At 45.2% G+C, this 72089-nt stretch overlaps 2 protein-coding genes and 1 pseudogene across 2 annotated transcripts; 2 read left to right on the top strand and 1 right to left on the bottom strand.

The window, feature by feature from the left end:
* Positions 1-28146: 28146 nt before the first annotated feature.
* Positions 28147-30666, top strand: LOC124649742 (zinc finger AN1 domain-containing stress-associated protein 15-like). The gene is made up of 2 exons (XM_047189328.1): positions 28147-29501; positions 30220-30666. Exon 1 carries the CDS (start codon positions 28982-28984, stop codon positions 29498-29500), a length of 519 nt encoding a protein of 172 aa, XP_047045284.1. The 5' UTR covers positions 28147-28981; the 3' UTR covers position 29501; positions 30220-30666.
* A 114-nt stretch (positions 30667-30780) lies between these two features.
* LOC124649741 lies at positions 30781-47864 on the bottom strand (annotated as a pseudogene).
* A 3956-nt stretch (positions 47865-51820) lies between these two features.
* On the top strand, positions 51821-58285 carry LOC124649740. The gene is made up of 7 exons (XM_047189327.1): positions 51821-52584; positions 53515-53570; positions 55722-55831; positions 56008-56167; positions 56252-56344; positions 56976-57107; positions 57841-58285. Exons 1-7 carry the CDS (start codon positions 51843-51845, stop codon positions 57856-57858), a joined length of 1311 nt encoding a protein of 436 aa, XP_047045283.1. The 5' UTR covers positions 51821-51842; the 3' UTR covers positions 57859-58285.
* The last annotated feature ends 13804 nt before the right edge of the window (positions 58286-72089 follow it).

Below are 72089 nucleotides of genomic sequence, written 5' to 3'. Positions count from 1 at the left end.
TGCTCTTATCAGTTTATAACTATCACATAAGGGACAGCTAGATCCACTAATAAAATCCAACCCTGGAAAAAATCATTTCTAGTAGCTATTTTGCAACTAGATCATATACAAGAAACTCAAAGCTCATTTTGTGCTTTCCAACAACACTACTGTCCAGGACCATATATACACTTGATTTGGTCAGCACCATAAGCAGCCATGATTAATCCACATACTACATTAATTTATTTAGGGTCCAGGACATTCATCCAGTCAGAGCCAAGTATTACCCTAGCAGTAGCAAAGCCACTAGCAGGTAACAAGCTCACATAAACCACCAATAGTTTAATAATAGCATAATATAGATGGCCAGCAGCCAATTGATTTAAGCCAACAAACTGAAGCACTTAAAGTGTACCAAGATCAAACCAGTAGCAAACATATTTGCATCTGATATGGAGTTTCAGTATAGTAAGTATTCAGTTCCGATAGCAACGCAAAACAGAAAAGCATATAGATATAACAAGCTGTCAATTAAGCACTCCAACAGTATAGACCCGAGCTTTAACAGCTCCAGCTATAGTCTGTAGTAACAGCTAAGAGCTTTGCCAACTAGCCCAAACAACAATATTGTATCGCATATCACTATGACCAAAGACAGGGGAGTAAAGAATGATTTAGCTCACAGCAATGTAGAGAAGTAGATGCAGTAGGCGACGCCGGGGTTGCGTCGGCGACACCGTCCAACCGGCGTCGGGGACGAAGTTGTCACCACACCACCAGATCACCACCATCACGAGCAGTACATCACCGACACCGTCTCACGATCCATACCAACCACAGCACCGCACCACCATTACATACCCACCGCAGTATAAAATAACTAGAAGAGGTTAACAGTGGCAGAGAGGAGGAGGCGGAAGGGGTTTGCTAGAGGTAAAGGAGGGCGACCACGAGGTGGCGCTAGAGCAGCACCAGCACGCAGGGCGCCGGAGTTGCAGCTACTGCTGCCATCCCGCCAGCGCCTGGGAGCGCCACTATCGGAGACAAGTGAGGGGAGCAGAGGGCATCCAGACAATGGGGGGTTGAGGAGGAAGACTTCGCTGGAATCTCGCTGGCAGACGGCAGCGCTAGGAGCGGCCGGCGATGGCCGGACATACAGGAGGCGGAGTTAGGGTTCCCGGGGTCGTGGGCGAGCGACCGAGGCCGGGGGGAATAAAATCGAACGGGCGATCGGGTAGAGCTCGTCAAGGCGAGTAAGCGCCCCATCGCGGCGGCGTTGGAGTTGGCCGAGAGCGGCCAGGAAGCGGCGGCGGAGCGGCGGAGCCTGGGTGCGAGCGTGTCTAACTGTGCGTGCGAGGATGAGAGAAATGAAGGAGAGAGCGAGAGGGTTGGATCGGGTTGGGCTTGACCCAAGCCAGATCGACCGTGTGGGTTGGTTGGGCCAGGCCGACTTGGGTCGGTTGGATCAGTTGGGCTCTGCCCATTTTAGCCACTTATTTTAAATTTGTTAGGAAAAAAACCTTTTAAACATTTAAGTTAATAATAATAAAAACAGCAACCAATAAATAAAAGCGAGTATCATAAAATGAGCTATGCATTAATAATAAAAATAATAATAGAAAAAATAGTATTTTAAAATTAGAAGAACAATAATTTGAATTTTATTATAAATTTTAGAAGGCTAAATTTTTAAATCTTAAAAACTATTAAAACCTAAATACTAAGCATATAATTTCTTGTCTCAGTTCTTCACATAAATAAAATATTAAATATTACTTCACACTAAAATGCCATATAAAACCACAAATATTTCTTGATGATTATGTTTAATAATATGAAAATCCTAATTGATCATTATTTCAACTATTCATTAAAACCCTAAACCCTAATAGTATTTAGCATATTTTATTGAGTATTTTAAAAATAATATAATGTTAAATCCATTATTATTGCTACCTCAAAGTTATTAATAATTTCAACTCTATTACCAATTATTACTTTAAGAATTGTATCACAACTTGGAAACCTAGTTCTAATATGGGTAAAGATCTTAACCCTATTATTTTATGTGAAAAACCCTAGATTATTTTCAACTCTAAAACCCTAGGGGTTTATAACATGTGATCATAGGAACTTAACCTTAGTTAAGGATTTAGATTAAACAAATAAAAACATGCTCATATTTTATTAAGATGTTATAAACTCAAATGCAAGATTAAGTTATCATTTCATGCATCCATGTTGAGTAAGTCTTATATGATCTAGTAAATATAAACTTTAACTTAGTAATTGCATGTTCTCAACCTTAACCATCATTACTTAGGAGAATAATGGTAATCAACCATAATACCAATTTTGAATAGCAATCCACCTTACTTGCTCCTATTCAACTAAATTCTATTTAGGAAATAATGAGCCACCTAATTTAAAAGCCATTAGTGCTTACTTAGTGAAGCAAATATGAAGTTATAGTAAACCCTAACTCATAGCATCACCTTGAACCATCCTTTGATATGATGTCTAGGAGAAACCATAGTAATAAACCTACTAATACTTGCTGCATATAGACCCATTCTACTTAAGAACCAACTAGCACTTATTAGAGAATTAAATGACTTAAATAGTAAACCCTAGAAGCCTTAGCTTCTAATTATAGTAGTTCTCATTCTTATTTAACCTGTTCTTCAAAAGTTATTCTTTTGAAGAACAAATGTCAATCAAACCATAGAATCCCTAGTTCTTATTTGAAATACTTACTATTTCTAAATCAACATGTTCTTTAAAAGTTATTCTTTTGAAGTATAACATAAGTAATTATCAACCATGACTTGTAGAACTTAAAACTGACAACTATTCTTGTATTGTTATGCAACCACTAATCCTTTGTGTATATGATTGTTATGATGCATTATATCACTTGTTTATGCTATAATATCACCAACCCTAATAATAACCTTGTTTGAGAACCATTCTAAAAGTGCAACAAACCCTAAAGAAATATTTACAACTCATCCATCCTAAATCATCGAGGTTAGGTTAGGCTCGGGACGATTGCATCTCATACTATGCATTATAGCATCTTTGCCAGTTCTTTAAACATTGTCCTTACCAGACGATGACGGTATTTCAGCATTTGGAGTTATCACGTATCGAAGCTTTTGCCTGCATAATCTTGCAGCCAAGAAAGGCAAGTTCATCGCTTGCTCATGTCATTTGATTATTTTTATCAAACTATATGCAAAGTACTATACTTATCACTCTTGCATTGAAAAGCAAAATATTACTTTTCCAATTATGAATATGACTATGTGGTGGGCAATGGAACCATGGTATGTGTTGATATGGTGGAGGTTCCATTGCATGGGTACTACTCATCTAGGACTAAGTACCAATGCCGTCCAGTGATTCTAGCGCCGTACATATCGCGTTGACCATAAGATCTATAATGGTTTTGGGGAAGTCAGCTGTATCTTTCCCTCTTGCATATCAACGGACCTGGTGGAGCCTGGCTGGGTGTTGGAGATAACACTGCAGTAGGTTGGGAAAATCCTTTAAAATCCCCATCCGTGTGTGATGAGAGGCTCTATCGTCTATGAGGGATTGTCTGTAGTACACCGGGGGTAAAGCCGTATGAACGGGAGATGTCTACCGGGGGTGTACGGATGGACAAAAGGGTGGGTATACAAGGTCGCGGAGAAGGCAGTGATTGGCTTGGACCTTACACCTGGCCCCACACCAAGGAAGTGTGGACGGGAAAGATCACCCGGTTGGTATCAAGGATAAGTTCTCTTATGGGAAAAGTAACGCACCTCTGCAGAGTGTATCAAATTGTGGCCGTCACCCCCTGTTCCGGGAAGGGAACTACGAACGCGGCAGGAAAGGAACTCCATGAAGTTCTGTTCAACCTGTGAAGACTGACGGGCATAGTTTTCAGAATAAAATAAACCTTTTGAAGAAATGTTTATGAAAACTTGCATTCGCCTATGACTTTCTGGTCTATGGTTGTAGCTAGTGCATGATACACATATTTCCTAATATGAACTTGTTGAGTACGCTCGTACTCATTCCCTCCCATTTTTTTTTTGAAGGGTCAACAGTGGGGAAAAAAGCCCCCACTGCAATTTTTATTAATAATTTAAGAAGTTACATGTGTACAAGGTGTACAGAAAAAAAGAAAGAAAGAAAGAAAAGAAAGAAAGAAAAGAAAGAAAGAAAGAAAGAAAGAAAGAAAGAAAGAAAGAAAGAAAGAAAGGTAGCTAAGGACTCATGAAGCTATGAAGCCAAGTCTTGAAATGATTCTCCCACTTTTTCTTCATTCTGAACGAAAGCAAAAAGATCTCTAGTTTGAAAACTGCCTTCCAGGCTTGTAAAGATGGTGTTTGTCCTTCAAAGATTTTCTCATTCTGATTATCCGGATGGACCATGAAGCAATCACAATAATTTCCACTTGCAAATGGTAAGTTCAGCTTGTCCTTGACATCATATAGGGCTTCCATGATTGATTGCTTGGTTCGACATGTGTGGACAAATAGAAGACCAGCATTCTTGTGCAAATGGGCAACTCCGAACGAGATGAGCTAAAGTTTCTTCCTGGTTACATTGTAATGTTGCACAGTTATAAGTTTGTAAGTTACAATTTTTCCTCCGGAGTAGATTCCTTGTGTTAAGTCTATCATGTAACAGCAGCCAGAAGAAGAATTTGTGTTTTGGCTGACAGGAGGATTCCCATAACCAGGTGAAAAATATAGGAGAATTTTGAGTTCCAATTAAAACTTTGTAAGCTTGCCCAGTAGAAAACTTGTTTGAACCCCAGATATAACTCCATGAATCAGGTTGAAGCAGATTGATCTGTATAGAGTCACATAATTCTTCCAACTGTTCAAACTCAGCAAATGCTTGTTGAGAAAGAGGGAGGTGAAACAGGTCCTGGATAAATTCCATTTGCATCACTTTATTTACAGAGATATCAGTTTTCTTAGCAAATGAGACAAGATGAGGGAATTTCTGATGCAGACAATAATCTCCCCACAAATCTGTCCGAGAAAAAGCGGTTTTTCCATTGCCCAAGTTACATCTTGCTAGGGCTTTATAAGTATCAATGAGTTTCAAATGTGATTTCCACGGAATGATCCTTGCATTTTAATTCCTGGTATATTGTCTTCATCATAGTATGTGTCCCTTATGAGATTCACCCAAGGAATGTCAAGATTATTGAAGAACTTATCTAAATTCCTGAGTAGCAAAGTCTTATTCTGAATCTCCAAGTTAAGAACTCCCAAACCTCCCTGATCTTTTGGTCGCATGATTTTTTTCCAAGAGACAAGAGCATTCCCTTTTGCTTGTACATCATTGTTTTTCTTTCTCCACGAGGCAATGCCTCATGTATTTAATAACCTGATCCTTGATTGTCACTGGTACATCCAGGCAGCACATATAAAAGATTGGAAGGGAAGCTAGTACTGATTTCACCATTTGTAGTTTTCCTCCATAATTGAGAAAGTCTGCAATTCCACCCAGTCTTGTTTGCACTCTATGAACCATGGGAAGGAAGAATTCCAGAGATGGTTTTGTGATCCCAAGAGGAAGCCCTAGGTATGTGAAGGGGAGTGATCCAATTTTGCAATTTAAAGTAGCAGCAAAGTGTGCCAACCTTTACGCGGACATATTAATTGGCATCATATTTGATTTCAGATAGTTTACTTTGAGACCAGTGGATGCAGCAAACGAGTGTAGAATAGCTTTAAGGCAGAGTAATTGATTTGCATCTGCTTTCATAACAAGGAGGGTATCATCTGCATACTGAATCACTGGAAAGTCTGGACATGATGCACAAGGAATAGGTCTTGTCATTAGGTTCATCTCCATAGCTTTGTTCAAGACAGATTGTAAGAAATCTGCTGCTAACACAAAAATCAGAGGTGATAGAGGATCTCCTTGTCTCACTCCTCTTTTGCAATAAAATTTCTTTCCAGGAACCCCATTCAACATGACTGCAGATGTCCCAGAGCTAAGGATCATAGATATCCATTGTAACCATTTGTCACCAAATCCTTTTGCTTTGAGGATATGAAGAATTGTTGAGTGTTCAATTTTGTCAAAGGCTTTTTCAAAATCCAGCTTTAAGATTAAAATTTCCTCTTTTGATTGATGACATTGATAAAGATATTCAAATGCCCAACCAAGACAGTCTTGTATGGATCTTTTCTTGAGGAATCCATATTGATTTTTGTGCACAAGAGAGAGAATGATGTCTTGCAATCTATTAGCCAGCAGTTTGGTGATGATCTTAAGGACACAATTCAGTAAGGAGATGGGTCTAAAATCACCAGGAGTCATAGGATTATCTGTTTTTGGAATTAATGTAATATATGATGAATTGATACTTTCCAAAGAAATGTTTCCAGCATGAAAATCACTGATCAGTTTTTTGACATCTGGTGCAATAATTGACCAACAACTCTTTACAAACTCATTATTGAAGCCATCAGGTCCAGGTGATTTATCATTTGGCAAATTTTTGATAACATCTTCTATTTCTTTATCTGAAAAAGGTGCTTGTAGGGTATTGTTCATTTCTTCAGTGACATTGGATTCCAGAATTCCTTCAAGATTAAAGCGCATATCGGGGTTATCGAATTGCCCATCCTTTCCTTAAAAGCATGCCATAAAATAGCAGCCTTTCCTTCATGATCATGAATTTCTGCTTGATCTGAATTCTGTAGCATGGAGATGTAATTGTGCCTGTAGTTTATGGTGGCTTTGGAGTGAAAGAACCTAGTATTTGCATCTCCCAGTTTGACCCACTTTATTTTTCCTCTTTGCTGCCAATAAGTTTTTTGATTTTGCAACAGTGTGAGGAGGTGTGCTTTGAGGACATCTCTTAAATCCCATTCAGACACTGTCAAAGTTCTAAATTCTTCTATAGTATCTACCAAAGAAATCACTTCATTGACCTTGTTGATCAGATTCTTTAGACAGGGAAGGTTTTTTGCCCATAACTTCAAGCCTCTTCTCAGATTTTTGAATTTTGCATTGATGTTTTTGGCACTATCCTTGTAATTGACTGGAATGTTCCAAGCAGCCTGAACAATCTGTTTAAATTCACTGTGTTGCATCCAGTGATTTTCAATTCTGAAGACTTTGGCCTTGGGAATTTTTGTATTAAACACCACAACACATGGGACATGATGCGAGGTGGGTTTCACCGGAGGATAAGCAAATGTTGCGGGGTATGAAAGGGTCCAAGAGGCGAAGTAAAGAACCAATCCAATTTTTCAAGCAGTGGATCTTTCTGCATGTTACTCCAGGTAAATTTTCTTCCTTTTAGTGGTAGCTCCACAATGCCAAGATTACTAATTGCCTCATTAAAGAGCAGCATGTCATTTAAATCTCCTCCAGGTTTGTTTCTATCTGATGGACTTCTAATGAAGTTGAAATCCCCCATGATTAACCAATCAGAATCTTGAGGCATGTCAATATTTGCAAACCAGTCTATAAACTCAGCTTTTTTGTCTGATTGACATGGTCCATAAATATTAGTAACAATCCAGGAATCATTGGATAAGTTACATCGAAAGTTCACGAAAGGGAGAATTCATTATGAAATGCCAATTCCCCTTTGAAAAGAGAACCATTCCAAATAATAATCAGACCCCCAGAAGCCCCCACAGATGGCACGAATTCAAACCTTGTGAATTTCTTGGGGCAAATTTTTTTAATGTATGATAGGTCAAAAGACTCCCTTTTTGTTTCTTGTAGGCAAATGATATCACAGCCTGATTCTTCAATTTTATTGGATAAAGCTACCCATTTTTTCTCTGAATTAATGCCTCTTATATTCCAATTCATAATTTTCCAAGATTTGTAATTATCCATAAAAACCAGGTGATATGATTATAAATTTCCCAAAGTAAAGAGGTACTTTAGGCATCAGGAAGATCAACACAATTGTCATGACTCCAACATTAACATAGCAACTCACAAGATTCACAGAGTACAAAAGCCACATGACAAGGTCATAACTTAACAAGTCTTGGAATCTCGAGTGGAATCAAGCAAGCCCCAAAGTAGCCAAAAGTACATATATGTGAATACATTAAGAACTAGTCTGGAGGATTTTTCTTAGCCTGCTGTGTAATAACGAGCGACCTTTTGTTGCCCCTTTTCATTGATTTTCAGAGAACTTGAGGTAGGGGCTTTGCTCTTCTTGCTTCCTATCACTCCATGGGGTGCAGCTGCCTTGTTCTCCTCTAAGGTGTTCTTTCCTTTCTTCAGGATTCTTTTTTCCACAGCATCTTCAGAGACCTTACAAAAAGACATGGCTAGATTCTTAACCACTTTGGTGTTGGTAATAGGTGGAGCAGCATTACAAGTGAGACAATACTTGTCAGAGCAATTGTCATGATTTTTAAATCCATCATTTAGTAGAACAAGTCTGGGACTCCTTCTTACCTCAGACTCAACAAGAGCAATCTTACTATCCCTTCTTTTCCTTTTAGGGGTGCTGGGAGTACCCACAGAAGACACAGGGGGCTCCTCCACCAATTCGGTGAGAGAAAAGCATGTAGGAGCTTTTGAGGTAACACATTTATCGGGGATTGCAAATTTAATTGATGCTTCCTTGTGCATAGGCTCCTTCATGATATCCCAAAGGCTGTGATGACGAAATCCTTTAGCCCAATCAAATTTTTCAGGGGTAACAAGCATAAGAGTTATGAAATTGAACCAACTAGCAGGGATGTCTACCAGTGATGAACTAGCCTTATGTGCAATATCATCAGATTTTGGGGCAAAGTATTTTTCCCATAAGGCCATGCCTTCAGCTGAAATCCTTTTTGACAGATCATGCTCCTCAGGAACAGGGGAGAAAAAAGTGTGCACTTTGCCCAAGGTTAACTGTAAATGAGCTACATTTGGTGAGGCAATGTTGACATCAGAAGGAAGAAAAGAACCATCATCTACAGCAGACAAGGTTTGTGTATTCTGATCAAGAGCAGAGGGTCTAGCAACTTCCTCTGGAGCAATAGGCACAGAATCTTCCTGAGCAGAATAAGCTTGAAGGATATTAAATAAACCCTCTCCCAAAGACAAGGAAGGCTGATCCATCTGCTGTTCAGAGGTTGCAGAATGAGCTTGATCAATAGAGCCACCAGAATGACCAACAGCAGTAGAGGAATCAAAAGCAGCAGAGTTCTCAGAACTCGAAGATGAAACATTAACCATGCTGTCCACATCAAGAAGAGGAGGTCCAAGTTGCTGATCTTCCATAACCATCTCTTCCTGCTGATCTGCTGCTTTGTTGCTCTATCTCCATTGGTTGGGGTTGGTCTTGTTGTACCCCCATAGCCCGGTGACCCCATCCCTCATTGTTATCTTGGTCATCTTGTGCGAGCTGGAATCATAGGAGCGAGGATTAAACTGAGGCACAGGTAGAGCATGCCCAGGGAGAGGGTGTGGGTCCACACCATCATCTGGCAGAGGATCTTCATCTGCAGGCCCACCACCAAGCAAGTTATCTAATAGAATTTCAACAAGAAAAGTCCAGGACTGTGCCTCTGGCCTGGAACTCTCAGTCATCCTAATGCTCTTGGGAATGTCCATAAGGTCAGTGACCCTAACTTTAACAAGAACTCTTCCTTTTCTGTTTGGATCTTTTTCCCGAGTAACACGGAACCAATATCAGCAAAACATGCATTAAGATCTTCGGTAGTCATGTGATCCGGAGGTGGGCCAACAAGAAGCAACCAGACATCTCTATTAAAAGTGACACCTCTCCAATTAATTCCCTCATCATGTTTAACAAAGGAAATATTGACATCCCCAAACTGATTAGGGCTAGAAGCAATGAGTCTGTCCCTATCACTGACATTTCTGAACTGTACATATGCGGCACCAAACGGGCAAGAATGGAGACTAACAAAGCCCACTCTAGCAACTTCTGTAAAATACTCTTGGAGAACATCTCGAATATTACGGAAAGGAACCAAACCTTCGGGGAACGGCTCAATGGTGGCGATTGCATACTGTTCATGCTCCTTGGGGCGCCGAGGAACCACCACTCGCTTGACGCCTACTCTCCCCGCAATGTGCTGAATCTGGTATCCGTGGGGCACAAAAGGCCTTGGATCAATGGGGATGTTGGCCATTGTCGGAGGGCGAACCTCCGCCTGCTCTGCAACTGCTAGTAATGGCGGAGGTGGTTTCGGAGATGTCGAGAGCGGCGAATGCGAGGAGACAGAAGCGACAGAGGAAGGAATAGATTTTTTCTCGAAAAGGAAAAACGAGAAATCTCTAAAAGAGGAAACCTCCTGGATAGCGGGTGCAGGCCCATGGGCCTTGAACCAGGAAAGGTAAGACTCATCGGGCCAATTAATGGGGTTAAATGACGGAAATTTGAAATAAGGTAGCAGGCCCGGTAACTGCGCCAAAGAATGTGCTCGCTGAGAGGGAAAAGCTTGAATGTGATTGGCTTGATTAGAGGGAAGAGCCGTTTGCAAAGAGGGATTTGAAAAAGGGGAGACTGCCTGAACAAGCGGTGATTGCATGCGCTGAAAAACAGAAACCCTTTTATTTCCCAAAGAAGTTGATTTTTTCCGTTGCACCAGTTGCCATTCAGCGTCTGTTTCTTTGTAAAAATTCTTTTCTTCAATTAACCAATTTGGTCCTCCATTCCCCCATAGATTCAAGAACAATTCAAACATAGGGGTGGAAATCTTAGACTTATTGTAAATTTCAAACCCGACTCATTGTTGAGGCCACGAGAGAATTGAAATGTTCTATCTTTGAGAAGCCTAACTTTATAGCAAGAAGCGAGCCTCCAAAGCATGATTGTAAAGCAATGGCAACAGTATGAATATCCAGCTTGAAACGAGCTCTTCCAAAAGATGCAACCAGCAGGAAAGCTCTTCTACGAGAGTAATTTGCAAGAGTTACAGAATGGCCAAACTTACATTTGCACGCAGCTTCAAAAGAAATACCAGCCGAGAAATCCAGAGAAATATCCTCTTGCGAACTCTCTGGAGAAGACTTGTGGGAATGAACCGTAGAACTTGCTGATTTTAATAAATTGACCCCAAACTCGAGAGAGTCAGAAATGATGCGCTCACCCACAATCACAGTATGTGTCTTTAGATCCAGAATCATGCCAGAATGTATCTTTTCATTTTCCAGAAGGAACCTAGCATCCAACACTTCCTCTTGCATGTCAAGGAGAACCAACCTTTTGGCTTGAGGCCTAAGAATAAGGAATGCATGGGAAGATGAGGAGCCATTCTGGAAATGAGAACAAACCGCTTTCCAACGAACAAGGGGAGCTTCAGGAAGAGATGAAACATTGGGTGGTTTTGAAGCCTTTACTACATCCACAAAGCTTCTCGAGGCAACATGAGCCTTAGCTCCAGTGGCTTGTGGGGGGTCTTGAGTGCCAGAGACAAGAGAGCTAAGACATTCTCCCACCAAAACAGAATGGGCCTTGAAATCCAGAATATTTCCGAGTTACAACTTTTTCGCCACTGAAGCAAAGATCTAGCCGAGATCACCTGCTCCTTTGAGTCTAGAAGAGTAAGCCTCTGTGCATGAGGTTTCAACATAAGGAAAGCGAGATCTACCCATTGGTATTTTTGAATCCATTTTACCCAAATCAGAGAAGGTGACTCTCCACCTGATCGAGATAGGATCTGAGAACGAAGAAAATCCAGGAGGTGAAACAAGGCATTCTGTCACAAAGACCAGGTGGGAAGGAAATCTGATTGAAGATCCGGGGTAAAAGTTTCACCCTCACGCGGGGTTTTACCAACCAAAGGAGAATCCTTGTGATTAACCAAAGCCAACCGAGTTCTTCGGCCACAAGAGGAGAAAACCCGAGCCAAGAGCACTAACACCGTCAACAGAGAGAGATTCAAAGGAAACCTTCCAACGACCAAGAGGAGAGGGGCAAGGAGCCATGGGGAAGATCACCTTGGGGGGGAGATCACAATGATCGGAGCAGGCAGAGGAGGTCACCGTCGATCAGAGGAATCGCCTTGGAGCCGCCGGAGGAGGAGGGGGAGGTGGAGCCATCTTGTCTTTTTCGGCCCGATCTGTGGACAGAGAGAGAAAGTTTTCCCTCCCATTTGAACCCCCTTCTTAGATCAAGGCACCGAAGGAGAAACTACCGTGGAACTCGAAGACAAAGGAGTCAACTGCAACAAGATGAAGAATCTAATCAAAGAAGTCAATGGAGTCAACTTCTGTATCAGCTAGAGTGGAAACTTAGACTAGTAATAGAAGAGAATCTTTCCCTAATCGTAGCACCTAAGTAGCTAGATTTCTATAGCAAGCCAAGTAGCTCTTAAACTTGGGTTAGCAATAAGTTAGATTACGAGTCGTTCTTCTGGAGCTTTATTTGAAGTTTTACCTCAATATAAAGTAGGAGGCTGTGTTGATCTTCTGTAAGCAGTTTGTGTATCCTTCTATAGACATACCTTGGACACGCATATGTTTCTGTTGTACCACTCTGAGGGATGTAATATGAGTGGAACGGTGTTTCACTTGTGTTATGTCAACGACTTGTGTACTACACCATGCAGTGGTACGCTGGGTCATCACACTGGAGAAGAAAAACCACGGCGTCACCGTGGCGGCACAGCCTGGCCACGTCAATGCCAAGCCGGGAGTTCGCCAGGCACAAACGCTCCAGCACAGCCCCACGAGGCGCACGACGTCACCACGGCGACTAGGAGCGCCGGCGTGAGGCGAATCGCTGCGAGCACCGCGCAACCCTAGATGCAGTAGGGTTGGGGGCGAGCGGAGGAGGTCACCAAACCCAGATCTACGTGGACCAATGGGTGCGCCGCGCCATCGAAAGGCGAAGCGAACGCGACCGATCTCGTCGCTGGAGACGGTCGGAGACGGCCGGGATAATTGGGCGACGGCGATGGCGATTCCGGCGTCGCGGGAGCAGCGGGTTAGGGTTAGACGCGGGGGCGAGGAAGGAGAAGAGTGCGACCGAGTGGGCCGGACCAGGCCGAGTTGGTCTAGTCCAACCCACTGGGTTCACCCTGACAGGTGGGCCCAGGGGGCAAAATGGACTTTTCACAATTCCATTTAAAACAAAAACTTTGACATACATCCATAAATTGTATTAACTCTAAAAAATAGAGAAAAATATGAAAAACACTTAAAATTTTATCCTCTATCATGATCAATTATTGGTTAGAATAATTGGAGCAGGTTGAAATTAATCATTATTTACTCAATAAATAAACTTCATAATTTTTGACAATTGAATAAGTCCATAAAATACCTTGGACTTAACCAATTCTTGGAAATATCCCAAGAAACTAGCTATTTTCACTCTTAAGGAGTATAATTAATTGTTATTATTCACCACCTTCGACATTTAAATAACGAAGCATCGGGAGGGGGGAAACAAACCCTAAAATTCAAAAGCATGCATATTTGAATCTTTAAACATTGCCCTTATCGGACAATGATGCTATCTTTCAGAAACAGAGGACCAGGGTCAGTCCAAACAATCCAACTGCACTACCTTGCAGTCACCATGCAAGTTCATCACGTGCTCATGTTACTTTGAGTATTTTTATCAAATTACTTGCAAAGTACTTTATTTATCACTCTTGCATGAAAAGCAAAGATGCTAATTTCATAACTATGAATATGAATATGTGGTGGGTAATGGAATCATGGTATGAGTATGGTCGAGGTTCCATTGCAAGGGTTTGTATCCATTTAGGATTAACAACAAATGTCGTCCAGTGATTCTTCTGCTGTAAGACTCGTGTTAACCATAAGATCTAGAGTGAGACGGGGTAGTTAGTTGTATTTCTTCCTCTCGTACATTAACGGATACGCTTACCGTAGCAGTTGTGTCTTGCGAGAACAAACAGTGGGTGGGGATCCCATTCTAATTCCCCACGGTAATGCAGTCTATGAGGGGTTGCAACGACCGACGAAGGTATCATGTTCGTGAAACCTGACAGTAGTCGAGGTCGGATGGTATCCTATGGATACGCTGACCGGCGAGGACCCAAGGACGGAATTGCAACAAAGGGTGGGTGTGCGAGGTCGCGGAGGAATACAATATTGGCTAGGACCTTATACCGGGTCTCACACCAAGGAAGTGTGGACGGGAAAGCTGCCCGGTTGGCACCAAGGTTAAGATCTCTTTTGGGTAAAGCAACACACCTCTGCAGAGTGTAATGAATCGTGACATGTCACTCCCTGTTCCGGGTTTTGAAACTGCGAACGCTGCCGGAAAGAAACTCCATGAAGTTCTAGACACCTGGTGAAGGCTGACGGACATAGTTCTTCAGAATAAAAGCAACCTTTTGAAGAAATGCTTATGAAAACCTGCATTGGTATTAGACTTTCTGGTCTAATTTCGTAGCTAGTGCATTAAACACCTCTTTCCTATAATGAACTTGTTGAGTACGCTCGTACTCATACCTCTTATAATCCCATGCTTATATTGTTTGAATCACCTGGAGGAGGCCACTGAAGGGCAAGATGGAGCAGATGGGATCTGCTATGAAGAACTAGACCTCTCTGCAGGAGTTGAGGGGGTTGACTATCTGATAGTGTATGGAACCGGGGAGGTTCCAGAAGGAGACCAAGCTTAAGCAACTAGAGTAGTAATAGTAGTCGAGCAGCACGAACTCTATAGTATTTAGCTGCTCGAGTTGAATGGTGTTAAACCTTCTAAGATCTATATTGTATAAGTTGAGTATGATTCACCTAGAACCTAGGAGTCATCATCTATGGACATATGAGGAGCTTCAATGTGATATATATATATATATATATATATATATATATATATATATATATATATATATATATGGTTTGTAATATTATGTGACTGAAATAAAGACCAGCTATGCTTCTGTTGTACTACTTTGAGGGATGTAATATTTACGGATTGGTACTTCGTACATGTTATGTCAACGACTGGTATACTACAATATGCAGTGGTATGCAGGGTCACCGCATGTTTCTTACACTGGCATGCGCCCGTGTCTCCCCTACTCCCCCAGCATGCGCCATTGCCAAAACCATCACGTCACTGCCACCACCTGCGATGAAGATGACGTCCTAGCTGAAGACGCCGACGAATAACAACGAGGCGGGCTCATCCTCGGGCCATTGTCGCCGCTCATCACTTCTAGCACCAGCGTCGGCACACGTTCGCTTCGCCCGCAATCTTTCGCCGCCTCCACGTGCGGCAGATTTCTTCAGGCCACACACCGTTGTGGCGTCGGCCGCCGGCGTATCACCTGTCGCATCCCTCGATGAGAGCGCAACCGCCACTACGTCTTAGTGCTGGAGTGCCAGTGGCGGTGGACAGAGGTGGACCCGTGCGATCGACCACAACGACATCTCCCTTCCCGATGGTTGGCACCTCAATCTCAGCAAGGCGGCGGACGAGGCCAAGAGGGCCTTGGAGGGACTGGACGATGCCGTCCGGTTAATGGTGACTGAGCACAACGTGGCGCTGCCACAACCTACACCACGGTCGCCACATGCCGCGTGGGAAGGGCAGATGGTTCCACCGCCGCTTCCGCCGCAACACATGCCATTGACGTACCCTCCGTGGGCGTAGTAGGGCCATGGACACCACCCATGATTGTCGACCTCACTCAGGACAAAGACGACGAGTAGGTGACGGTGCCAGCGACGCCGACGTAGGGAGAACGCCATGATCTGTTGCTAGGGTTTAGGTTATTCCTTTTGTTTTATTTCCTATGTAAATTATCTTTGAATGAATGAAATATTTCTTAAATTTCGCATACTTTTTTAATTTTCATCTAATTTAATTTATTTGTTATTTTCGGCCAACATGTCAATCACAAACCGAATAGATTGGTCGCTAGGCGCACTAGCCTAGGAAATCGAACCTCGGTCTAATCTCTACTACTTATAAAGACACGAAGTTGCGTTGGAAAATAAGATCTTAGCCGTCTATCTTCATACATCTAACGCTCCCGATTCATTTGGTCTCCCCTCTCCAGTCTCCACCCCACGCCCCTTGGAATTTTTTTCCGTAATCCCCTCCACGCTGGTTTAGTTCCTAAAATCATGGCAATAAACAATCTCCACGACGCCCCGGCCGGTCGGTCGGTCCCCTAGCACGAACGCCTCCCCAATGCCTGCGCCCCGCTTCCCACCGCCCAGCAGCGTCGCCTCCCTCGCTGGCCGTGCTCCCTGCATCGCCTACGGTCCTCGCTCGCCAGCACAAACTCCACCGGAGGCGGAGGTGACCACGTGATTCCACGCCGAGGCCGCCAATGGAGGATTGCAGCCGCCAATCATCACGCTTGCCCCGTCCAACCAACGGATGCCGGTGGTCAGGCCATTCATCTCAATCTGGCTCCGACGACGACGAGAATCCCAACCGCCGTCAATAGGGGCATGGCCGAATTCAGTACCACCAGCCAGTCCTAGCTTCCCACGTTTTCTCCCTCAAGGTATTCACTTCGTCTACTTTCCTGCAGTTCCGACTTCCGATTGCCTAAATCCTAGGTCAATGGCCTCCTGGTAGTGGTATGTGTCCTGTCTGCCCGCAAGGAAGCACAATCTGTCTAATTACGGTGTATATAATTTGAACTTTAAGGTATGTTATTTCTTTTGCATGAAAATCCAGAGTAAGAACCAGTCGGTCCATGCCCAGAATTCCTCAGTTGATGGTAGAAGAAATTTGATGTGTGAAGATAGTTGGTTCCAATCCTTTTATTTTAAAATAATCCAATTGTTCTAATGTAGATATAACTGTAATCTGTCAACATATGCGTGCATGTATGTAGTCTTCGTTTTTCAGTAACATGATTAGAACTGAGGTTAAAAAAAATGTACCGTCAAGAGATATATGCGTGCATGTAGTTCTCTTATTTCATATCCGTTGTGCAACTAGATCGATATCACATATCTGATATCTCTGCGTAGATCTGGTATTTTTTCTTCTTCCTTAGTTTCTGGGCTGATTGTCAAGATATAAACTGTTGGAGATATGCCCAAGAGGCAATAATAAAGTGGTTATTATATATCTTATGTTTATGATAAATGTTTATATACCATGCTATAATTGTATTAACCGAAACATTGATACATGTGTGATATGTAAACAACAAAGAGTCCCTAGTATGCCTCTTAACTAGCTTGTTGATTAATGGATGATTAGTTTCATAATCATAAACATTGGATGTTATTAATAACAAGGTTATATCATTGTATGAATGATGTAATGGATACACCCAATTAAGCGTAGCATAAGATCTCGTCATTAAGTTATTTGCTATAAGCTTTCGATACATAGTTACCTAGTCCTTATGACCATGAGATCATGTAAATCACTTATACCGGAAAGGTACTTTGATTACACCAAACGCCACTTGCGTAAATGGGTGGTTATAAAGGTGGGATTAAGTATCCGGAAAGTATGAGTTGAGGCATATGGATCAACGGTGGGATTTGTCCATCCCGATGACGGATAGATATACTCCGGGCCCTCTCGGTGGAATGTCGTCTAATGTCTTGCAAGCATATGAATAAGTTCATAAGAGACCACATACCACGGTACGAGTAAAGAGTACTTGTCGGGAGACGAGGTTGAACAAGGTATAGAGTGATACCGAAGATCAAACCTCGGACAAGTAAAATATCGTGAGACAAAGGGAATTGGTATTGTATGTGAATGGTTCATTCGATCACTAAAGTCATCGTTGAATATGTGGGAGCCATTATGGATCTCCGGATCCCGCTATTGGTTATTGGTCGGAGTGAGTACTCAACCATGTCCGCATAGTTCACGAACCGTAGGGTGACACACTTAAAGTTGGATGTTGAAATGGTAGTATTTGAATATGGAATGGAGTTCGAATATTTGTTCGGAGTCCCGGATGAGATCCCGGACATCACGAGGAGTTCGGAATGGTCCGGAGAATAAGATTCATATATAGGATGTCATTTTATGTGAATTAAAATGTCGCGGAAGGTTCTATGGAAGGTTCTAGAAGGTTCTAGAAAAGTCCGGAAGAAACCACCAAGGAAGGTGGAGTCCACATGGGACTCCACCTCCATGGCCGGCCAACCCTAGTGGGGGAGGAGTCCCAAGTGGACTCCCCCTAGGAGGCCGGCCACCCCACATGGGAGGTGGAACTCCCACCTTGGTGGGAGTCCTAGCTTGGCTAGGTTTCCCCTCCTATGGAAGGTTTTTGGTTCGGGTCTTATTCGAAGACTTGGACACCACCTCTTGGGGTTCCACCTATATAATGAGGGCCAAGGGGGAGGAGGCCGGCCACCTAAAACACCACCAAGGTGGCCGCACCCCAAGACCACAGCCTGGCCGCCCCCCCTTGAGTGGCCGGCCACCCCCTCCCAAACCCTAGCCGCCCCCTCTCCTCCATAGCTCCCGCGTGCTTTAGCGAAGCTCCGCCGGAGTTCTCCACCGCCACCGACACCACGCCGTCGTGCTTGTCGGATTCAGAAGGAGCTACTACTTCCGCTGCCCGCTGGAACGGGGAGGTGGACGTCGTCTTCATCAACAACCGAACATGTGACCGAGTACGGAGGTGCCGCCCGTTCGTGGCGCCGGAACCGATCGTGATCAAGATCTTCTACGCGCTTTTGCAAGCGGCAAGTGAACGTCTACCGCAGCAACAAGAGCCTCATCTTGTAGGCTTTGGAATCTCTTCAAGGGTGAGACTCGATACCCCCTCGTTGCTACCGTCTTCTAGATTGCATCTTGGCTTGGATTGCGTGTTCGCGGTAGGAAATTTTTGTTTTCTATGCAACGTTATCCTACGGTGGTATCGAGCCGTGTCTATGCATAGATGGTTGCACGAGTAGAACACAATGGTTTGTGGGCGTTGATGCTCTTGTTATCTTTAGTTGAGTACTTTGCATCTTTATGGCATAGTGGGATGAAGCGGCTCGGACTAACTTTACATGACCGCGTTCATGAGACTTGTTCCTCGTTCGACATGCAACTTGTATTGCATAAGAGGCTTTGCGGGTGTCTGTCTCTCCTACTATAGTAAAGATTCAATTTACTCTTCTATTGACAACATTAGTATCAACGTTGTGGTTCATGTTCGTAGGTAGATTAGATCTATATCGAAAACCCTAAACCACGTAAAATATGCAAACCAAATTAGAGAGCGTCTAACTTGTTTTTGCGGGGTTTGGTGATGTGATATGGCCATAATGTGATGATGAATATGTATGAGATGATCATTATTGTATTGTGGCAACCGGCAGGAGCCTTATGGTTGTCTTTAAATTTCATGTTGAGTAGTATTTCAAAGTAGTTGTAATAGTTGCTACATGGAGGACAATCATGAAGACGGCGCCATTGACCTTGGTGTTTCGCCGACAATGATGGAGATCATGCCCGAAGATGATGGAGATCATGTCCGTGCTTTGGAGATGAAGATCAAAGGCGCAAAGACAAAAGGGCCATATCATATCACATATGAACTGCATGTGATGTTAATCCTTTTTATGCATCTTATTTTGCTTAGATCGCGACGGTAGCATTATAAGATCATCCCTCACTAAAATCTCAAGATAATAAAGTGTTCATCCTTAGTAGCACCGTTATCAAGTCTTGTCGTTTCGAAGCATCTCGTGATGATCGGGTGTGATAGATTCAATAAGTACATACAACGGGTGCAAGACAGTTTTGCACATGCGGATACTAAGGTGGCCTTGACGAGCCTAGCATGTACGGACATGGTCTCGGAACACATGATACCGAAAGGTAGAGCATGAATCATATGATTGATATGATGAACACTTTGAGTGTTCGCCATTGAAATCACACCTTTTCTCGTGATGATCGGGTTTAGGTGCGGTGGATTTGGTTCGTGTGATCACTAAGACAATGCGAGGGATATTGTTTTGAGTGGGAGTTCACCTAGATTTTTAATTATGTTGAATTAAAATTTGAACTCAATTTGTCATAAACTTAGTCTAAACTATTGCAAATATATGTTGTAGAGATGGCGTCCCCAATCAATTTTAACCAGTTCCTAGAGAAAGAAAAACTTAAGAGCAACGGTAGCAACTTCACTGAGCGGTTCCGTCATGTGAGGATCTTCCTCTCTGGCTGAAATCGCAATATGTGCTTGATGCACCGCTAGGTGACCCTCCTGCGAAACCGAAACCGATGAAGTAAAAGCTGTTTACGAGACTCGGAAAACTCGGTACTCTCAAGTTCGGTGTGCCATCCTGTGCGATCTGGAATCCGATCTTCAAAAACGTTTTGAGCACCACGATCCTCATGAGTTGATGAATGAGCTGAAAGCTATTTTTGAGACTCATGCGGCCGTGGAATGCTATGAAGCATCGAAACATTTCTTCAGCTGTATGATGGAAGAAGGCAGCTCCATTAGTGAGCACATGCTCGCCATGACCGGGCATGCGAAGAAACTCGGTGACTTGGGAATAGTGATTCCTAACGGATCGGGGATTAATCGTGTCCTTCAATCACTGCCACCAAGTTACAAGAACTTTGTGATGAACTACAATATGCGAGAACATGAACAAGGAGTTACCGAACTCTTTGGCATGCTAAAAGCTGCTGAGATTGAGATCAAGAAAGAGCACCAAGTGTTGATGGTCAACAAGACCACCGAGTTTCAAGAAACAGGGGCAAGTCTAAGGGAAAATTCAAGAAGGGTGGCAAGAAATCCGCCACGCCTCCTATGAAACCTAAGAACGGCCCTAAGCCTGATGCTCGAGTGCTATTACTGCAAGGAGAAGGGACACTTGGAAGCGTAATTGCTCCAAGTATTTGGCGGATCCGAAGAGCGGCCTTGTCAAGAAGAAGAAAGAAGGTATATCCGATATACATGTTATAGATGTTCATTTCACTGGTTCTCGTTCTAGTACACTGGGTATTTGATACCTGGTTCGGTTGCTCATATTTGTAACTCGAAACAAGAACTAAAGAATAAACGACAACTGCTGAAAGATGAAGTGACGATGCGCGTTGGAAACGGATCCAAGGTCAATGTGATCGCGGTCGGCACACTTCCTCTACATCTACCTTCGGGATTAGTTTTAAGCCTAAATAATTGTTATTATGTACCTGCGTTGAGCATGAACATTATATCCGGATCTTGTTTAATGCAAGACGGTTATTCATTCAAATCTGAGAATAATGGTTGTTCTATTTTTATGAATAATATCTTTTATGGTCGAGCACACGAAAAGAATGGCTTATTTCTATTAGATCTCGATAGTAGTGATACGCATATACATAACATTGATGCTAAGCGAATTAAATTGAATGATAATTCTACTTATATGTGGCACTTGTCGTCTTGGTCATATTGGAGTGAAACGCATGAAGAAACTCCATACTGATGGATTACTTGAATCACTTGACTTTGAGTCACTTGATAGATGCGAAGCATGTCTAATGGGAAAAATGACTAAGACTCCATTTTCTCGGTATGATGGAGCGAGCTACCGACTTATTGGAAATCATACATACCGATGTGTGCGGACCAATGAGTGTAGCATCGCGCGGTGGTTATCGTTATGTTCTAACCTTCACGAGATGATCTGAGTAGATATGGGTATATCTATTTCATGAAACATAAATCCGAAACTTTCGAGAAGTTTAAGGAATTCCAAAGTGAAGTAGAAAATCAACGTAACAAGAAGATCAAATTTCTACGATCCGATCGTGGAGGTGAATATCTGAGTTATGAGTTTGGCATGCATTTAAAGAAATGCGGAATACTTTCACAATTGACACCGCCGGGAACACCACAACGAAACGGTGTGTCCGAACATCGTAATCGAACTCTCTTAGATATGGTTCGTTCTATGATGTCTCTTGCGATTTGCCGTTATCATTTTGGAGTTATACATTAGGGACAGCCGCATTCACTTTAAATAGAGCACCATCAAAATCCGTAGAAACGACACCGTATGAATTATGGTTTAACAAGAAACCTAAGATGTCGTTCCTTAAAGTTTGGGGTTGCGAAGCCTATGTAAAAAAGTTACAACCGGACAAGCTAGAACCCAAAGCGGAGAAATGCGTCTTCATAGGATACCCTAAGGAAACTATAGGGTACACTTTCTATCACGGATCCGAAGGCAAAATCTTTGTTGCTAAGAACGGAACCTTTCTTGAGAAAGAATTTCTCACTAAAGAGGTGACTGGAAGAAAAAGTAGAACTCGATGAGATTAATGAATCTATACTCGTTGATCGAGTAGCGCAATGACGGAAGTTGTACCTGTACCGCCTACACCGGCAACAGAGGAAGCTAATGATAATGATCATGAAACTTCGAACGAGGAAACTGCGGAACCTCGCGGATCGACAAGGGAACGTGCCACTCCCGATTGGTATGATCCTTGTCTAAATGTCATGATTGTGGATAACAATGATGAGGACCCTGCGACGTATGAAGAAGCGATGATGAGCCCGATTCCAACAAATGGCAAGAAGCCATGAAATCCGAAATGGGATCCATGTATGATAACAAAGTATGGACTTTGGTAGACTTACACGATAGCCGAAAGGCACGTCGAGAATAAATGGATCTTCAAGAGAAAAACAGATCTCGATGGTAATATTACCGTCTATAAAGCTCGACTTGTCGCAAAGGGTTTCCGACAAATTCAAGGAGTTGACTACGATGAGACTTTCTCACCCGTTGCGAAGCTAAAATCGTGAGGATTTTGTTAGCAATAGCTGCATTTTTCGATTATGAGATTTGGCAGATGGATGTCAAAACGGCATTCCTTAATGGAGACATTGAGGAAGAGTTGTATATGGTACAACCCAAAGGTTTTGTCGATCCTAAAAATGCTGACAAAGTATGCAAACTTCGAGCGTTCAATCTATGGACTGAAGCAAGCATCAAGAAGTTGGAACCGACGTTTTGATAAGGTGATCAAAGACTTCGGGTTTATACGAGTGTCATGGAGAGGCATCGTATTTACAAGAAAGTGAGTGGGAGCTCCGTAGCATTCCCGATATTATATGTAGATGACATATTATTGATTGGGAATGATATAGAACTATTAAGCGAATGTAAAAGGTTATTTGAATAATAGTTTTTCAATGAAAGACCTTGGTGAAGCATCGTATATATTAGGCATCAAGATTTATAGAGATAGATCAAGACGCCTAATAGGGCTATCACAGAGTACATACCTGGACAAGATTCTAAAGAAGTTTAGAATGGACGAAAGTAAGAAAGGGTTTTTACCTATGTTACCGAGGCAAGGTCTTGAGTAAGACTCAAGGACCGGCTACGGCGAAGAAAGAGAAAGGATGAATCGGATCCCCTATGCTTCGGCGAGTGAGGCTCTATTATGTATGCCATGCTATGTACAAGACCGGATATAGCGCATGCTGTTAGTTTGACTAGCAGATATCAAAGTGATCCAGGAATGGAGCACTGGACAACGGTCAAGAATATCCTGAAGTACTTAAAAAGAACTAAGGATATGTTTCTTTGTTATGGAGGTGACCAAGAGCTCGTTGTAACAAGTTACACCGATGCAAGTTGGAACACTGATCCTGATGACTCTAAGTCACATGATCCGGGTACGTGTTTATATTGAATGGTCTTCGCAGTAGGCTGGGCAAGCTCGAAGCGATGCACGGTGGCGAAGTCTTCAACAGAATCGGAGTACATAGTGGCTTCAGAGGCTTCATCAGAAGCGGTATGGATGAAGAGGTTCATTGTAGAGCTCGGTGTGGTTCCGAGTGCATTGGACCCACTAGTCATATACTGTGACAACATGGGTGCCATCGCCAATGCACAAGAACCAAGGTCACACAAGAGGCCGAAGCATATCAAGCTGCGTTACCACTCGATTCGCGAGTACATCGAAGATGGAGAAGTAAAGATTTGCAAAGTACACACCGATCCGAATGTAGCAGATCCGTTGACTAAAGCTCTCCCTAGGGCAAAGCATGACCAACACCGGAATGCCATGGGTGTTAGGTTCCTTACAATGTAATCTAGATTATTGACTCTAGTGCAAGTGGGAGACTCGTTGGAGATATGCCCAAGAGGCAATAATAAAGTGGTTATTATATATCTTATGTTTATGATAAATGTTTATATACCATGCTATAATTGTATTAACCGAAACATTGATACATGTGTGATATGTAAACAACAAAGAGTCCCTAGTATGCCTCTTAACTAGCTTGTTGATTAATGGATGATTAGTTTCATAATCATAAACATTGGATGTTATTAATAACAAGGTTATATCATTGTATGAATGATGTAATGGATACACCCAATTAAGCGTAGCATAAGATCTCGTCATTAAGTTATTTGCTATAAGCTTTCGATACATAGTTACCTAGTCCTTATGACCATGAGATCATGTAAATCACTTATACCGAAAAGGTACTTTGATTACACCAAACGCCACTGCGTAAATGGGTGGTTATAAAGGTGGGATTAAGTATCCGGAAAGTATGAGTTGAGGCATATGGATCAACGAGTGGGATTTGTCCATCCCGATGACGGATAGATATACTCGGGCCCTCTCGGTGGAATGTCGTCTAATGTCTTGCAAGCATATGAATAAGTTCATAAGAGACCACATACCACGGTACGAGTAAAGAGTACTTGTCGGGAGACGAGGTTGAACAAGGTATAGAGTGATACCGAAGATCAAACCTCGGACAAGTAAAATATCGTGAGACAAAGGGAATTGGTATTGTATGTGAATGGTTCATTCGATCACTAAAGTCATCGTTGAATATGTGGGAGCCATTATGGATCTCCGGATCCCGCTATTGGTTATTGGTCGGAGTGAGTACTCAACCATGTCCGCATAGTTCACGAACCGTAGGGTGACACACTTAAAGTTGGATGTTGAAATGGTAGTATTTGAATATGGAATGGAGTTCGAATATTTGTTCGGAGTCCCGGATGAGATCCCGGACATCACGAGGAGTTCCGGAATGGTCCGGAGAATAAGATTCATATATAGGATGTCATTTTATGTGAATTAAAATGTCGCGGAAGGTTCTATGGAAGGTTCTAGAAGGTTCTAGAAAAGTCCGGAAGAAACCACCAAGGAAGGTGGAGTCCACATGGGACTCCACCTCCATGGCCGGCCAACCCTAGTGGGGAGGAGTCCCAAGTGGACTCCACCTTAGGGGCCGGCCACCCCCACATGGGAGGTGGAACTCCCACCTTGGTGGGAGTCCTAGCTTGGCTAGGTTTCCCCCCTCCTATGGAAGGTTTTTGGTTCGGGTCTTATTCGAAGACTTGGACACCACCTCTTGGGGTTCCACCTATATAATGAGGGCCAAGGGGGAGGGGGCCGGCCACCTAAAACACCACCAAGGTGGCCGCACCCCAAGACCACAGCCTGGCCGCCCCCTTGAGTGGCCGGCCACCCCCTCCCAAAACCCTAGCCGCCCCCTCTCCTCCATAGCTCCCGCGTGCTTTAGCGAAGCTCCGCCGGAGTTCTCCACCGCCACCGACACCACGCCGTCGTGCTGTCGGATTCAAGAGGAGCTACTACTTCCGCTGCCCGCTGGAACGGGGAGGTGGACGTCGTCTTCATCAACAACCGAACGTGTGACCGAGTACGGAGGTGCCGCCCGTTCGTGGCGCCGGAACCGATCGTGATCAAGATCTTCTACGCGCTTTTGCAAGCGACAAGTGAACGTCTACCGCAGCAACAAGAGCCTCATCTTGTAGGCTTTGGAATCTCTTCAAGGGTGAGACTCGATACCCCCTCGTTGCTACCGTCTTCTAGATTGCATCTTGGCTTGGATTGCGTGTTCGCGGTAGGAAAATTTTTGTTTTCTATGCAACGTTATCCTACATAAACGTGCGCTTAAATCGCTCTTTTTCAGTATGGTTAGCTTCTGATAGATCATTTCCCGTACTTCAAATTAGTTTATTATTAATTCACTTTGAAAATAATATTAAGACTATCATTATTGATGTTTGCTCCTTTTTCTACTTCCGAATTTCGATTATGATACTAAGTCCAAGTATTCCAAAATTCAAGCGTCTTCACACAATTCAAGCATCTTCACATCATTATAAATCATTCTTATTTTTCGATTATTGATGATAGCTTTCAGATTAATTTATGTTCTGACACCTGGTCGACACAACCGTTGAGCTACATCATGGCCAACCTATGCTACCGCGTTGGTATCTCACCGCCAAAAATCTTCTGTAAGTCAGTCAGGCAGTTCTGTAAGATAAACCACTACCAATATTTCTCATGAATTATGGATTGTCTTAGTGGGCACTTGGCAAGACGCAGCATGATCTGATCCCAAACTGATCACCAACCTCTACGTAGCTCGAATGTGATTTAATTGTGATCAACTATGAGCTTGTTTATAATTGATATATCAGAAGTGCATCATGTATGTGCTAATGATTATTATATCCCACTTTAGTTGGTTGATGGCATTCCACTTATTGATGTCATTTCCAGAAAGAAGAACCTCACAACTTGAAAACCAATCGTGATGGTACATTTCATGAGCATAGTTGCACGTTATGCAGCTTTTGTTCTTTTCAGACAAGGTAATGCACATCACTGTATTGAATAATTCTTTGTGCTGAATATTTCTTAGGATGCAAATGACATTGGATTCAAATACACAATTTACTTTCCCACTATTATGTGGTATGATTGAGAATTTTAGGCCTCAGCACTCTTCGTAAATATGGCTCCATTTCTTGGCCTTCTAATGGCCTGTGAGAAAAGGCATATGATAGTTGCTGTTGAAACAAAGGATAGGAGCGGACACCCACAATAGCGTTTCCATTATTTCTGCTGTAGTATCATAGATGAAAAGGCAGGCACATTTTGACAGATCATATTAATGCTTAAAATATATACCTTTCATATAACCATCTGTAATTCCTTGAATAGCTTATGCTTTGTGCTTTCTGATACATAATTTCTAATTTTCTCCCGAAAATTCCTTATTATGCAGGAAATTAGAGTGTTGAGGTACTTCTTAATGTGTTCCAGCTCTTTTGAAGTTGCAAGGATGGGTTGATGCTATGAATTGTTTTGGTCGACGCGGTATTTCATCGCCATAAGCCACAAAAAAAACTCATATTTGGTATTTCATCGCCATAAGATACAAACAAACTCTTATTTATAACTGTCTAAGTTTTTTTCATTTTGGTTTTTATGTAATTTAGGGACAAAATGCATTGAAAACTGTAAATGTTTTTGTCTGTGCAACTGAATTAGGAGCGGCTGGACAAGACAGAAACTTGCTTGACTGCTTACCCCTAGGGTTTATTTGTTAGCCATTTGTAAGAATATTTCATAGTCCTTACTTCATCATTTATTAAGAACAGTGCCCACTGAATGAAGAATGGACACTGTTCAGTTATCTTTGTTGATTGCCATAGGAGTTGCTAGCATTTTTAGTGAGTCAAATTGAGCAAGTTTCTTGATCGGTGACATAGTTCTTTGAGAGAAGTCACAAGATAGGAGTATTCAAAGCTTTCATGATATGGCATGTTTCTTGCTTGGTGACACGATTTTTTGAGTAATACTTGAACTGTTTAGTTCTATGCAAAAGCATGTTCTGAAATTATTGTTGTAATAGTGGGCAGGATATTCATACGAGATTGTGAAATTATCCTTGCAACTAGCATTCTATTCATATGAGTTTACTTGTTGCCGTTATGCATGGTTGAAACGTAGTTCTAAATACAAACACAGTGTATGTTTATTGTTTGATTCTTTCACATTCGGGTTTGTGTTTAGATAGAGAACGTGCGTTGCACGTGCACACTTACTAGTTTCTAACTAGAATACGAACCAAACGAATAAAATCGAACAACTTGGATCGCGCCACTATAGCCGAGCGAGCAGACAAGAAAGTCCAACGAACCAAAGAAATGTTCCTCGGCGGCTTAACGAAAATGTTATATGGTCAATTCGAGGCGAACAAGAAAGAAAGGAACCAAAAAAGAAAAGGGGAAATCCTAGTGTGTGTGTGTGTGTGTGTGTGTGTGTGTGTGTGTGTGTGTGTGACACCCAAAATCCACACATAAACCTCCAACTTTTGACAACCTTTCATCGCACACACAGCACACCACACAATCGCCAACCAAAAAACATCAAATATAACGTAATCATCCCTCCACTAGCTCCACCCTCTGCCTCTTCGGGCGCCTCAAGAGAGGCGCAGGCCACCACCACCAGGTCGCCTCTCCCCACCCAAAGCTCCCACCTTTCCCTTCCTCCTCCGCTTTCCCAATTCCCCAATTCGCCGGTGCGCCCGCCCGATCGCCCCGAATCTCTTCCAATTCGGCCAGCGGCCGTCGGGGACTCCGCGCCACCCGGCTTCGTCTCTCTTGTTTGCTCCGTCCGTCTGTCCGGCCGGCCGGACGGCTGCTTTGTCCGCGTCAGCTCGATCCACGCCGGCGCGGCACGGCTCGTTCCTGCGGGGTTTTGGCCTTCCTTCCTGCCTGCCCCGATCGATCTGGTCAGCAAACTCTCCTACTCCTATTTTGCGTCCTCGGTCAGCTCAACGCGGCGGTCAGGGAGAATTTCGCGAATTTGTTTCAGCTCAAGACTGCGTCGCCTCCTCCGTCGGTTGTCGCCGGTGTTCCTGCTGATCTGTGTGTAGTTCCTTCTTCCGGCTGATGGGATTCGGCCTCTCGCACGCATCGGCAGCGGAGAATTTCCCCACTTGGCGAAGCTTCCGCTATTCTCTACCCATTTCCACGGTTTACGACCTGGTCTGACAAAAAGCTCCAGTTTTTTCTCCACCCGAATTCTCTGATCTGTTCTTGTCCAGATCTCATTCTTCTTCCTAGGCCTGCACCGATTCGGTCAGACAATATCATTCCTTTCCCGTTCATCTGCTGACTTTTTTATTTTCCTTCCCTGCACTGATATCCACCATTTCGTGCGCTTTCTACGCTCAATTCCTCCTGATCTGACCCTTCAACCTCGGGGTTTCTCTCCGTTTGCCTGATTTGTCTATCCGTGTCGAATCCAATGGCGCAGGAGAGCTGCGATCTCAACAAGGACGAGGCCGAGATCCTCAAGCCGTCCTCCTCCACCGCACCTTCGCCTCCTTCCCCAACCACAACCTCAACGCCACCGCCACCAACAGCAACCCAAACACCAGAACCACAACCTCCACAATCGCCACCCCAACCACCGCCAGCTCAATTCTCGTCCAGGCCCTGTGAAGTTCTTCTCGTAGAGCCTTCAAAGAAGAGGAAACGTGCTGATGCTGATGCTGATGCTGATGCCGTCGCCGGTGCCGAAGCGGTGGTGGCCATGTCAATGGCAGCTGAGCCGCTGTCGCCGGTGCTCTTCGTTAACCGCTGCAATGTCTGCCGCAAGAGGGTTGGTTTGACCGGCTTCCGTTGCCGGTGCGAGAAGCTCTTCTGCCCGCGTCACCGGCATTCAGAGACGCACAACTGCTCGTTTGATTATAAAACCGCGGGCCGCGAGGAGATTGCCCGCGCCAACCCTCTCATCAGGGCTGCCAAGGTCATTAAGATATGAGGTATAATGTTTTGCTTCTGGTCTGCAAAATGCATACCATTTTGTTCAAGTTTTTCTGTTAATATTTGTTACTACCTGTATAAGATGTAAATCACCATACTAAAATATGCATCAAGTCATGGCCTGGTTTCCCAGGCTTGGCTTCTAATTGTATTCGAGATAGCAGAGTATGTGTTGAGATAGTAGTGTGCCTTGTTAACAGTATTACGTGATGATGGGCATGCTTGTTTGCTCTCAATCAGGTCTTCGGTATCTGTCACAAAATATATTTTCCTGCCAGTTGCAGAATTCCCTTTGAATTTTGATGCTTTACTGATTTGCTCACGATGAAAGTTGAGCTATGAGCTGTTATGTCAGTTGCCTTAGCTGTAAATGGATTGATGTGTTCCCTTTTGTAAACCATTCTGCTAGCAGATGGAGATCAGCAGACAGTAGCGCAAAACGAGTTTTTTCATCATAAGATTCTCTTTGTTGAGATTAACCAAATACCTAACAAAAAGATAGGCAATTTAATTAAGTTCAAGCAAATCTGGTGCAGCAGTGTGCAAAACCAACCAAAATCTTGACCCTAAAGCTTCAATGTTTAAATTGCAATGAGCAGTCCTATGGCCAGCGTTTGTAGCAATGATTTCCTATTTTTCCTAATGCGCATTTCTAGATACTATATAAGAATGTTTAGTTCATTGACCTAAATTTTTCCCGTGCTTGCAACTTTGCAGATCATGTCATGTAAGAACTATATGGAGGACAAAATCCTGGAGATGCTGCAAGTGAATCATGCTGTTATTCCAAGGCTGATCTATTAGCATGATCACTGCCAACTTGTGAAGTCATTCCCCATACAACCGAGCTCTTGGTAGCATACAATCTTACATCGAGTATGCCAGCATGGGTTGGTTGTTGTGGGAGAATGCTTCACTCTTGTCCTTCATCCGTCTATGGTTCACTCCGTAGCTTCTCAAGCTACCATGAACGCGGATGATGGAGCCTGTAATGTCCAGTCATAATTTTATTGGGTCCAAAGATTTATTGTAGTATATTTGTAACCTTCCTTTACCTTGTTCAGTTTCTATCCAACGCAATTGTGTGTTACTGAAAGCTTTGTTGATGTTAGCGTGTCAAGTGCATGCTGAAGCTAATCAGCTTTCATACGATCTGCTTTTATAGTTTGTCTTATTCTAGCAAATGATTTGTTGTCGTGATGGAAGTTACATTCTGTATAGGATTGAAATCTCAGCTTCCAAGCATGAATGCAATCAGATTCAGAAATGGCGTGACTCTTGCAAAATCTCAATCTGCTCTTTCAGAATTCATGTTGTGAACTGTTGCTGACGGCATGGCTAAATGTTGACTTATATGTTCCAACAATAGGATTTTGGTAACAGTTCAATTTCCTTGGCAGTCTGGGAAAAATCCTGTGTAACAGTCTAGAGCTCTGCTTACATCCTTGCCCAATTACATAAAAGAAATCCGAACAGGGTTATTTGCACATGTGGTATGTAGGAACAAAAGAAACAAAGAGAGGATAGCAATGTTGCATTGCATCCAGCTGCATTATTTGCTGCCATTCTGCGGTCCCAGCCTGCATTTCCTAGTTACTCCCGAGGTACTCTCGTATCTTCTTGTGCTTTACGCTCGTCATTGACGAGGGCATGATAATGGCCTTTGCCTTCAACACAAATAGAGCTCCCGTTAACTTATGATAAAAAAAAAGGGAGTTCCCATTAACATGGGTTATTTCCTCCACCATTTCAACCAGGTGGCTGTTTAGAACTGTCAGTTGTAGGAAATTTTACCATCTTCGAATCTTCGGCTGTCCAATGATGCAGCATCTAGGCATTGCGGACCGCTAGCAGCCTCCTCATCAGGCAGATCCCCTCCACATTGGCCAGCCTCGCCAACATGTCCCTGTCGTTGGTCGTTGTTTGTATCGCTACATTGATATGGTAACATTAGGAAGCAAAAGGGAACAATGGAGGTTTTAGACAAGCTAAGTGTCGTCACAAACACAAAGATCACATGAAAATAGCTGGGTGAGATAAGATTGGGTGTAAAACAGGTGAGTGAGTACCTAGAATAAGTAACCAGTCCAACAGCAACGGCACCAAATGCTACATAGTACATCCAGTCGACCTGGAAAGGAAGCTGCTCTTAATTGCTGGCTATATGTAAGACAAAATGTGGGGGACCGGTGATCAGACCTTCTCATGGTAGGCGAAGACACGGATGAGAATAGCCCACATGTCTGAGGTCAGTAGTGAAAGGTTCAGCAATGTGGAGCCACTGATCTGCACTTGGTGGCACAGATGTGAGAAGTGAAAATCAGGAGCAGCAACCATGTGCTTGCTGAAACTTGAATTTTTTTCCCGCGACATACCTTCAGTAGAATCGGGACCAGAGAGTATAACATGAACATCGCGACTGCAAACCCGATAAACGGTACCACCTGACAACAAAACAGTATTAGATGGTTTTACGTGTTAGTTCTTGGAACAAAATACTTTTACGTTGACAGAGGGAGGGATACTTACAGCATCAGTACTCCATTGGATTGATTTTATCTCGTTGCGTTCAAATACGATTCTGGATAAGCAGTTACATAAATAACACAGCTTAGCAACGCAAAAAAATGGTAAAACACTACTTACCAAAGCGAAAATGGTAAAGCACAATGCATATTCACAAAATAGAAGTATAGGATACATTTGGCAAGCACTGATGATAGCGCCAAATAGTCCCAGCATCCCCATCAACTCAATTCGGTCACCAGCTTTGACCAGAAACTCCTGGAACCAAAAGAAGAAGAAAACACATACTGAAGGATCTGTTCTCTAGTGATCGAAGTTATTTGTACATATAAACCAGGAGCTGACATGAGTTATTATATGAATAAAAAAACGAGAAAATCATCATAACACGGGTAATATGACTAACTTAAAATCTTCACCTTCCAGCCACCCACTAAATCTTTCAGCTACTCGTGTTGGATAACAAAGAAGTGAAATTTAGGATAGGTTCTGGTATAAGATATTCATACAAAATCAGCTCTATTGGTCTTGAAACTACTGTACAAAGACCATTTCTATGCAATTGAGATCGATATCTTACCTCACTGACATTGCTAATGGAATAAAGGGTGGCGCCTGCAATCACAAGTATATCACCTTTAACTGGGCTTTTTCCACCTTCATAGAAAGAGCCGACCATCAGCTCCGCCCAGTTAGTAGTACTTCATTCACAAATACATGATTGATCGTAAACAGAACTTCTGAACTTCTGTGCAACAGCATAACTTGATTTTTGCCTTTTATAAAATCCATCACAGCTAGTACTATTGGTAGGGGTTAGGGTTCTACCGGGTCTAGGGCGGAGGTTGTAAGGGTGGAAGTGAGGACGGAGAGGCTGGAGGGCTCGGCGCCGGCGGCTGGGCGCCGTCGCGGAGGAAGGAGGCGGCGGCTAGGGTTGGGTGCGGCTGGGCGCAGGGGGTCTCCCGTCTCCCTTCAGGAGACGAGACAGTATGATACTAAATATTTGTCTGGTTAATCATGAAGGGATACATGTGTTTATATAGGAGGACGACCTCCACTAAACCCTAATTTATTGGGCTAAGCCCACAACTAGCCACTAATGGGCTTCTTGTATAGGTCAGACCGACCATAACATCTCTCCCCGCCTTCTCAAACAGCTCGTCCTCGAGTTGAACTTCTGGAAACTGCTGGCAGAGATCTTCAAGCTTCTCCCAAGTCGCCTCGTCCTCTGGCATGCCTGTCCAATGCACCAAGACGTGACAAACACCACGTCGCTGCTGGGCCTTCATCACGCGAGCCACACTCGCCGGGGCTGGCTCGAGACGCCCATCCGAAGTAGGTGGAAGAGCTGGTGGTGCAGAAGGAGGGTTGTGGTGACCCTGCATACCACTGCATGTTGTAGTATGCCAGTCGTTGATATAACATTCGCGAAGTACCATTCCGCAAATATCACATCCCTCAGAGTAGTACAACAGAACATAGCAAGGTCCATAACTCATTCACATATTATTACAATACATATACACAAGTCGTCTCGGAGCTCCTCTTGGGTCCTAAGAGGATATCTCCTGGGTTCGAGGTGAACCCAACTTAACTTACAATACCATTGTCTCATTAAACAAACTTTTATTTAATCGAGCAGCTACATGGTAAGAGTTTGTGCTGCTCGGCTAATACTACTCCCCAGATATCTCTAGGCTTGTTTTTCTCCGAAAGCCTCCCCGGATCCGTAGACGATGATGTAGTCTACGCCTTCAACTCCTCCTGAGAGGTCAGGTGCATCATAGCCGATAACCTCGGCTCCTTCATTGTTGTCGAAGTCCTCCTCCCGGACGGTTCGGACAATCTAAGCATGGGATTTAAGAGTGGTATGAGTACGAGCGTACTCAACAAGTTCATTATAGATAAGAGGTGTTTAATGCACTAGCTACGATATTAGACCAGAAAGTCTAATACCAATGCAAGTTTTGATAAACATTTCTTCAAGAGATTGCTTTTATTTCAAAGAGCTATGTCCGTCGACCTTCACCGGTTTACTAGAACTTCATGGAGCTCCTTTCCGGCCGCGTTCACAGCTCCTCAATCCCGAACGAGGAGTGACGAGTCACAGCTTCTTTACACTCGCAGAGGTGTGTTGCTTTACCCATAAGAGATCTTAACCTTGGTGCCAACCGGCAGCTTTCCCGTCCACACTTCCTATGGTGTGAGGCCCGGTATAAGGTCTAGCCAATCATGTTCCTCCGCTACCTCGAACACCCACCCTTTTGTAAGATTGTCCTCCCCTATATCCATGATGAGACCGTTCCGGGCATTCTTACAATCCCTCATAGACCGCAATACCGTGGGGACTTAGGACTCCCCAGCCTCACCATCTTGCTCCTTCGGGCGACAAGTGTACTACGGACTATGCCGTGGGGACTTAGGACTCCCCAGCCTCACCAGACTTGCCCCCTTGGATTACAAGTGTACTACGGTAAAGCGCATCCGTTGATGAACGAGAGGTGGAAACACTTTTGACTACTCCGTCCCACTCCGGATCTTATGGTTAACACGGGTATTACGAGCACAAGAATCATCTGGCGACATTTGTTGTTTAATCCTAGATGGATATAAACCCGTGCAATGGAACCTCCACCATATCAACACAATCCATGGTTCCATTGCCCACCACATAGTCATATTCATAATTATGAAAGTAGTGGTTTTGATTTTTATGCGATAGTGATAACCATAATACTTTGCAAGTAATTTGATAGAAATACTCAAATGACATGAGCAAGCGATGAACTTGCCTGAACACTGCAAAGTTCTGCAGTTGGAAGGTATGGACTGACCCTTGTCCTCTTGTTCTGAAAAATAGCATCATTGTCCGATAAGGGCAATGGTTAAAGAAGCAATAATGCATGATTCCAGTTTTAGGGTTTGTTTCCCCTTCCGATGTCGTTGTTATTTTATGAGAGGTTAGATACTAAGAACATCTTAGGGATACTTGATTTAGGGTAAATCCAACCTTGAAATGTTGTCAAGGTGTTTTGAAGTCCAGAGGCATTAATGGACTTATTTTTATTATTGAAAAATATATGTGTGATTTAAATGATTATTTAAATCCTCAAATTAAGACTTATTCTTCTTTGTCTTTAAAAATTCTCTTTGATATTTTATTTAGGTAGAGAATTTTATACTGATACATTTTCATATTTTTATTTATTTATTTGGAGTTATATTTTATTTTATAAAATTCTTGGAAATTCTTGTTTAAATGGGTATTTTGGAAATGTCCAAAATACCCCTCGGCCCCACTTGTCAGGCGGCCGAGCTGGTTAGGTTGGACCAGCCCAGTGGGCTCGGTCCAACCGACCCGGCCGCTTCGTCGTCCTTTACCCCGTAACCCTAATTCCCCTTTCGGGCTCCCGCGACACCGAAATCGCCTCCGCCGTCGCCGCTCGCTCCGGCCGCGCTCCGGCCATCATCGGCGACGATCGGATGTGGATCCGGACCGCCTCTCGACGGCGGACCTGGTGGTCCGCGTCGATTTGACGCTCGCGTCCACCTCGTCTCTTCCCCAACGCATCTGCGCCTCGGCCGCACGGATCCGTGAAGATCCGCCGTTCGTCGGCGTCCCTGGCGCTGCGGTGCGGCCGTGTGCCACGCCGTGGTTGCTGGTAGCTGCGGCGCTGCTGTGGCTTGGCTTGGCCTCGGCGCCGCCGTGCCCCGGCGTGTGCCGCCGTGGCCGCCATGGCCGCGCCCTTCATCACGCACCACCGGTGAGTACTCCTTCGTCTCCTTCTCTCCCTCTCTGTGCTACTCTCTTCTCTCCTACATCTGGCTCGGCCACGAGCCTCATCCTCCATGTGGAGATGCTTGCCGTGCCGATGCGCTGCTGCTGCGGCTTGCTAGCTTGTGCTCATGCTGCTGTGCTGTGTGGCTGTGCTGTTGCGCTGCTACTGCTATGCATTTCTTGAATCTCTCCCCGTGCCTCTCGCTCTATTGCTATTCTGGCTAGGAATTCCTGTGTATTCAATTTGACTGCCCTGGCTTGATTACCAAGTGTAAACCTTGCAAATTTGCAAGTTCTAGGGCACTGAGATGCTGTCCCTTGTGCTCAATTTCCTGTGTAAGTTTGGTTGGCATTACTGCTGGTTAATCTGTATGTTTCAATGATGTGCACCAAGTGTGGTGCTTATTTACCTTGATCTAGGGGTTCATGCTGCCTTGGGTGTGCTTCTGGATATATTCATTTAATTATCTATTTGGTTGCCTGTGAAGCACTTATCTGTGATGCAGCTTGTTCGCTTACTTAATTATCTCGTTCATGTGTTAATTACTTGGACCGAGTTCTAGCATGCAGTAGCATGCTCTAGCAAGCTTCCGGTGATCATATGATCACCTAGCTGCTTGTAAAAGCTGCTCCTTGGTGTCCGTGGCTCACCTGTTGCTCACTATGTGCTTGTGTGTGTATCACACGGACTTAATCCGGTGTGTATTGTTGTTGGCTTATGCAATCTGCTGTTGCTTGCACCGATCCATTGGATCACCGCAAAGCCCCGGTGCTTTTATTTATTTGTTTTGTTCACTTATCCGTGTTGCCTGAATTTTACTCGAAGTGGATAAGTGATGTGAGCTGCTTGTGCGGTTGTGATCATCTAAATAATTGTGACAGGGCTAGATGGATGCCAACTCTCGCTTGTGTACCCTAGCCCTTTACCGAATCCAAATGGATAATGAGGTATAGGTGCTTGTATCGGCCTGGGGTTGAGGTGGCCCCGGCAGACACTTGTGTTGTCTGTCCCGGTTGCTCCCTATCTCGTGGTTTGCCATGATTTGTGTTGGCTGGCTGGAATGGATTAGTTGTTCACTGGCTTGGTCCAATCTTGGACTTTCAGTGACCTTTTGGTGTTGACAAAATATATAGACACATGATAGTCTATCATGTCTGATGGCTTAGCTAGCTATGGGTTGTCAAGTGAGCTTGGTATCTAGCCAGGCTTTGAATCCATGTTGGATTTCTCTGGTTATGTCCCAGTGTAGACATAACCAGTGTTCCCTGGATGATTTCTACTGGCTGTTTTCTCTGTTTGCTTCAACCAAATGACTGGATAGCCAAATGATGATACAATCTGGGTTTCCTACCTTCTGTGCTCCTGTGATGCATAGCATGCTTATATATGAGAAAAACTTGGTTTTGCTCAGGTTGATTTGGTTTATACCTCACTCCAGCTCCTAGAATGAGTTGTTGGTGTAGAGGATTGCTTCGGTGGTTTTGATTTGCCTCGCCTGTCTCCTCCTTGCAAGCTTGTGAATCTTGGTTTGGTTCGGTGGTGATATGAGACGGGTTGAACAGCTCGCGGTCGTTCTTCCCGTTCTTGGTGTTCTTACTCTTTGGAGATGCCGCCGATGGAATGGCTAGGGTTCACTTGTTGAAGAGGTTTATATATGGCTGGCCTCTTCTCCCCCGGTCGACGACTTGGTCCGGTTCGGCTTGTGACTCACCGCTGGTGTGTGTTTGTGCTTGTGATGCATGCACACCCCATGCCTTGGTGTTGAGCATGCACACATGTACCGTGAGCTGCTCGTGTGTGTGTGTAGCCCGGTGTGGTGTACCAGGACTTGGAGATGGATCAGCTCGGCAGATCCATGTGCATATCCTCTCCAATTCAATTTCTTTGTGAATCTGCCAAGTGGCTATGCCACTTGGCATAACACTTGATTTTCTTTCTTTGTGTTTGTGTGCAGGGATCAACAATGGCTCAAAAATGGACATGGAATTCATCATATACAAGATCAAGTGAAGATGATCTTGTAGAATTTAGACTAGGATATTAACTTGTAATTTTTCTTTATTTTCCTTTCTTCTATTCTGCCCATTTATGTAATGTGTTGTATTATTCTTTTATTTCACTTATGAATATTGTAATGACATTGTAATGTGTGTGATTATCAATAAAGCTCAAAGTTTTCTCTAATGAGCTTTATATATTAATTGTTCTATTTATATCTTGATTATTAAAGATTGTTTATTAAATTATCTCAAGTTTGAATTATGAGTTAATAACTTGATGTTTGAATTTGAAATTCAAATTCAAATTTGGTTTGAGCTTGATCAACCAACTTAACTTAGGATTCAATCATGCAACTTAAATTAGTGATTCAAACTCTCCCCTCTCAACTCAAAACCCTAATCTAGTTAAGTGAGATGCAAGTTTGTCGCACCCTCGAAACCCTAACCCTGTAAGGTGTCGAGAGAGAAACTTGTCCCCCTTCGATGCAGTTTTTGTTTAAAAGCGCGAAATTTCCCCAGAATTTGCTATGCAATGCACATCCCTTTCTAAAATCTACCCCTCGCTCGTCTCTAAACCTGGGATATTACAAGGGTCGCCACGGTAGGCCTTCAGGAGGCCGACGTTGAAGACGTCGTGGAGGCGTGAGCCCGCGGGCAGCTCAAGACGGTAGGCGTGCGTGCCGATGCGCTCCAGCACACGGAAGGGACCTGCGTAACGAGGTCCCAACTTGCGCCTGGAGCGCGGGTCCAAGGACTGGGTCGTCCGGTGAAGAAGGCGTAGCCAGACCCAGTCGCCCACCGCAAACTCCGCCTCGCGATGGTGTGCATCATAGTACCTCCCGGCCGGCCGCCGAGCTCGAAGAAGTCGCTGGCGCGCCTCAGCCAGTATCTCATCGCGGGTACGCAGCAGGTCATCCGCCGTCTCAGTACGAGCCGTGCCAGGCGCATAGGGAAGCATCGCCGGCGGTGGCCTCCCGTAGACCACCTCAAAGGGAGTGGCGTGCAACGCGGAGTGGTAGGACGTGTTGTAGCAGTACTCGGCCCACGCCAGCCAGTCCACCCAAGCTCGTGGACGATCCCCGGTGATGCAGCGCAGGTACATGGCGATGATCTTGTTGACGACCTCGGACTGGCCGTCCGTCTGAGGATGAAACGCCGTGCTCATGCGGAGCTTCACGCCCGCCAAGCCAAAGAGGTCCCTCCAGACGTGACCCGTGAACACAGGATCACGATCACTGGCGATGGAAGACGGAAACCCGTGGAGGCGAACGACGCCGTCGAAGAAGGCGCGTGCCACGGACGCCGCCGTATAGGGATGGCCGAGGGCGATGAAGTGCGCGTACTTGGAGAAGCGGTCGACCACCGTGAGGATGACGGACTTGCCGCCAACCTTCGGCAACCCCTCGATGAAGTCCATGGAGATGTCCGCCCACACCTGGGACGGCACGTCCAGCGGCTGCAGTAAGCCCGCCGGACGAAGCGTCTCCGTCTTGTTCCGCTGGCATGTGACACACGCCCGCACCCAGTCTCGCACCAGGGCGCCATCCCCTGGAATGTAAAAATCAGCCCGGAGACGGTGCAGGGTCTTCTGAACGCCCTCGTGACCTGCAGAATGCGCCAAGGACAAGGCCTGGTGGCGCAGGTCTCCATGATCCGGCACGAAGATGCGGCGCCCATGGAGGAGTAGTCCCTCGTCCAGGCGCCATGGCGCGGCCAGCTCGCCGTCGGCCAGGCGCTAGCGCAGCTGCTGCGCATCCGCAGCCTCGGCAGTAGCGCGGCGAACCTCGTCGATGAAGGCGAAAGAAGGCCCGAAGTGGATGCAGAGGGCTGCACCGACCGTGGGCGTGTCCGCATCGTCGTCAACGTCGCGGCGGGACAGGGTGTCGGCGACTGTGTTGAGGCGGCCGGGGCGGTACTCGACGGTGAAGTCGAAGCCGAAGAGCTTGCTGATCCACTGATGCTGCGGCACGGTGGAGAGGCGCTGATCCAGCAAGAACTTCGGTGCTGTAGTGGTCCGTGCGCACACGGAATGTCCGGCCCCAAAGATACGCCCGCCAGTGGCGCACCGCCTGGACCAGCCCGATCAGCTCGCGCTCATATGCGGCGAGCTTGTGGTGGCGCGCGGCGAAGGGGCGACTGAAGAAGGCGAGTGGACCCTCGCCCTGGTGAAGGACGGCGCCGAAACCGATGCCGGAGGTGTCGCAGTCCACCACGAACGGCTCGTCGAAGTCCGGCATCTAAAGAACGGGGCACGTCGTGAGTGCCCGCTGCAGGGCGGCGAAGGCCGTGGCCGCCTCCTCGTCCCAAGAGAAGGCGTCGCGGCGAAGCGAGTGCGCGTGAGAGGCGCGGCGATGAGGCCGAAGTCCTGGATGTACCGCCGGTAGTATCCTGCGAGGCCCAAAAATCCGCGAAGAGCTCGCGGCGACTGGGGCGTCGGCCAGGCGGCGACGGCGGCGACCTTTTCCGCGTCCATCGCGACACCGTCGGCGGAGATGACGTGGCCCAAGTATGCGACGGAGGTCGTGCCAAACGAGCACTTCGAGCGCTTGAGATGAAGACAATGCGCTCGAAGCTCGTTGAAGATGATGGCCACGTGCTGCAGGTGCTCTACCCAGGATGCGCTGTAGATCAAAATATCATCAAAGAAAACAAGCACAAAGCGGCCTAAGTAGGGGCTGAGCACGTCGTTCATCAGGGCCTAGAAGGTCGCCGGTGCGTTGGAGAGGCCGAACGGCATCACCAAAAACTCGTAGTGGCCATGGTGAGTGCGGAACGCCGTCTTGGCGATGTCGTCCGGGTGCATGCGCACCTGATGATAGCCCGAGCGCAGGTCGAGCTTGGTGAAGAAGCGAGCGCCATGCAGCTCGTCCAGGAGCTCATCCACGACGGGGATGGGGAACTTGTCCTTGGACGTGACGGTGTTGAGGGCGCGGAAGTCGATGAAGAAGCGCCACGTGCCGTCGGCCTTGCGCACAAGGAGCACGGGGGCGCAGAACGGCGACGTCGAAATACGAATGATGCCCTGTGCTAGCATGACCGCCACCTGGCGCTCGAGCTCGTCCTTCTGCAGCTGGGGTTACCGGTACGGCCGCACAACTACGGGTGCCGTGTTCGGCAACAGGTGTATGCGGTGGTCACAGGGCCGCGAGGGAGGGAGGCCCTGCGGCTCGTCGAAGAGGTCGCCGTGCTGCTGTAGTAAGTCGGCCGGGAGCGGATGCGCCTCGTCGAGCGCGGCGGCCATCGGGTGGAGCTGCGGGGATGTGCCGGCACTGCCCACGCCCGTCCGGTGAACACGGCGGCCGCCCTCGCGCCAGAAGATGAGGGACAGCACGTCGAGGTCCCACAGGATGGGGCCTAAGGTGCTCAGGAAGTCGAGGCCGAGGATGAAGTCGTAGCAGCCCAAGTCGATGCCGACGCAGTCGATGGAGAACGGCTCGTCGCCCACGAGCACGGGAACTCGTCGCGCCACGCCCTGGCACGTAAGACGGTCCCCGTTGGCGACGGTGACGCTGTACTTCTCCGATCCCGCCGGCTGGAGAGCGAGGCGGCACATGGCGGTGTTGGACAAGAAGTTGTGCGTGGAGCCCGTGTCCACCAGCGCAGTGAGACGCTCCCCATTGATCGTCACCGGGAGCAACATCGTCTTTGCCGTCTTGATGCCCGCCATAGCATGAAGAGAGACGACGAAGGCGGACGCGTCGACCGGCGCGTAGGTCGTGACACCGGCCTCAGTGACGGTGGCGGCCGCGAGCTCGGCGGTGAGGGCCTCAACGTCGGCATCGTCGACGGTCTCCAGGTAGAAGAGGCGGGTGCACGTGTGGCCCGGCGCGTACTTCTCATCGCAGTTGAAGCACAGCCCCTGGCGGCGCCGCTCGAGCTGCTCCGCAGCCGTCAGCCGCTTGAAGGGGCGAGTCGGCGCAGGAGGGCCCACGGGCGCAGCGGCCGGCGCGGGGCGCGGCGGGGCGGTGGGCGTCGGGGCGGGTCGGAGCGCGGGACGAGCGCTGCCACGTTGCGCGTAGACCTGCTGCATGGCGATGGCGCGCTGCTCGTAGGCCCGTGCGTAGTATATGGCCGTCTGCAGGTCCGCAGGCTCGCGCATCTCGACGTCGACGCGGATGTAGTCGGGGAGGCCGCCGACGAAGAGATCGGCGCGCTGCCGCGCCGAGACGCCCGGGCATGGCACGCGAGCGCCCGAAGCGGTCGGCGAAGTCCTGGACCGTGGTGGTGAAGGCGAGGCGTCCCGGCTCGGCGAGGCGGCCGCCGCGGAGGGTCGGCCCAAACCGGCCGGAGGCACAGGTCGCGAAAGCGCTCCCAGTGGTGGCATCCCGCCCTCGTCCTCGCTCGAGGGCGTAGTACCAAGTCCGCGCGGCGCCCCGTAGGTGATAGGAGGCGATCCACGTGCGGTCGGCGCCGAGCGTCCGCCGCCCCGAAAACCGCTCACACCGGTTCGGCCGGTTCGGGGGTCGGTGGCGCCGTCGTAGGTGGCGAACTCCGGCTTGGTGAAGCGGGGCGGCTGCTGCACCGGAGGCGTGACCCCGGAGGCGCTCTCCGGCGGCCGGGGGAAGGACGTGCTCTCGGCGAAGGGGGCAGCAAACCCGCCGGGACCGCCAAAGGTGTGGGCGGGCTGCTGAACCGTCGTCCGCGCCGCGGCTCCGAGTGTAGACGGGCGACGCGTCGGTCCATGTGGGGATTGGCGAGGGCGATGGCGGCCACCACGCGGGGCGGCCCTTGCTGGCGACGGAGGCGGGCGGTGTCGGGGTGGCGGACGGGACCGGAACGGCGGCCGGTGGGGGCGGTGGGTGCTGGCCGACTTTGATCTCTACGAGCTCGAAGCGGATGGCGCGGAGACTGTCGGCGAGGTCCGCCAATGTAGCGGGCAGGAGGTCGAGGCCCATGGGGGCAGCGGCGCCCCCCCTGGTCTCCGTCGGCGGCGGCGGCCCCCTGCAGCGTGTGGGCGCCTGTCATGGCGGCGGAGGTGGCGGGGGTGGTGTTGGTGGTGGCGGCGGACGTGGCGGTGATGGGGTCGACGGGGGGACTGTTGGAGCCCATGAGACCTAGGCAATCTGATACCAAAGTGGTAGGGGCTAGTGTTCTACCGGGTCTAGGGCGGAGGTTGTAAGGGTGGAAGTGAGGACGGAGAGGCTGGAGGGCTCGGCGCCGGCGGCCGGGCGCCGTCGCGGAGGAAGGAGGCGGCGGCTAGGGTTGGGTGCGGCTGGGCGCAGGGGGTCTCCCGTCTCCCTTCAGGAGACGAGACAGTATGATACTGAATATTTGTCTGATTAATCATGAAGGGATACATGTGTTTATATAGGAGGACGACCTCCACTAAACCCTAATTTACTTGGGCTAAGCCCCTAATTTACTTGGACTAAGCCCACAACTAGCCACTAGTGGGCTTCTTGCGTGTATAGGTCAGACCGACCATAACAACTATATTTCACAGTGATATTGGATTTTCATTCATTAAGATGGAAATAATCAATCCTGCTAATATGCATCAATGACATATTACGCTTATGTACTTTTCAGTATTTGTGAAACAAAAAACTATTTGTGCTATTACTTGTGATAAGTGAATTATCACCCGTGTGGTAGCTTTGTTACCTGCTCTATCACCCGCGTGGACATCTGAAAATACAACTAGCACAAGTCCCGTGACACATGTAGCCACACCACTACATTTTCTGAACCTGTATTTGGTCTTCAAGAACATCCATGTAAGGAATATGACAGCCGGAATAGCCCAGCAATCAAGAAGCATGACGCTTGTCAGGGATGTATATTGGTAAGCCTTAACAACTGAAAAAGAAAGAAGGGATTCAATATGGTACTGCTTGATTATCTGTCTATTTCAGTAGGCAGGAATTCGCTTCTTAGACCAAATTATCATGATATTTCTAAACAGGTGACTAGGAAATTAAGGCCTCTTTGCGGGGGTTGGACGTACCAAGATAATTTGCCTCCACATCGACAAAACCCAGTATCAAATAATAGTACAGTACCATTTCATCTGCAAAAATGAAAGCACACATAAAATCAGATAGCACGGCCATTGAAACTATGGAAGTTTGTAGCTTTTATAGTTTCAATGGCCGTGCAACAACAAGATAAAATTTGCAGTCATTGAGAAGGGAGATAATAAATGTAGGTTTTAAAAGAAGCATAGTGTTATTTACATGATCATGGAGGAGTACTGCATACAATTATATTAAAAAGAAAAGAGAAGTGCAGCCAAACACTAACTGATCTAAGCCATCAGATTGATTTATTTAAAAAGACACTTTCATAAAACTCTGAAATGCTACATCAAGGTGATACAAATGTTGGCTTGGTGTTTAGATCTCAGGGTGTTGAGCCAGCCCACCCGGGTTCGAGTCACATGCTCGCAACTGAAGCGCGGTCAGACTAAAAGGGGGTGCTATCCCGCGTGAAAAACTGTTGGAGAGATCTCATCTATCTAAGGTCACCTCCAACAGGCCACCGCAAACGGACAGATCGTGTCCGTTGTTGTCCTGTGGCCAAAAAGCAGGCCCAATGACCAACTGCATTTTCACCGCAGATACGTTTGTGTCCGTTTGGCTCGCATTTCCAGCCCAAAATTTAGGCTGGGTTTGTAGTGGCTGCAGACAGCAAGTGGATCCGCGTTAGATTGCGTTCGGCCCACTCATCAGCGACCAGGGAAGTGATGAGACGCGGGTCCACGCGGTCCACCTGCACGAACGCAGTCTTCTTAAATGAGGACCCGTTGTTCTCGAGGGATCCACTCATAGTCCCCACTCCCGAAGCCTCCCACCGACCGAACCCTAGCTCCTAGTCCCTACTCTCGAACCCTAGCTCGAGGCCATGGCAAAGGACGGCGGCTGGTTCCGCCCTTGCCGCAACGACCATGATGCCAATAGCTTTCGCACTGGCGACGGTGCTGGCAAGGGCGGCCATTCCGCGCGCCCGCGCAGAGCCACTGCGCCTGCCTCCCGTGCCGCGATCGGAGCAGCGCGTGTACGTGGAGGTGGAGACGGCCCGGTAGTTCTCGGAGGCCGGCATGCCTCTCCCCTAGACGGATGTCCACTGCCACATGGGTGGCACCTCAACCAGGCGTGGGTTCTCAAATGTTCACCCTACCACAAGGCCGCCAGCCATTATGTGGAGCCACTCCCGTGGGTGCCGGCGTTGACACCGAAGGCGTACTACCAGGCCGGGGCCGTGGAAGGGCCCATCAAGGATCCAGTGTAGGATGACGATGACCTCAACTACGAGCCGATGGAGTCCGAGCACACAAAAGAAGAGGCCTTGGCGGACGCCATGGCCATATCCGAGGCGGAGGAGCGCGCAAGTGGATTCTCCTCGAGGAGGCCATCCAGCGCTTGCAGCAGGAGGCCGCACCGGCGCCTGCACCTCCTACTCCACTAGCCAATGTGTCCGCCGCCAAAGGTCTTCATCGACCTCGGCGAGGAGGACTAGAAGCCACCAGGCAGGAGGACCAGAAGCCGGTGGCGCCATTATATTTCTGTTTTTCTTTTTTTAGTTGTAAAACGCAAACTTTTGGAACCCCGAATTATGTAAATTATGTTCAAATTTTTTTGCCACACTTTTTTCTTTTTTGCGGTTTGCGGCCGTTGGGGCCGCTACAGGCACAAACAGACCTTAGCCTCTTCGGTGTCCGCCGGCCACCGCATATGGACCAAAATGGACAGAATGGCTGTCCGAAACGGCGGTGGTCCGTTGGAGGTGGCCTAACAACGTATAGCCAAGCAGGATTCTTCCCCTATTGGTCAACGTTTTAGGTGATACAAGCATAGAGAGTTCACACCAGGTCTTTACGTATCCAGGATGGACACAGCCGCACAGAAACATACCATACTGATGAAGGCAAAATACATACTCCCTCTAATCCATAATAAGTGTCGGAGCTATGGTTTAAATTTGGACTCCCCGATACACAAAATACATACTCCTTCTGAGCTATAATAAGTAAAATTTGAACTAAATCCCCGATACGTAAAACACACACTCCTTCCGATTCATAATACTAAGTGTGGAGGGCTTTAGGTCAAATTCACCTACGACTAATATAAGGCCTAAGGGAGTCAGATGTATACGAGCTCTTCAGGAGTACTGGTTCCTTAGAAGTTACGGTTCAACATTGCAGAGTGGTGTGTTCAAACTTCAAACACTCGTAGCACTGATGTTCACACTTCACTTAGTGCCTGTTTGTTTGGGCTGTAGCTGAACGAGAAGCAGCTGGAGCTGGGCAGCTGGTAAAATGTAAAAATGCTGTTTGGCATCCTGCTTCCATGCCAAGTACATTTGAATTGTTTTCTAGTGTAAGCTCTTCTAGTTTTTTGGAAAAACTTCATCTCTAGGTTTTTGTAACCCGTGTTGCTCAAAAATGTTGTTGGTCTGTTACCATCTTGCTTCTCTTGAGCACAAATCTCGCAAAATGCTTGGGCAGCAATTGCATCCCAATTTGTTTTGGGTTGATTCTTACTTTCTGATTCCATCTAATAATACATGAACAACTAGTATGTAAAAAATATGTACATGATACACATAATTTATGCAGTCCTAAATCATAGCATCAAGTACAAAGATTCCAGCAAGATCTCAGTCCATAATCATCACTCAATACCACAATTTGTATCACAACACATCAAGATTTTAGCAAATTTTCAGATGCTCTTACCTTGCTCTTCTAGCAGGTCAGGAGGCGGGCAGAATCCTGGACGAGGCGGCTGCTGCCGGGCAGCAACGTTGAGGAGGCGGAGGAGCGGCGAGCGCCGGCCGGCGTGGAGGAACCTGGCGCGGCGGGAGAAGCGGGGGCCGCGGCGGGAGAGGCCGGCGCGCGGCGGGTGAGGTCGGGCCGCGACGGGAGAGGTCGGGGGCGCGGCGGGTGAGGTCAGGGCGCGGCGGGAGAGGCTGAGGCGCGGCGGGAGAGGTCGGGGACGCGGCGGGAGTGGCCGGCGGCGGGCCGGAAGTGCCCGGCGGCGGCGGCTCTAACCCTAGCCGGGGGTGCGGGCGGGTCGGGAGAGACAGGTGAGGATGGGTTGGATTTGGGGCAATTTTGTGAAGGGATTTTCTTATATATACTCAGTGGCATTTTGTCCGTAAATATGTTGATATCTGATGGCATCAGTTAGTGGGAGAGTTACCGGCTGCGGGAAGCTGCGGGAAGTTCGGCCGGAGGTGCTTGCGGGCTTCCAGTACAAAATGGACAAGCGCTTATACAAGTTTGGACCTAAAATTTCTTGTGCTTATAGAGACCCAAAAGCAGTAGAAGCTCAAGCTCCAGCCCAAACAAACAGGGCCTAGTAGTCTACTGCACTAGCTATGGGTAACTTCATTCAAGACATCCTGTAACTTCAGTTAAGTGGTACCAAAACAAATAGGGTACGGCGAATAAGATAATCCAGAGAGCTGGCATTCTCTAAAATATAGTAAAATGCATCTGGGAAGATCGTTAGCTGCACTAACCTGCAGAGGCTTCCTTCTGCATATCAGTATGACTCCGTACACGACCCCAAGCAGCAGGTAGTTCAGGAGCGACTGGGATGTGGGCATGTTGATGCCTGCGAATTAGTAACGCTGCAGCACGTCAGTCAACCGAGGATTGGGATTGGAAAGAGGTTCTGAACGTCACACAAGATCAAGTTGCAGGGGTCATCTGGACAGGAAGAAATGATAGTAGAGCCGTTCCAAGAAGCAACAACTTTTGACAGCAAAGTAAAGAGGAACACAACAGGCAGGATAACATTCATCTTGTTTCTGGAAAGTAGCTCGGATAATAATACAAAACAAACTTGCAGCACGAACCGCCCGATGGTTCCACTATCGATGAATGAAAAGGGACCCTAACAAATAGTCAAATACTACTGTATCAGAAAGCTGGAGTGTGGCGAATTGATCCGGAAGGCGGATTACCTCGGCGGGAGAGCTCGGAGGAAGCGAGGCCGGTGCTGGTGACGATGAGGGAGACGAGCTGGCCCAGCCCCAGCGCCACCAGCGTCTTGCGGGAGCACCACTCGCCGCCATGGAGGCCCGCCATTGCCCGCCTAGGCAAAGGTTTTCCGCTTGCCTGAAGAGAGAAGGAACGGCTCGTTCTGCTTCTACCACCTGTGTGCTAGGCGTCGGTCGGCTAATCCGCGCGCCAGGATCGGTCGTTGCCGCGCCCGTTGATCATCCATCGGACGGTACAGAATCAATTCCGATTTTATCGCATGGTTTGGTCTCTTCCGATTGCTGCGCTGCGCGAGGTGAGAGAGGCCATGTCGCTTTTTTGTCTGGTCCCTCCGTCGACTGGTGCACGTGCACCGCGTGATGTTGCGTCTCGTGATGATGATATTTCGTCAGGTGCTGTTGGGATGGGTAGACCTTGGCGTGCTGCCGTTGGTCTTTGCGGGGACAGTACATATCTTCAACGATTCGATCTAAAAACAGTTACATGTGTTCATTTGCGTTGGAGCAAGGATTTGGATTTCGTTTTCAGAAAATTACCGCCCCTGACCGAGATGGACGAAATTCGCCCATTTCGGTATTTCTCAGTCAAATCTCGGACGAAAATAGAGAAACAAAATTTGAATCTGCTAAGGGAATTCGACCAAATTTAGCCCAAAATTTGAATTTATGGAAAGTTTTTGAAAAATGGTTGCCTTTTCAGAAAAATTCAGAAAAAATCCTCAAAATCAAGTAGATTTCGTCTAGTAAATTATCTTACCGGCCCTGACCGAAATGGGCGAAATTCGGACGAAATCCAAAACCTTGCGTTGGAGCGTGGACACAAAAATAGTCTTGGGATCATGATTATTTTTCTACGTCTAGGGATGCTCCAGAGGCCTGACGCATTTTGTTCGGCGAGTGGTGTTGAGATTGGTAGAGTGTGGCGTGCTTGTGTTGATCATGTGTTGCTGAGAAATTTTGCGGAGACGGTTAGGTTGCAAATCAGCACCCGATCATCCTTCTTGCTTCATAGTCAAAACTTCGTATTTTTTTAAAAAATATTGATCTAATTTGCAACTAAATAATGCTTCCCCCGGCTTACGGAGATAACCGCTTGCCACCCTTTGCTAGTGCTTTCGTGTTGTCATCTCTCATCCATCTCTATAGATTTCTTTTCTCGATAAAGTCCATCTCTATAGATGCATGCAAATGATGTCTCCCTCAAGCTACCATGAACGCAGATGATGGAGCATGTTTAATGCCCGGTCATAATTTTATTGAATCCAAAGATTTATTGTAGTATGTATGTTATTTTTAGTTACGCTTGTTCAGTTTCTATCCAGTGCAATTGTGTGTTGTTGAAATCTTTGTGTGATGTTAGTGTGTGGGGTGCATGCTGAAGCTAATCAGCTTTCATACGACCTACTTTTATAGTATGTATGTTCTACCAAATGATTTGTTGTCATGATGGAAGTTAAGTTCTGTGTAGGTTTGAAATCGTAGTTTCCAAGCATGAACTTTATCAGCTTCTGAAATGGCGTGACACCTATAAAATCTCAGTCTGCTCTTTCATAATTCATATTGTGAACTGTTGTTGGCGCATGGCTAGATCTTGACTTCAATAAGTTTCATAAATAGGATTTCAGAAATAGTTCAATTTCCTTGGCATTCAGGAAAAATCCTGTGTAAAACATGCCTAGAGCTCTTATTCACACCCAAAATGCTACCATATTAATGCATGATACCCACTCACTTATTAATGCTACCATATCAATATAATGTTACTTATTCATGCATGATACCTACATCCTTGCACACTTGCATAAAGGGAAACAATGTTGCATTGCATCGAGTTGCACCATTTGCTGCCGCTCTGCCCTTGTGTCTTTTTCTTGTGTGTGAAAGCTAGCGTTGCGTATATCTATATGTGATCTCAGCCTCCATTTCCTAGTTTCCGCCGAGGTACTCTCATATCTTTTTGTCCTTTACGCTCCTCATTGACCAGGGCATGATAATGACCATTCCTTCAACACAAACAGAGCTCCTATTTCTTGAAACACGCTTTCTTCCCGCTTTATAAATAAAGCACCATCTCTGAATCTTCGGTTGTACGAAATTTCACCATCTCTGAATCTTCGGTTGTTCGATGATGCATCATCTAGGCATTGCGGATCGCCAACAGCCTCCTCATCAGGCAGTTCAACTTCACCTTGGTCGGCCTCGCCAACCTGCCCTTGCCATTTGTTGTCGTTTGTATCGCTACATTGATATGGTAGCATTAGGAAGCAAAAGGGAACAATGGTGGCTTTAGATGAGACTTAAGTGTCATCACACAAAGATTACATGAAAATAGCTGAAAGGTGTAAAACAGGTGAGTGGGTATCATGCATGAATAAGTAACCAATCCAACAAGAATGGCACCAAGTGCTGCATAGTATAGAGTGCATATTATTGGAGGACCGGTGATCAAATACTTTTCATGGTAGGCGAAGACACGGATGGAAATGGTCCACATCTCTAAGGTCAGTACTCAGTAATGAAAGGGGCAATATTGAGCCATTGATGTGCAATAGGAGGTAGTACATGTGTGAGAAGTGAAAAAGAGCAGCAATCATGTACTTGTTGAAAATTGATTTTTTTCCCTACGCCAGTACGATTTTATCTCGAACGGATAAGTACACTTACAACGCCAACACACTATTGGATTGATTTTATTTCGTTGCGCTTGAAACTTTGAATGCAGAAACAACATACCTCAAGGAATAGATGAAGTAACTATTCACACCCAAAATCAAGTTGAGACTCATTTCTAACAAAAAAAAAATATACTTGTAAATAGTAGGATATCGCAATTACAACTTACCAAAGCATTTGTTTTTGGGAAAAAACAATGCATAATCACAAATTTATATACGGTTAATATATTAAGAGGGACGCGCAGTAGGAACTCATCCCTTCTGGCGTGTCTCAAGATTCTTATCTCCATCATGCATCCTCCACATCCTCCTCTTTTGTAATCGGGTGGGGGGGGGGGGGGGTTGTTCATGTCCAAACGCTCTCCTCAAAAAAGGGAGAAGAGAGGGGAGAGACGATGTAGGATGGGAAGAGGTGGCGTGCGAGTGCATTGGCGGAGCTGGTCCGAGAGATCAGAACACGGTGGCCGCCGCCGCGTCCTGCATCTCCGCCGCAGCCCACACTCCTTCCGTTGTCTTGAAACTAACAGATACTCATACAAAATTAATCAGATACAAAGACCATTTCTATGCTATTGAGCTTGATACATTACCGGATATAGACACAACCAATTCTTCCGCTAGAACTAGAAGGAAGAGATTGGTTGGACAATCTGATCCGTGTTAGGGAGGAGTGTCCAACCTACTTTCCGCAACCAAGACCTCTTTGAACAAATCTTTTCCCAAGGATTAAATTGCATCGATGGACCTACTGATAGGAGAAGAAGGTTTTGTCAAGAGTGAGTAGGAGAAAAAGATTTCGTCAAGAGTGAGTAGGCTTGGGTTGTGGCGATCTATCCGCTATCATGTTGGCGCATGTCCATGGATGCTACTTTTTTTTTGAATCTTGTTAGTATATTTACCTTGATTTTCCCTTGTATCCTTCTGTTCCTTTTGTTTCCTCCTTGAGGTTCTTGCTCTAATCGTGAATATCAGGGAGGTATCGATAATTACTATTTTCTAAAGTCACTGTAGGAGAAAATAGTAGTATGCTTTCCAAATAAAAGATATGACGAACGATCTTTTCCAAATAAAAAAGGTGACTCACGATACAGCAATTATTTTAAAAGTAGATATGCAGAAGAAATATTGTCAGAGAGTATCAGTTCTCCATTGGAGAAATACTGTTGGGGAATTACCGCCGAAAAATTATGCACTGTCGAAAAATTACTATCGAAAACATATTGTTGAGGTTGGAGAGTTGTGTAAAAACTTCTCTCATGCGACGTTGAAGAAACGCTGTTAAGAAATTCCGTCCACTAATTCCGTACCGTCGAAAAATCACTGTCAGCTAGCCAATCCTTTTCCTCTGCCACGTCAATGAAACACCAACCTCCCCAAACCCCTTCCCTCCTCTCACACAACCCCATGCCATGGCCTTAGCCACCGCCGCCGCCTCGCCGGCGACCGCCTCTACATCTTTCCCGTCTCTCACGCCGCTCCTGCAGTGCCACTTACCCCGCAGCCGCCGGAAAGCCACAACCTTTGCCTTCGCCCGGCGCTTCCGCGGCACAAACCCTAGCCCCTTCCGCTCCGGCAGCAAGCCCGCCGCCCCCGGCCCCGTCCCCGTCCCCGTCCTCGCCCCCGGAGACGACTTGGGAGCCCTAGAGGCAGAGCTCTGGCGTCTCCGCCGCCGCGTAGAGCTGCGCTTCCAGCGCCTCGCCGCGGAGGCCGACGAGGCCTACAATGACCTCCGCTCCTCCGTCCGCGACGTCGGCGGGGACCGCGTGGTCCTGACCTTCCGCCGCTCGTCGCTACGCTTCGCCGCAGCCGCCCTGCTCTGGTCTCTCGCCCTCTCCGCAGCGGCGTGGGCGCTGCTGGGGCTGGTCTTCCGGGCCTGGCGCCAGCTATGGGGGCGGAACTGGTGGGGTCGGCCGGAAGGCGAACCTGTAGTGACGAAAAGGGACCGGAGCTTGGGAGGGAAGGAGGTGGTGGTTGCTAAGTCGTCGCCTGTGCTGCCTCCGGTCAGCCGCGTCCAGGAGCCAGCAAAGAAGGTCAGGAGGAGGGAACCACAGGCAAGGCTCCCAGAATGGTGGCCGGAGGTGGGAACGGAGGTGGTGGACCTGGGGCAGGAAGCCGAGAAGTGGACGAGATTGGCCAATAGATTGGTCCGAGGTGAATGCCTGTAAATTTCTGAAACTAATTTGGTTTGTTTCTAGTTTACATATAAAGTCAATAGGAATATTGGACCTAACCAGATTGCATGTAAAGCTTATCATTCAAAAAAAAGAGGATAGTAATAGACTTTCTCACATGTATATGTAATTTTTTCTTTTGTCACTACCATGTGTGAGATTTGGTTGAATTTTTGTTTGAACCATAGTTGCCAGATTTGCTGGACAAACTACTGACCCCAATCTAGAATTCCGGATTGATCGGTCTAGATTGGGGTATGAAATTCTTCCTGTTTGCTGACGATTCACTCCCTGGTTCGTTCAAGAAAAGCGAACCAGGTCAAGCCACACACTTTACCATGCCACATCTGCCACCAGTCCACTTAAACCCGCACTGTGACGAGAAGCAAGGAGTGACCAAGAAATAGGAGGTAATAGAGTAGGTGTAAGTGCGCTAGTGCCTGCAACTTCAGTTTGGGAGGAGCTGCGGCTGCAGTTTCAGAGGAACAGCTGCTTGTTGAGAGGTGGAAGAGTGAGTGGTGGCTGCTGTCTTAGGTCAGAAGAAGAGGCGTAAGAGGAAGGTGGCTGTTTGTTGGGCTAGACTGACCCAGCCACCCCCCATGCCTCATTTTTTCCTTTTTATTAATGCATACATGGAACTATTTGTCTTCATTCTGGTAGTCCAAATTGCAAATATGAATCTTGAGATTGAGGCTGCTCGTGACTTCGTGAGACAATCAAATTACATCTTATTGTACTTTGGTTACCACTTCCTTTTTCATGAGATGATGGGGTGCAAAGTGCTAGATAACTAATAGTCTAATTGTGTTGTCCCTCTTTCTTTGGCAGGTAATGTAGGGCATCTAATAATACCCCTGAGAACTTTCAGAGTGCTTCAGTTCTCATATCTTTAAATTTTTCCATGTTCCAGCAATCATTGACAATAGGATTGCGGGGAGGGATTATAGATATGATGATGCAATTCAAGTTAGTCTTTCTACCTGTTAACATTATGGCATTATTAACTTTCCAATTTTTATCACCTCCTTTCCTTGAATTTAAGGCTGGCATGTTCTTATTGTTATATAGTTTCTGTAGTAGGCAAGGGTCAGCATTTTTTATGGAAAAGTAGGTCAACATTCAGAGACATAAGCTAAATTTGTGTCCTGATAAGATGGCCTGGTCCTGTAGATTATGTTCTAACTGTTTAATATTGCAATGTTATGGATTTCAATCCCTTCCGTTGGATTGTGTTGTTAGCATCTATTTCTTGCTAGATCTTATTCCCAGTTGGTTGACCGGCTTCAAATTTTGAGCTTTAAAAGCCAATCCCGGAAGAATCTAGTCTTACAGTTCTGGTAGAAGTTAAGAGATGGTGAAGCTACCTATACAAATGCACATCCAGCTTGTCTGGCTCTGGCTTTAACATTGGTGGAACCTGTAGAGTTTGATATGCCAGCTTCAGCTTGTCTCGAGAAGCTAGAAGCCGGGAGCTGCAGCCTGGCATATATGCATGTAATTGCAGGAAAAATAACCCTAGCATAGCTTCTTGGTCTATTCTCTTTGAAAAGATATCTCTTTCTCCTCTCCTTTAGGATGAAAGAGGAGGTTGCAGCTCCTCTCTAAGGGGGTGTTTGTTTCAGCTTTTAGTGGCTTTCCAAAAGCAAAAGCACGTAAAATGAACCAAACGGTATGCGTTGGCTGTAGGCTTCGCCGAAGCCACGGAGCAAAATAGGCATACCAGGGAAAGCACCTCCGGAGGTGCTTCCCGCGGCTTCCCGGGGCTGCGAGCGAAACGTTTTCGGCTTTGGACATTTGGTTTGAGGTAATTACGAGCAAACTGCCATCCTGAGGCTCGCCCCCGTGATTCACAAAAAAAAAAAACCTCGCCCCCTAATCGATTGATGGACACGGACCTCCTCTTTGCCGTCCACCCGACCCGCGCCGCCCCAGATCGCTGGCCCCCTGACTTGCGCATCGGCTGACCGCCCGACCCCGCCCCCTCCCCCCCGGGCTGACCTCCTCCTGGGCAGACCTCGTCCTGGCTCAATTCCTCCCCATCCCGTGCGGAGGACGGCGGAGGGCTTCTTCCATGCTTCGGGAAGACGGCGGCGATCTTCTTGATTCCGAGCTCCCGTGGCGACTCCTTCGTCCAGGAGGTAGAGGAAGGTGAGGTGGTGGCGGCGCGACGATCATCTGGGGCCGGGGATGACCATGGCGAATGGGCATCGGAGAGCACGCAGCGGACGGCCATGGCGACTGGGCGTCGGGGATCAAGCGCGGGCGAGCGAGGCACTGGGGAGTAGCTCGTGCGGGAGGGAAGGAGGAGAGGCCGGGTAGGAGAAGGAGAGCATCGGCCGGCGGCGGAGCTAGGTGGGGGAGGTGCTGGAGCGGCGGTGATGCGCATGGTCGGGGTGGAGTATGCGAGCGAAACACAGAGAGGATAAAGGAGAGAGAGAGAGAGGATAGTGGGGCTCGGCTGGGTTTTCTTTTATTTTTTCTTTTCCTTTTTATTTCTCTCTTTCTCTGGCTGGGTTTTCTTTTATTTTTTATTTTCCTTTTTATTTCTCTCTTTCTCTTGCTGGGTTTTCTTTTATTTTTTAGAGAGGAAGAATGCATGCTAAATAAATTGTATCTAAATGGATGTTGTATTATTTTGTATATGAATATTCATGTGTATAACATGCTTGTACACTTTAATTAACAAATATACATGTTCTCGAAACTCTGAGGGTATTTCAGACAATTTCTCAGCATACAGCTAGACAGCCAGCCAATGTGTCAAACAGTGAAACTCGGAACAGCAGCTTTTCCTGCACAGCAGCTTTCCCTGCACAGCAGCTTTCTCTGCACAGCCAGCCAGCCACAGCCCAAACAAACACCCCCTAAGGCTGGCTGGATCAGCTTCCTTAGTCTCTTTTTTAAAGTTCTTCCTTCCGTTCCCTATTCACTGTACTGTACAGGCATTTCTGAAATACCTTATTGCAAATATTATTTTCCAATGATTTAAGATTTATCTGTGTCAGATAAGTTCTCCAGTCTTTTGTGCATCAGAAATATTGTTGGAATAAATAAGGTTACAGTTTCCAACATGCCTTTTTACGGTTGCTTAACCATGCCTTGTTTTTTTAAATGCAGCTAAGGCAGTTGTGCAAAATATCAGGTGTTAACGTCTCATTTGACACAGAGAATGCGCGTGATTCTTTCTATAGGGCCACAACAGGCTTTGTTCTTGATGATTGCAGCAGGTGTGTTTTGTTTCAGCTCAACTTTTTGGGGTTTCACGTCACATATTTTTTCAGCTCTTCCTGGCAACTATCTGCTATAGAAGAACTTGTAGTTTTACTTATTTTTCTTAAATAGTTATTTTTATTTTATCGCCTACATGATCTGCATGGTCCTGATATTTTCCTTTGTACTAAAGAACAGCAGAAGACATGGGAGTGGCACAAATCAATGGAGAGAATCCAAGAAATTTTCTCGCTGGTCTTGCTATTAGTATTGGGCTGGATAAGTTCCGTGCTGCCACACTTATTTGTGCATCAGTTGCTGCTCGCACTCGAGCATGCCTCTTGCAATGCTGGGTATGGATTTACCTGGGTTTTAGATATGTCTATGATCTTACATACGTATCAGTCATGTTGATTATATCTATACATTGCCCTCAGGCTTTAGAGATTCAGGGAAAAAGAACAGAGGCACTAGATGAGCTTGTGAAGATTTGTAGAATTCATAGTGTATTCCCTCCAGAAGAAAATTCGGTATGTATTTTGCTTTTTAGCTTGCCAATTTGTTTTCCAGTGCTACTATTTTCTTCTTTGAATCCATTTCATTCCTTGGCTTCTTAAGAGTTGTGAACTTGTGATTCATCGGTCTGCATTGTGCTGTGCGAGTGGCCTACATTGTGCTATACTGCTATATGTTTTGACAACATGTAAATCCAAGGGAAACAACTGTAGCAACTCTGAGACCAAGTTAAACTTTTTTTCGTGTGAGCTGAGGAAGAAAGCCTAGTTGAGTTTCCATGTTTTTCCATGGTGTGTCCTGCTGGGTCTATGGTAGGCTGTAGTGTGACCTTGAGGCATTAAACAAGTTCCCCTTGGTGATTGCATGTCTCTAGCATGAATATTAGGTTTCATGATCAGTGGTGGCATGATATTATTTCCACTGGTAATATTTGGTTTGGGCTTACTTGCTTTCACGAAAATAAATTCTATTTGCTGATGAGACTCTTTGCTGATCACTACTCTCATGTACTATGCACGTAACCTGAATTTAAAAACCCTAGGACTCAATTCTTGTGGCATTTTGAAATGTTGTTACTGCAAATTTATCCTCTATTGGTGAGAAAAAACATGAGTCATGCAAGCTCCGTTTTCTTGTCTCCTGCAGGCAGAAATGGAAATGGTTGCTGGTGGACTAAAAAAGAACTTGGAAGTTTCAGAGAGGGTTCACCTTCTATCTTTATACAGGAGTGTTTGTACTGCTGGTAATGTCAAAACCGCTGCAGAAGCTCTTGGCCTGGTAAGTAGTACTTGCCATGACCTGGGATATACTTTGCAACAAAAATCATATATGTTACGTTGTTTGTGAAAATTGCACATCTAAATAGTTGAATACTAAGTCCGTTAGCATAGTCTGTTTTGAGAATATCAGAGTTCATTGGATGTGCGTGATAGTCCAGTGAAATGCTATCCCAGAAACATTAAGCAGATGCATATGCCAAAGGGGCAGATGGGCGGAGTACTTTCCTTCCACACCACTATAAGACTTACAACTCTAAGAGGCATGTGTCCCAATTTAACTCCTAGGGTATCCTTGAAGAGTTTGTTGTAGTGGACCTGTGTATATATGCAAATAAGTTGCCCACATCGACCATTTTTAGTTGAATTGAACCAGAACAAACTAGTGGATTTCAACGGCTCTGGTTGGGCATTGCTGTGGCTTTCTCGAAGCAAATTGCAGAATACTCTTGGAATTAGTAGATTTCTACAAGAGAAAGCAACTGCATACTTGCCCTAGAAGTAAACAGTAAAAATGTATAGGTGCAAATTCCTCTTGGAAGAGAGATGAATGTTGAACCCATGAGGCCAGATCCTCAACATTCTAACCAACCATAGCCGTCAGTTACTACAATCACAGTTTATCCTTAAAAATAGTTATGTTCTCCCTAGAGTCCCACTCACATCTAGCTGGAATGGTATGCCTATAGTACTATGATACGTTGTTTATCTAATGGTATTGTCTTGTTGTGCAGAGCTTGCGGGATCAATGAGAAGACATATGCAGTAGAAGCATTCATTTTGGCAATGATTTTTTTGTAGTTCCAGCTACCCGTCGACACAACCCAGTAACATTTTAAGGCTTATTCCTGCTAAAATATGCATACCTGAAGCTTCTGGCATCCTCAGTTTTTTCAGAAGTTGCAGAATGCTGCTAGCGCAAAAACCAGACAAGGCAAACCACCAAGAGCATCTATTTTGATTCGCTGCGGGGGCAATGAAGATAAATAAGGTGAATGTAGGGCATAGCACACGGGGGTTTTTCCGTTTGCACAATTGTATGAATTCATGTACTCTAGTTAGTTTCCTTTGTTACAGGGGTATAACCCATTGGCACATTAGATATATTAGGTCTTTCTGGAACCTACATTTTTTGGATGGTTAAAACAGGTTCATGAAGAGCTCAAGGGTTTTTGGCCTCTGTGTGAGTATCATTTATTTCTGTTGGTGGTGACGCTTCCCTTCATGGTTTTTCCTGAACTCCTGGGTATGGGGAACGTTGTCATGGATTGGGAAACGGGAAAAATAATCTTGTAGAGACAACTTTCTCAATCCCCACGAGGCCACGATAGCATCACCCGACCACGTTTTGGCAGCCATGGTGTTCAATCTACCGCGATATGACAGCCAAAGGAAGATCTTGTGCCTGTGAGGAATAACCGATAACCAAATTCAGTCGTTGGCAAGCCACATGGTGCCGAGATCACTGAACAACACCGTCACCGTCCCCTTAACCTGCACTGCGTTGACGTCCAGCGGTCCAGGAAGTGAAGTAGAAGATCAAGCTGCTGTTCCGGCGTGTGTGAGAGTGACAATAGGAGGTCGACCAAGCACTCCTCTCGTTCTTCCAGGCAAAATGCTATGGCAGTTTGTCAATCGCTTCCATGCTTTTTTTTTTTGACAATCAGTACCACATATATATTCATAGTAACAAATACTAGTAGAGATACATGAACTGACTCCAACGATTATACAAAATAAAGTTTAAAAGATAGTATCAAATCTTCGAGGTCTTTAAATTCTTTCTTCTTCCAGAACACAATCTTGTACTCTTCTGAAGGCAACTAAAGATAGATAACAAACCATAAACCTGTAAATACAGACGAAAGTTCTCCCATAATTTTTTGAGCGCGCACGCAATGATTAAAGCAGTCATTCAACATCGGCAAGAGTACCAACACCAGGATGTCAGGGAATAACAAACGACTAGCTTTGTCGTCGTCGATGGAGAGCCGAGAGTACGAATCACCATTATTGAGGACGTAGCAGCCGGGACAAAAACTGCGAGGATAATCCTCTTCGTGGCAACAACGACAAAAGATCCAAAATCGATCTGCAGAAGCAAGATCTAAAAGCCCATACCTAGAAAGTTGTATCGTTCAACACCACCATTGACGCCGAGAAGAAGATCTCGTCGCCGAACGAAAGGCCGAAGATCACTTATTGCAGACGATGCCATCTTCATTGAAGGGAAACCAACAAGAAAAGAGCTACCAAAATCCTAACATAATCTAATGAAAACAATATTTTTATTGGAAACTTCACGCATAGATCGGGTTTTCCACTCCTCTCGACACCGGTGAAGCCGACCGAAAGAGGGGGAGTCGATCTATGGATGAGGATAAACTGGAGGGGCTAGGATTGAGGCGGCAGCTGCGCGTGCGTATCTGTCGATCGTGACGACTAACTCTCTCTCTCTCTCTCTCTCTTAATCGCTTCCATGCTTGCTTTATGTCATTGGACGCAGTAAAAGTTTGTAACTCAAGATAGAACTGAGCTTATCATCCCAAGGCGGGCCACCTTGCAGATAGTAATTTCGGTACCCATCCTGGCACTCTGGCAGCCGTCGATCTATTCATTGAATTATAGATTGTAGCATCGCCCGGCGCGTGTTTGGGTATGGGTTAGTGTGAGCTCTATCGGTGAAAACTTGACTTGGGCCTGTTTATACGCTTAATTTTAGGGAGTGTCTAATGAGCAGCTGACTGTTTTACAATTCGGTAACAGGCAGATTTCTGTAGCCAATTAAAATATGACAGCTGTACAGACTTCAAATAATGAGAGGTGAACGAAAACTGTCTGTTTTGCATTTACTAAACAGACATATTTTTGTCTGCTGGGCCGAGTCTTTGATTTGCATCCTCGGCTAATGAAAATTGAGTTGATAAAAGCCCAGCAGTAGCAACACGTGGCTGAGTTTGGCTCGGTTCAATGCAACAGCAAAAGAAGGGAAAGCTAGGACAATGTGAGTAACAGTAAAGAAACTGAAAGCTGATCTTCTCCAGAAACACAACATGCCCCGTTGCATTGGCTGATCGGTGGTTGATGGTATTGGACAGATCCAAACATCTAGCGAAGGGAGAAGAAGATAGGAAAGGGAAGGGAAACAAGATCCGGATCAGAGATGGGGCAAAAGGAACAAAAAAAAGTCCACCTGAAGATGGAATTAACCTGCTGGATGTAGAAGAGAGTCTGCAAACCCAAATAATTCTCCTTTCAAAAACCCTTCAATCTTACATACTTTCACCATCAATTGGAAACATAGCTGTCAGTACAAGTAACATGTAGAGGAAAACCTGATAAACCTAGTGTTTTTATAGAAATTGCATTGGCACTGCAGTCCTGGATGGTCAGGAACAAGAGTGATCCCATGGCGAATGTATCGGAATGAGCGGAAAAGCCAAACATGCATAAAAATCATCCAGAAATGCTATTTCACAAAAATAGACGTTTTAGCATGAACAAACTTGCATTCAAATTTAGTCCATTGTGTTCATTGCATTGAACAAACCCAGAATACTACAATTTTGATACAAAAGCTGGAAAAGAGAAACCGTAAACACAGTGTCTTCAGATGTGATTCCCATGCACAAACACAGATGGCAACTTCCAAAAAAAAATAGGGAATAAACGGGCAACCACGACCACCAAACTTCCTGCCTGCAACACATAGAATGAGATTGTGACAGTGCCTTCCGTTTTGTAGAACAACAACATCAGTACATCGGTACCTACGTCGAGTATACTGATCAAGGTGAATTGATTCCAGCTAGTTCTGAAGCTAACACCCCATCGGAGTTTGTGTAGAAATCTGCTTGCATGGTGTTCCCCTGATACATTGACATAGCTGCAGCTCCATCTTTTGGAAGGCTGGGAGCTTTAGAAATCCCCTTAGGGATCCTCTAAAACAACAAAACGATATAAATGCTCAGCTGAACAAATTATATTTCTGAAACAAAGATGTTACTACATGGAAATGATTACTAGACAGCTGTACATAATACCAGTCTTAGAAAATGAATGGACTAACACAGTTTCCAGACCAAATTCCTGAGCCATTATGTGCTCATCGCATCAGGGACTTCTGATCACCTGTCAACTCTATCCAGCTAGAAAACACTACAGCTTACCTTCATGTTCATTGACACAAAAAAAGAACAAGAATTAACATCTACAGAATTATTTACATATACAGATTGGTGACCAAACCAATCTTAATATCTACATGCGAAGGGATTGTCTGAATCAAATTCACAGAGATGCTTGACTTTCCAAACAGTTTGGAGACACCTATGAGTTTGCATCACATAGAGGTGACATGAAAATTGCTAAATTCATGGAACTACTACGTTTGACAAAACACTTACTCAAGTGAAGGTGATAAATTGACAAAAACAACTAGGCAATAACTGAACGACAGGACAAAGAGACTGAACAACGAGGGTAAGAAATGAAGAACAAGAATAGTGACAAAGTGGGAACAAAGAAATACTAAATCAAGAAAGAGATAAGGAAATACCAGTGATGGAAGAATTTTCAAGGATAATTATCATCTTGTTCTTCCTTAGAACATAAATATTGATAACTCCAAGAATAAAAGGGGAACGAAATGAAGAAAGAGAGAGTTGCACCACACACAGCAACTAAGAGTAATCCATTAAGCTACTGTCTAACTGACGGAACTGACAAAGTATCAAACAGAAACTGAAAAGAGAGACAAATCTGAACTTTCTTCTTTTAGACGACTAAGAAAGAAACTGAAGCTAATGATTACTGAAGAAAAACATAAATTAAATTGAACTGAGAAAATTAAGACTAAAAACTAAGTCCATCCGCCTTTTCCCAGGCTTCAAACCAGCTTTGCAACTTAGGAAAATCTTTAAAATGGCATAGGAGGAGTTCCCCACGACTCCATCCCCGCTAAAGAAAGAGAAACCAAGAATATAAGAAAGAAAACAAAATAATGAAGAACAAAACAGAGAAACAATGAAGTAAACCAGAAACTGAGGAAATAAATAACTAAGAAACTGAAGTGAACTCAAGAAAAAAGGAGAAAGAAAGAAACAATGAGAAACTGAAGATACGAAAAACTAACCAAATAACAATGAGATAAAACTAAATAAATAAATAAAAAATAAGCAAAAACTGAAGAACGAAACAGAGAAACAATGAAGTAAACCGGAAACTGAGGAAATAAATAACTAAGAAACTGAAGTGAACTCAAAAAAAAAGGAAGAAAGAAAGAAAGAAACAATGAGAAACTGAAGATACGAAAAACTGACCAAATAACAATGAGATAAAACTAAACAAATAAGATTGAACAACAAAGTAATGCAATAATCATATACTGAAATCTAAACACAGTGATTGACAGACTAAATAACTAAAATAGAACATAGAATGTAAACTGAAAGACTGAACAATCGGTAAAATAAAAAACTTAAACTGAAAAAATAAGAAAAGAAATGAAAACTGAAGATGCAGGGAAGGCACTAGCCACTAGAGCAGCCGGCCATCACTCTACTCCATTTAGTGTGCCTGTCTCAACAACAAGAATAAGAACACAGTCGTGTTCCGGAGCAGAATGCAAATTTTGCCAAAAACACACTTGATTTACTTAGTAAACACAGCTTCACATATACTACATAATGAAAAAAGCACAGCCTCGTGTGTTTTACCTCAACTAAATGAACATGTCTAGGATCAGACGGAACATCATCAGCAAATGGTTAAGTTAATTACCTTCTGTCTGTATGTTTCAACGGATCAACATTGTCTCCATTTTGTCAAGCAAAAAAGGAACCCCATCTATGATCCCTGGCTTGTGCAAAGGGACTAATACTATACGTGATAACAGTATGCACGGGCTTGATGAAAATCTTAGGCTCGCCACTGCGTGATAATATCATCACTATACATATACTACCTTTCAATTACCGGAAAAAACTGTACAAGGTGCATCTCTTTGGTACAAGAGGCCCCTTCAAACCTGAACCCTGATGTAACCAATATGCTCCCACACCAAACTGAATCCTAAACAAATCAAACCGTTTGCAGATCAGAATCTGAACTAAATATCTATCCATGGCGCCGAATCAATCATTCACCACCCTGAAAATGGTAATCTGAGGGGTAAATACACATCCCCGACGCCGAACCAAGCATCCTCCCTGCCTGTACTTAGGGCTAAAGCTGTCCACGGAATTGGACCCATATCGCTGCTGACAGATATAACTAGCATCAAACAAAGAATCTATCCACTAGAGCGTTCCTCCAAAATCTGCGCTCCCCCTGATCGCCGCTCTCCAGCGAAATCTGCACTCCTTCAATGGTAGGAAAATAGAAAACTAACTACAAATCTCTACCAGCTACCATTCCACTCGAGGCACCACAAGCAGCCAAACCCTCACGCCCGCGAACGAAAAAGAGGAAAAAAGATGGAAGGGAACAGAGAAACAAGGACAAAGGAGTACCAAACTAGTCGGCGGCGTCCAGCCTTCAGCACTCGTGATCCACCACTCTCTCCATTAGAGGGCTGACTGGCGACAGAAGCCCTGCAGGCCTCTCCGCCATAGACGTCTCGGGCACCTCCCTCGCCTCCTCCATTGAAACAGAGCGAAATGACACGCCCAGATAGCAGATACTAAGACAACACGGCCCAGAGCCAGCCCAGGAATGAGATGGACACGCTAAGCGCGTGACGAGATACGTGCGACTCAAAAAAGATCGAACAGAAAACTGACTGTGCGCCAATTGAAAAACAGCTAGCTGTTAGTTAGGAAAACTGTAATTTTATTGTGTGGCGGTGGGAGGAATTAAAACCACTTCATTTGATCACATGCAATTTGAAAGGTGTTGTGTTTAACTAAATTAGTTCATTCTTAATCCCCTCTAATCTGTCCAACCATACTTCGATGGACATAAGATCTACATAAAAAAGATGCGTATCGATGTTGTGATCTCATTCCCGCGACCAGTTCCTAGTTTCGGCTAGTGTTTGAAGCTCTATTTCGTATTTCTTTTGGAGTTTTTTGGACAAATTTTATCATATTCATCGCACAACTTCGACCATTTTAAATTTTCTTGGATGGGTAGCTTCATCTCATCGTTTCACAACCTTCATGTTAAAAGTTTTCGTTTTTAATATTTGTATACAAGTAGATCATGTATGGGGAGCCGGCGACTTGTAGCGTTGCAGTATCTTGTGGAGGGGCATCTGTAATCATGCTTCGTCAGAGTAGGCGAGTTCCTTGAACTACGTTATCCAATACCGTGCCTCGGTGTCGTCTATGATCTTGCATGGTGGTAATTGCATAATATTCGACACAAACACAACAACATGCTACGGAATAGTTTAGCTTCTCCGTCCACGCTCTGCTGTATCGATTCCTCTTTGAGTTCCCTTGTATAATTTCCTTTTGGTAAGAACACGAATCTGATCTTCTACCATCTTAAGCTGAGGTGATTTCCTTGGATGCATGTATTAGAATTCGTGGCTTGTGGTTGTGCAAGGCGTGAGCGAGTGAGCGAAGATCTCATTGCCGCTCCTCCTCATCGCCCGCGGCTCTGGTGTCCTGTCCGTGGTGGCTTGTGAGACCTGGATGGCGTTTGTGGCGCACCGGCACTCCGCCGGCGTTCCAACGTTGCTGCGGGAATGGTTCCCAGAAACTATGAAGGAAGCTCTCTCCTACCAAATGTGAGATGTGTAGCTTGTTAGATCAATTCTCAAGCTCGAGTCAAAACACAAGTATACATAGACGGTAAAGTGCAAAGAAAATCAAAATTAAGACTAACCAACCACCAGCCCCTCCACGCACAAAGTTCAGACTCACGCGAATTTTAGTATGAACTGAGCTTGCCCTAATCTAACTTGAGCTCGACCTATTTATAACCCTAGACATGGCTACCTCAATGTAGATTAATTAGTCTCGTTCCAAAAAAGGGCACACAGGCGCACAATTTGATCTTCCAATAATAGTCCAAAAAAGCTAATTGTCGGCCGGTTGCGTTCCTCGTGCCGACGTGGCACACCACACACCACTTTTCTTCTCTTCCCACGTTTTGTTTCCTATAGCCGCTCGTTGGCTGCCTCTCATTGATGCTCCTCCGCATGCTGCAATTTTCACAATGCAGTGGTCATCGTTGCTACTCACTAGCCACATGTGTTGCAGATCTCCCCACACGCTCGTAGTCGATGTTTCTCTCCGTCCACTCTGCTACTACTTGCCACAATGTGGCACAACTCTCGACGGCAAGCTCGCTACGACTTCTAGGTTGCACATGGTGATGGCTAGCTAGAGAGCTCGCCACAAATACCATGGTAGAGCTCGCCATGGACACCATCGACGACACCCTCCCCCAATACGTTCCCGAACCTAGAGAAGATGATGAGGCATAGCTTCAACTCAGTTGTCTCCCACGGACCTCCGACATGGCGATGACGCCTCGATGCATCCATGGTTGATACTCGATAACACGGGTATTGTTTCCTAGGAATACCGTATGCTCCATAGCTTGTTTCGAAATGCTACAAGTGCCTATCTTTTTTGTTTTGTAAGTACCAGTAAAATGCTGCAATGATTTTTGGCCATACATTACAAGAGAATTCTCAAATGTTGCACATGTGTCTCCATGATGTGTTGACGTTTTTGTTGCAATGACGTCATACCTTCAAACATTTGCTACAGTCCAATAGGAATTCATTGCATACGTTAATTTTGGTGCAACCTATTCACAACTTTAGAGACACGGAGTGAAAATGTTGCAAGCAATGTTATATACGCATGTAAAACATGTTACGCTAAGGGGTTTTAATTAAGTAAATCGGACGGCTGGCCAGCTGGATTTTCCCCACGAGGGGCCATAATAGTGTGTCATTTATTTCTCGCCTGATTTCCTTGGGACGTAATTAATTCATTCCCTCAATACATTGCTCAAAACTGGAAAGGGCACGATCACGCCCATCCTCATCATCCCCTGTTCTGGGATTTGACCACCGGGTACAGGTAGCACTATTTGCTGATCTGACACAAGATGGGACGGGCTTGAGTAGGACTTGCTAATTTCGATTCTTGCCATATATCACCACAAACCTCCCTATAAACAGCCAAGCTGCACTGATCGATCCAAACCAATGGCGTGTGCGGCTCGCGACGTTATCATGCGCCTGATCCCTCTCCTGCTCCTCCTCGTGGCCTCTCTATCCACGGTTACGAGTAAGCCATGGATCTTCCTCTATTTCTCTTGCACGGAGCAGTGAATTGCTGACGCGTGGTTTCCGTTGTGGTTTTGCGTTGGTACGCAGGGTCGGCATGGGTGGGCGACTACGCGTCCAACCACGGGTGCGGGGAGACGTTCGTGGAGGAGCTGTGCGACCCGGGGGAGACGGCGGCGAACCGCGCCTGCAGCGACGCGTGCCACTACAACGGATGCCGTGGCGGCCGGTGCGTCTACCTCGGCTCCGGCGGCATCGGCACCGCCCGGGGATGCCACTGCGGGCGCTAGCTACCTGCTAGGCTAGGTGGGACATCGATCGATATGATGTGTTGTTTGAATTTCAGATATGTCTAGAACTTACAGAGGATGCGTTGGCAAATTTCATGCATGTTTGTTAATTTACACCATTTCCTGGATATACAAGTGTGATCGATCATCGATACCTTCAGCATGCATAATAACCTTGATGGGAATGGGCGGATGCATGAGATCTTTTTCATTAACTGCAGATATTCGATGCTTAACATATATGGAAAACATTGATCCTTGTATGCGCTGTCCTACATGCACATAGAAGGATGGTAGGAAGTATGGCCATTTATTTTGGCACAGGAAAGATATCTATTTTTGGTGCTCGCACACGTCAATAAAAGGTATGAAATCTCTACTTGCTTAAAAAGAAGGCACTGGTTCCATCGTCGTTCCACCTCAAAATAATTCAAAACTTTTGTCAAGCCTTGTCCATCCTTCTGCTTAGCCCTCACCGCCTACATGGGCCAGGCCCACCTAATCCCAACACCACATCTCGTCGGCCAAATCAGCGGGTTGGCACGACTAGGCATCACAAATCCCTCTCCAAACCGATAGCATCCACCTCTCCTAACCAATAGCATCCGCTCCGTAAAAAAATAGCATCCACACACTACGCCGCAAGGCTCTCCCACATGTACGTTTCCTAGACACTCAAATCCCACCAACAAATATGGCACAGGAAATCGTTGCCAAGATCACGCACGGTAAATCGCATGGGAGAAATCACGTGCAAAAAAATCATTTTCGCCTACTAGAACTCACGCGCCAAGATTAAATTGCCGCCTATCCAATGGGATATAAGGTGTTCCGATGTTACCCTTGAGCTGCCCCAGACATACACCTGCTTTATTCTTCTAGAAGATAACAATTGTCAACGGTGATTGCACCATCAACAGTTCACACACCCACCATGCGGGTTTCTCCAATCAACATGCAACCCCGATATCCTAACAACAATGTGTACCATTTCATGTCAGGATTTTTGTTTCTAAAATTTATGTCATCATGGAAATGGTAAATAAGTTGCATAAGCATATGCCATTGTGAGTATTTAATATTCATGTCAGCTGTAAATGTTTTCTAATAGTTACATAGAATGCATGTGCAAGACGGTTATGACCTACGGAACAAAGTGTTGGTACACTAACGTACAAGGACAACGAGTGTGAAGCCAACATCCCGCAAGCTGTTAAGGATTTGGCCAAGTTCCTAGGGATAGATTATTTCATTTGAAGTTGTTAGTTCATTTATTTTGAGCATGACCTAAACGTTTCAAGTTCACAGGGATATGTGTGACAATTTTGTTATATTGCTAGTTTTCAGCTTGATTTGTAGTATTTTGATCAGCTCACGTTATTAATATTTGGCACATTTATTTAGTTGTTTTAGTGCACGTGTGAAAGGACGAGATGTCGCCTAAAGAGGAAGGGGGTGAATAGGCGTTTTAAAAATAATAATGGGTTTGGCTTTTAAGAATGTGGAATTAAACCAATATTTATTTTAAAAGCACAAAATCAAAATAGGATAGGATCAACTAAGTGCACTAACAACTAGCTAGAGGTAAGCAAGATAGACACAAGATATATAACACACCTGATAATCAATATAGAAGTATTTTAAGCACGAAGGCTATCACAAGGAAGTAAAATAGGGTATAGAGATTGATGAGTGCATTTTTAGTATGTTTTCGTATCGTTTTTTTACTATGTTATCATTAAAGTAGTGGTACAGATTTTGTATTTCGCTGTGCTACCGTGCCCTTTTATGCTTGTCTATATAGGATCTCCAAATAATAAGGTAATAATGAAATATCAATGAAAACTGTCATTTTATGGCATTTTGACGTGATAAAAATCATTTTTGCACTTAATAATGCGCCTGGACGAAAGGACAATGCTAGGATAACCTTTTGTAACTTTAACAGGCATCGGTACGGGCGGGCCTTGCCCGTAGCATCCGCCCGTACCACCCGTCGGAAGCACCGCCTCATCAAATACTTTCACCTCCCGCAGACGGATCTGAGATCCAAGCACGTACGCGACCAGAAAAACATCGGAACACCGTCTTAGAAGATATTTGAAGGGACTAGTATAAATGCCCGTGCGTTGCTACGGGTCTTCAATTTTTTATTTTTCAGTAGACATATATAATTCACAACTCACTATGAAATTTTAAAACAAATCACGAATATCATAATGTAGTACAATATGATAATACCAAACATAATAATAAGACAATATTGTTGTGCATCTGTGTTGTTCCAAGTTCTAGTTCTTTTGTTACTTTTCTGAAGTAAGTATCACACCTGCGTTCTAAGCCGTTATAGCTGTCAACTCAACAACTTCTCACTTTAGATATATTATTGTCTCACAAAACGTAAATGTTGCAAACATATGTATAACTGAATGAATATTTCTTTGATGATTAGTCTAAACAACACTTTGATATTCATAAATATCCGGAGACAACCCTGGATCCTAGCCTTCTATGTCAAACATACATAAGGGGTACAAAAAATCCGTTGGCAGGCCAGTGATGCGGATGCTAATTTTTTTAGGCAGCGATTCCTTGATCGCTCCAAAAGAGGATGATCATAGAAACCAAGAAAAAGGGTGTAAATAGATGATGATATCGTTGCTAACTCCTAAAGTTTTCTGCAAAAGCTAAGGCAATGGAGGGCATGTGGATCGTGCTATGAAGCCCTAAACACCAATAGGTTGCACATTTAGTTTACCACTGATACACGGTGCCGCTGACTGTAACCCTACAAAAATTTATTGTACCATCATATCAAGACCTAGTTGCCCAGGCCTTAGCAAGACAGGTTCTTTTAGTTCTGCAACTCGAGACCCACAAACTTTGTTAATATTCGCAAAGAAAAGGGCTATAATAATCAAGGAATGGGACAATGCATTATTGTTTTCATGTAATACCAACAATACCAGGTGCAACATTAAAATACACACAGTTCATTGCTAATCGCTGACTACATCCTTAGCAACATTGCCTTGATGAGTTTGCCATGGTATATTGAAAGATTAAAACATTTACTTCGAAATCGTGTAGAACCATATTCAGTACGGGCCCCAGGAACTGGCAATAGATGGAAAGGCAAACAGGGGAAGCCGATCTAGTTGCATATGGCACTGTGCCGGATGTATGCTCTCTAGTGGCGAGAGAGTATTTGTCATCCATCAGATAACCAAAAGGAAACTCACACGCCATGTATTCTACTAACTTCTCGACATGACATTCCCTAAACTGCTCCTAATCAAGTACAAGTAGAAAGCTAAGGATGTATTCCCTAAACTCAGTTATAAATTCAATCTCAAGTTAATTTTATATACAAAGTATAGCTAGAATATTTTGGCATGCACCACAACATTTTTCTTGTTTTTTCCGAAGATGTAAAGTGTTTGAGGTACTGATTCATCGATATTGCTGGCATGAGTATAATGATGGTCTTTCTTTGAAGTGTTGCTGGCCGTAGCGGAGATCGCTGGCTGGCTCTTCCGCATGTTGTCTGGTTGCAACCGACCTCTCCCACATTTTTGTATTGATATTGCAACCAGGATTTCCCGATTCCTGACTGGGTTCGTAGTTCATATATCTCCATATTGTTGTGAAATTGGAAGTTATTATTCTTCCTTAGTGGGTCTATCGTTGAACGAAATATAGCTTCTTCTTGGGTGGCATACCTTGTTGCCCTCTCATCAATATCTTGTTGGTTGACTGTGAGTCGGGAACCCCTTGGTCATAATGTGACAACACAACAAAACTTCAGGTTAATGTGACAACACAACAAAACTTCGAGTACGATAATAGGGCCGAAAACACAACTTTTTCACACTCCCGTAACTTCATGTTGATGTGACAACACAAAAAAAACTTAAGGTTTAAGTTTTCATTTTGGTAATCTGTCTACCATTCACTTCTTACACAATCATAAAATTATCAATTATCAGGCTAAGGTGAGATCAATACTATCCTGGACTCATTCATGTTATATAGTCTCAAAAGAAGTTTACTCTAGATGATGAGTAAATGCGCTGAAAATTGTTAATATTCAATAAGAACTGATGATTTGCTATCTTATCAATCATCGGGAAGATGGAAAATGGCAAACTAATTTAGAAGCTTGATGATACGTAATTATGCAGTAGCTCTCGCAAGAAATGTAATATGTGTTTTCATATATTTCAGTTTTACATAAGAAACAACTTTTGACTTTTTATAATACTTTTACAAATGAAACAACTACCTCTCTGCAGTTCTACGGCAAAATACCACCCTCTATAAGGTAGTCGGGACAACAGTGATAACCTTAAAGGCTGTATGTAAAAGAACAGAACAGTGGACAGCATTAATTCAGAATAAAGTTGCAATAACATACTTCATCAATCCAGTAAACTCAATATATTTCCTTGGCCTTCCTGATCTGTGTGTGTGTTTTATTGTACATCCAGCAAACACAATTGAAATGCCCACAGGTACATCCAGCTAGTAATAGATCAAAATTTATTTATTCCATCTTTGTAAGCTACGGAAATTTAGACCCGATAATAATCTGTTAAAGGATTAATCACAAATGGTTCTGCCACCGCAAGATAACACAAAATACAGGTCCAGCTGATTTGTGAATTATATCTACCCTGATTTGTTTTACTTTTCATGTTTCGGTTAGCGATCGCAGTCCCGATGATTACATTTTAGTGCATCAAGATTGTTTTGGATGAAATGTCTGCTGAGTGTAGGGGTGGCAAAACACTCTGAATCAAAACAAGATGTTTTAGGCACTATTTTCAAATAGTATTGTCTAGATAGAACATACTTCAGCACCTGGTTTTGGGAAGCACTGAAGACATTATTTCTCAGTGATGCTTCTTTAAACATTGTCAAATGAACTTGATCTATCTAGAGACTTCGCAAATACAGAGGATTGCAAAGCTGGATGGGCATTTTTGCACTCAATTGTCATTAAGCCATATTTATAAGTTTTAATTGTACTGTGAAAAACATGACAAAGCAAATCCTACATGATATGGCCCTTCAGACAGTGCATTTGAGCATTGATCTTCGCAAAATAAGTTGTGTCCTACAACATCTAGTGATAACAAGAACAACTAACTCAAAGAACCAAAAAAAACCAGTAACCTTCACCTGCTTGTTGGTGTCGTGTGGCTGGTTCCTCTGTGGCATCTTCTGCAAATGAAATCATTTTTATAGCTAATGGGGTCAGAATAGCTCCCGTCAATTACCGAAGTCCTGGATTGTCGGTCATAAACAGTCATGTGACAAGCAAAATCATCTGGCAGCAGCAAACATGCACATGGAGTCTGAACTCTGAATAGCCTTGTTTTTCCAACATGTATTCCACTAACATTGCACCTATGCCTTGGTACTCTCTGAGCCTCTC

Source organism: Lolium rigidum, chromosome 4 (assembly GCF_022539505.1).
Source record: "Lolium rigidum isolate FL_2022 chromosome 4, APGP_CSIRO_Lrig_0.1, whole genome shotgun sequence".
Classification (NCBI taxonomy): Eukaryota; Viridiplantae; Streptophyta; class Magnoliopsida; order Poales; family Poaceae; genus Lolium; species Lolium rigidum.
The sequence above is the reverse complement of the archived record's forward strand: the minus strand, read 5'-3'. Positions and strand labels throughout refer to the sequence as shown.

What these genes read in the sequence shown, in the direction of transcription:
- LOC124649742 (XM_047189328.1), top strand. Translation starts at nt 28,982, where the DNA reads ATGGCGCAGGAGAGCTGCGATCTCAACAAGGACGAGGCCGAGATCCTC.
- LOC124649740 (XM_047189327.1), top strand. Translation starts at nt 51,843, where the DNA reads ATGGCCTTAGCCACCGCCGCCGCCTCGCCGGCGACCGCCTCTACATCT. An exon ending in CATGCCTCTTGCAATGCTGG is followed by an intron (nt 56,168 to 56,251) that starts GTATGGATTTAC and finishes CATTGCCCTCAG; the next exon opens with GCTTTAGAGATTCAGGGAAA. An exon ending in TCCCTCCAGAAGAAAATTCG is followed by an intron (nt 56,345 to 56,975) that starts GTATGTATTTTG and finishes TGTCTCCTGCAG; the next exon opens with GCAGAAATGGAAATGGTTGC.